Source organism: Helianthus annuus, chromosome 8 (assembly GCF_002127325.2).
Source record: "Helianthus annuus cultivar XRQ/B chromosome 8, HanXRQr2.0-SUNRISE, whole genome shotgun sequence".
Taxonomy (NCBI): domain Eukaryota; kingdom Viridiplantae; phylum Streptophyta; class Magnoliopsida; order Asterales; family Asteraceae; genus Helianthus; species Helianthus annuus.
The window spans coordinates 49,966,378-50,038,466 of record NC_035440.2 but is presented as its reverse complement, the minus strand read 5'-3'; the positions used below and the strand labels follow the sequence as shown (position 1 = coordinate 50,038,466).

Here is a 72,089-nt window from a genome sequence, read left to right as displayed (position 1 = left end):
TAATGTCAAATGTGATAAACGGTCTCACTGATGATGTGACGATAGGTTTTTGTACATTTAGTAGATTTATTCGGGATATAAACCTAAAATTTCAAACTTGTGAAATTTGTGGGGAACACTACTTGGATATATAGGTAACCCCTGAAATCTCGTTTGAAAGGTCTCGTATTCTGATATACTAGGTGTTTATACTCTATGATGTCTGGGGTATTATTCCGGGACTTCTGCTGAACGGTAGTTCTGACCTAGTTCTTGGCTAATACTTTCCGCAGAATGCTTGAAACATAGCATAAAGCCCTCAGCTGATTAGACAATAAAATTGATAATCATCTGTTGTAGCTGAAAAGATCCTCTAAAGGGGACACACTGCTAAGTCGAAGCTGATATCTCTCTGCTGAACGGAAGTTCTGACCTGAGATCCCTCAGTTCTCGCATTTAACCCCTAATTTATGTACATATATCATTGTAGTATTCTTGCTTGTAAGACTGAATATTGGGATTCTGGATACGGGAGTATATTCAAGAGGTGGGACACATGAATCGAACTAAGTTCATAAAACACTTAAATAGTATCCTGAATAGATTGAAAGTTGTATGAAAATTTAAGAGGACAACTATATCGTCAATCAACGTGAATCGTTTAAAACTTAAAATGTCTAAAAGCTTAACGGTGCGTGTGATGTGTCTCAAAAACTGATATGATCCTCTTGCACAAACTCACAAAATATGTTTGTACATATTTCATTTCTGCATTTAATTTTTGTCTTTGCATTCATGTTTCTTATTTTGAAAAATCCAAAAAGATTTTCGACAACTGATGTTGGAGAGCTGACATTCAAAATCTCAAAGGCTAAACATGATGAACAAATGGTTTGGTTAATTGTTTGAAATGTTTAAGATAATTCATTAACTTGAATTAGAAATTGGTATGTTTCAAATTTTATCAGTTTTAAATGTGAAAATTCTCAAATGTTTAGCTGATTCATTAAGTTGAATCACAATATTGTTTGTTATAATTGTATGTTTGAGATGTGCAGGTTTCTTAATCTGTTGATACGGAAAGCCAGGCATCGATCCCAAAAGCACGGAAGCTTGACGAAAGGGGGAGCCTGAAGATTCTGAAGAAAAAGAGCAACGGAAGCTGAAGACAGATCCACCGGGATTCTGTTCAAGCAAGAAGATTCAAGAGAGAGAGAAAGTCAAGTCGCTACGAGTTTCACTACGAGATTGACTACGGCAATATCCAAGGGGGAGATTGTTGATGCATATTTTGTCTATCGCCTTCGTCAATTCAAGTCATAGTGAAAAGCCGGAAGAAATCAAAGTCGGAGTGAAAAGCCGGAAGAAATCAAGATCATAATGTCCAATTAATTAGAAATAACAAGGTGGCGTTTTGGTAATAAATGAGAATCCTCATTAATTTCCAAGGGCTATAAATAGGCTTGTTATGTCATTAGATTAGAAGTTAGTGAAAAGTGGAAGACTTCTCTCACATTTAGGGTTTTGGAGATCCAAGTTTAGAGAGAGAAAGTCTAGAGAGAGAAAGTTGTGTAAACGTGATTCTTGTACCGTACACGTCAAATCTAGCAATGGAATCACGTTAAGTAGTACGTTATTGTGTGTTCGGTCACGTACGTTCACGGATTCCGCACGTGAAACGTTCGTTACGCAATCAAACGGCGTAAAAACCGGTCCTAGAATAGGCTACGTTTCTTCATTGCTGGAACCTTTTTTCTCAACCATAGGCTACGTTTATAAAACGTAAGTTACGGTACAAACCTTCTGTGAACTCTTTTGCTTTTGTCTCGCTCCTTGTGACTTCATTTTTAACATGCATTTCAACTTTCAACTAATGACAAACAGCCCCCTGGACTTCGTTGCTTCGCGTTTCTCGTGCTATATCTCGATCCGAACAAGCTCCGAATAATATGATATCTCTTTAATAATCATCCGTGCTTGCCCCGTTTCATCACTAACTTCTATAACTTCACCATCTTACGCGTTTTACCTGGGAAACCACAAACACTCGTAGTCAACATATTCAAATCACATTATCACTTAAAATATAATAAAACACGTGTTATACCCACATTAACGCACAAGTTTCACACTCTACATCAGGTATTATCCCGGGACTTCTGCTGTATGGAAGTACTGACCTAGTCCCCGGATAATGCTTTTCGCAAAATGCTTGAAACATAGCATCGCCCTCAGCAAGCTGATGAAACAATAAAATTGATAGTCGCTGCTGTTGTAACAAAAGATCCTCTAAAGGGGACTCACCTTATGTCGAAGCCGTCATCTCTCTGCGTATACGAAAGTATCGACCTGAGCTCTCACGGCCCTCGCACATAACCCCTTTAGAGATATCATGTGTGGTATACTCACCTGTAAGACTGAATATTGGGATTTGGACACAGGAGTATATTCAAGTGGAGTGATACACAATTAAGTTTAAGTTTCTAAAACATTAATATCGTATCTCGAATCGATTGAAATTTGTATGAAAATTTAAAGTGGACCAATATACTGACAATCTAGGTAAATTGTTTAGGACTGAGAATGCTCAAAGCTTAACGGTGTTAGTGATTTGTCTTAAAACTGATATGATCCTCTTGCACAAACTCACAAAAATATTGTCTGTAAATATTTCATTTCTGCATTGTTTTGTGTTTTTACATGTGGTGTTAGTTACTTTATTTTTGTAAAATCCAAAAAGATTTTCGACAACTGGTGTTGAAAAGCTGATTTTCGAAGTTCAAAATGCTAAACATGAAGAACAGGTTTGGGAGAGTGCATGTGAAAATGATAAGAGCTAGGAAAAGATCCTGAATGCAAAATCATTACTGTAGTTTACCATCATAGTTTCTTAATTGTTGAAAAGTTTAATCTTTAAAGAAACTTATGTGAAGGTAGACATTGTGCAGGTAAATGCATGCCAGGTGACTATTCTGTGATGGAATAGAGCTAGGTATCGATCTTGAAGATAAATTTTGAAGCTGTGAATTCCAGACTACGATCCCAGCAGATTGAGAGGGGGAGTATGAAGACACCGTGTCAACATCCGAGAGAGAGGAGTTTGTTGATAATGAAGATAGAGTTTACGGATTCTTGCAATGTTAAATTCTTCAGAGGAAGATTAAAGACTGATAAAGACTATAGGCTGACAATCGAAGACTCGAAGACTCCGTCGACATCCGAGGGGGAGTCTGTTGGTGCACTACGTCTGTCGACTACGTCTTACATCGAGTCTTCGTGTTGTATAGGTTAGACATGGCACGGAATCCTAGAAACATGAGATAGAGATAGTTCCGCTTATGTGTCAGTCTAATAGGTTCGCTTATGTGACACCATGATAGTTCCGCTTATTAGTCATTGATATAGGTTCGCTTATATGGACATGACCGTATAAGCGAAACCTATTGGTCTATATAAGGGGCACTTTCAAGCGAACCTAAGCACATAGTTATAGGTGTTTTCTTCCGGTGAGCCACGAAGTGCTGTTGAAGTGCTTTCAGAGTCTGTAAACGTTATCAAGATCAATATAACAGCAATTTAAAGTGAATCTGGCTGAAATCGCACCAAATCATTAGTTTCCGCCTCTTGATTTGGATAGGAATTCTTCTGATCGACTCAAACAGGGCCGAACACGATCCTACATTACCAAACCGTTCCCTTAACCCTCGACCAGGTAGCCAACATACCTCCATATAGACCGTGGAGATATGAATGGTGAAAATCTTTTATTTTATATAGACAGTAAAATAATGCCAAGACACCACGGACAAACGATAAGGAAGAATCACCTTCAACATAAGAAACTAGTAATTAAAGTCATTAATACAAAACCAATTAAAAAGTGCAAAAGAATAAAAATAAAAAGTATTACACTAAACACTTGTCTTCACCAAGTGATGTAAGAGACTTAAGCAAACATGGCCTATGATTGTCAAGAACTCTTACGATCAATATTGGATCCCGAGACGACTCACACACTCTATGATGGACAATGGATGATGGTGGTGGATGATGGTGTTGTGATGGTGGTGGGTGGTGGGTGGTGGGTGGTGGGTGAAGTGTGAGAGAGGTGGTGTGCCAAGGGATGAGTTGCAAGAGCTCCAAGCACTCCTATTTATAGGCTAAACAGAAGCTCGGGCACGGCCCCGTGTCCATTGGGCACGACCCCATGTCCATCCTCCTCTCTTTCTTCATTAAATGCAGTTTGTCTGCATTAGTTGGCCACACCCCCGTATCCGCTGAGCACGACCCCGTGTGCAGAAGCATATCTGTACTATCAAGATTTGCCTGGATTCCGCGAATCTTTTAGTTGACCACGGCCCCGTGTCCGCTCAGCACGGCCCCGTGGTGGGCGATGGAAGCTTCTACCACTTTGTCTTTTCTGCTGACACTTGGGCACGCCCCCGTGCTCACTGTGCACGGGGCGTGTTCAGTCTTCTGTCTTCTTGTTTTGCTTGGGAAGATGCTGTCGGGAGGTCGGGCATGCCACGTTTGTTCCTTTTCTTGTATTTATGTTAGATTTAGCTGCCTTTTTTACTTCTTTTGTTTATTTGAGCTCATTTGATCCTGAAAATACAAAGGAAGACAAAAGCACACTTTTTCCAACATTAGTACTAAAAAAGGTTAGTTTTATGCCACAATTGATGTAATTCATATGTTGAATTTTGTGCACATCAAATACCCCCACACTTGAATCTTTGCTTGTCCTCAAGCAAAACTCTTTATAATGTGGCTTTCTCACTCCCAAATGGAATGGGTAGAAGAGATGGTTTTTGGGCTTGTCATAGAGTGTCAGGATTTCCAAGATTCTTTATTAAGTTTTATTTTTATTTATTTACAATCCTATTCGTCATGATTTATTAAAAACGTTTCATAAGATAAATTACTTATTAGGGCATAACATGCCTTTTTAAAAATTCCATTTATATACAAGTTCACATACCTCATGGGGGATCACTCAACACTCGGCCGAAGGTGTATTTTTAGTGAATCACTCAAGAGCGGCATGGAACTTACTCCTACCATAAGCTTGCCAAGCAATCAATCCTCCTCCTTTTTAACTATATACCTTTGTAAATATCAAGAGGACTTTTTATAAAGGGTTAGGCTTGGGCTAAAGGTGGGTGGTTGGGTTAGTGGTTAGTAAAAGGGCGAAAAACGTAAAAAGCGTCGGTTTTGGAAAGACTTTTTATTTTTGACAATTTATTTTATTTTGATGAACCATTTCTTTCAAACAAAGTTATTTTTGATGAACTTGTTTGTTTATTTGGTTTCATCATCAATTTTTTTTAAGTCATAAGAAAAACCGAGCTTTGTTACTAAAAGAAAGGGTAAAAATAAAAAAAGTTTAGGTGGGTAAAAAGGGTTATTGTTTTGGGTTAAGAAATGAAAAGGTTTAGGCTCAAAGGGGTTAACTAGGGGGATTTTGGGTAGGTGGTAAAAAATGAAAAATAATGGTGTAGAAATAAAAAGGGTTAGTCCTAATGCCTCCATCATTTACTTACTCGGGTTTAAGTTGGTAAGGACTGGGAATGCATTGTCGTGGCAAGTTTTAGAGTCGTAAGAACCAAGCGGTTATTCACACAAGAAACGAAAAATGAACATTTAGTTTAAAGATATGTATATGTATGCTCAATAAAGGCTCAAAACTCACTTTTGTGGGAATGGGTTTTTATGTGATCAAGTATATATAATCAAATTTTAACTAAGCTTGTCATGCCGTTTCATAATTTTCTTATGTTGGTTCTTTTTATCACGACGCTATCGGTTGTAAATTTGTAAAAATATAACCTTTTTAGAATTTTGAAATTCCCAACTTAAACTTAGACAAGTAAAAAAATGAAAAATTTTGGAAAAAAAATTGGGGTGATTAGCGGTTCCAATAGAGTTTTGTGTAAGGCTTGTTAATTAGGACTTCCAAGATTTAAGGTTTTAGCATCCCCCCTACACTTAAATTACACATTGTCCTCAATGTGTCCCAAAAATAAGTTTTTAGGTTGATTGAATGTGTAAAAGGGTGTTAAAAGCAAAATTTTATGTTATTGGGCGCCTGGACACGGCCCCGTAGTGTCCGGGCACGGCCCCGTGTTCAGGTGCTAGTGACAAGATTTAGTAAAAAGAAACAAAAGCCTGGACACGGGGGCGTGTTTAGTGAACGCGGCCCATGTCCAGTTACCTGAACTGGGCGTTTTCTGCAGATTGTGCAGCATGGGGTCGTGTCGGGCGGGCACGGCCCGTGCTGAACTTGCTGTAATGAAGAAATTTTTGTCGGGAAGCTCTGTTTTCATGCATGGGGTGCTCGTGCAAGTTTCCCTTGTTATCCTTCATCATCCCGAGTGTGTTTTATTCCGGAAAATTAAAATTAAACTAAAAATTAATCTAAGCTAAACTAAGGATAGTTCCGCGGAATGCCTCCGTAGTGCGCCAAGTTTATAAGGGTCCTTGGCTAGACCCAAAGTCTGGTCATATGTTATCCGAGCGGCATATTTTGCATCCCATGTTGCACCATCGGAGAGCATCATCCAAACTCGAATCAATGACCTTCATGTAGTTGACCGGGTCATCGTCCTCTACTCTTTTCCAACCCCAAACTTCACTTCCTTATCCCCAAACTTCAATGTAAGTGTCCCGTCATTCATGTCTACCACTGCTTGTGCAGTGGCTAGAAATGGCCTCCCTAGTATGAGGGGGACTTCGGTGTCCTCTTCCATATCTAGTATGACAAAGTCGGCCGGGTAGACGAAACTGTCGACTTTGACTAATAGATTCTCAGCGACACCTTGCAGGTATTTGATGGATTTGTCGGCAAGTTGTATACTCATCTTGGTAGGGCTTGTTTTTCCTAGGCCGAGTCGTTTGAACATTGATGCAGGCATGAGGTTAATGCTAGACCCAAGGTCGGCTAGTGCATTACGAATGGGGGATTCCTCGATCGAGCAAGGAATCGTGAAGCTTCCAGGATCAATCTTCTTTTATGGGAGTTTGTTGAGTACAAAGGCGGAGCATTCTTCGCCTAAGTTAACTAATTGCAATGATTCAATTTTCCTTTTATGACTGAGGAAGTCCCTCATGAATTTTGAGTATTTAGGCATTTGAGTTAGGACTTCGATAAATGGAATATTAACATGCAAGTGTTTTAGTAAATTTTCGAATTTTGCGAATTGCTCATTGGTCTTTTGGCGAATTAACCTACCGGGGTATGGAACCGGAGGAGCCTTGGTAGGCTCTTGAATTGGAGGAGAAGCTTTCTCTTGTTGGGGCGGTGTTGTGCTTCCCTCCGTTGGCGGTGGTGGAGCTTCTTCGGAACCCACGGTACGATTTCTCAATGTTATGAGATGGACTTATGCTTTTGGGTTTGTTTCGGTATTACTTGGTAACGCGCCTTGTGGTCTCTCAGAGAAATTTTGAGCTAATTGATTTATTTTTTTTTCAATGTTTTGTATACTAGCTTGTTGATTTCTAAAATTCGATTCCAATTGTTGAAATCGATCCGAGTTTTTCTTTTCAGTATCGGAGATGAGGCGAGATACAGTATCTTCAAGCCTTTCTCGTCCACCTTGTTGTTGAGAGAAATTTTGTGACTCGTTTCTTGGTTGTTGAAAGTTTGTTCGTTGGTTTAGGTTTTGTTGGTTACTACTATTGCCGGGTTCTCTCCAACCAAGGTTAGGGTGGTTACGCCATCCTTGGTTGTAGGTACCCGTTGGAGGACCCGACGGCCTGGGTCTATTATCAATGTAGTTTACTGACTCTGGTTGATCATCTGTTTCTTTCATACAACTCAAACTTTCATGTGGCCCACCACACCCTTCACAAGCCATAATCGAGACCGTTTTTGTCATTTCTAACTTTTTAATTTTTGAAGAAAGGGCCTCGATTTGGGCTTGTAAAGAAGTGCTTTCATCAACCTTATGGGCGCCCAGGGCAATAGATTTATTGCCTCGGGGAGTGTGCCACTGAAAGTTGGTTTGAGCAATTTCCTCAATTTGATTGTATATTTCATGTGGGCGGCGATTACCTACAAGTCCCCTGGAGCTAGAGTCAAGTGTTTGTCTTTTGTGTGGCAACAACCCAATGTAGAAAGTGGATACTTGTTGCCATACCGCAAGACCGTGATGAGGACACTTTCGCAATAGCTCCTTGAACCTTTTCCAAGTTTCATATAAGGATTCCCCATCCTCTTGTGAATATGTATTAATTTCAGTCATTAATTTAGCCGTTTTAGCTGGAGGGAAATACTTATATAGAAACTTTTGGGCTAGTTCATCCCAGGTGTTTACCGAGCCAACTGGGAGGGCGTTGAGCCAAGCCTTTGCTCGGTCCTTTAGTGAAAATGGAAACATCCGAAGGCGGATGGCGTCGTTTGATGCTCCATTGATCTGGAAGGTATCACATATTTTTAAGAAATTAGTAATATGTAGATGGGGATCCTCGTCCGCAAGCCCATGGATGGTTACGGAGTTTTAAAGCATCTGTATCAAATGTGGCAGAAGTTCGAAGTTGTTAGCTTCGACATTCGGGGCATTGATAGCGGCGCCGAGATTACCCACGGTGGGTCGTAGGTAATCCAGGAGGGTACGTTGGTCCACCATTGGAAGTGGGTCCCCCGAAACTTTCTCTTGGTTTTTAGATTTAAGTCTTTTTCTGAGAAAGCGTTCGGGTTCTTCTAGAGGTTCTTTTATGTCTCTACTAGAACTGGAGCTCATACACTACCACTACTAGAAAATTGAGGATTTCCTACCAAAATTACCGACTAAAAAAATTCAGTCAGAAATTCCGACCACTTACCGACAAACTTCCGACAAGAATAAAAGTCGAATATTAGCAACCAATTTCCGACCGCTTACCGACAAAGAAAAAAGTTGTCGGAAATTTGAAGGAAAGTTCCGACTAAATTCCGACAAAAAAAACAATAAAAAAGAGAAAAAAATTGGTTGGAAAGTTGTCGGAAATTTCCGACAATTTTCCGATAAAAACCTTTATTTTTTTATTCAGTTATATTGAGCTATATGTATACATGTGAATGTATATGCTTGTGTCTATATATATGTATGTGTATGTATATGACTCGGAGTATACACATACACACGCACACACACATATATATACCTATATATAATTATAGAATAATAAAAGACTAGTTTAAGTAATTAGTCTCGATAGCGTACATGCACGTATCAATGTGTATAATACGTATAAGTTGGTAAAGTAAAAGCATTTCATGTATGTATAATTAAGGTGTACAAAACACGTAATGAAAAAACCATGTTAGAAGGTTTAGAAAGCAAAAAAATGGATATACGTAGAAAGTTCAGATGTGGTGCCTGGGTTCCAAGTCCTGCAATAAAAAACAGAAAAGAATGTTGGTCAGAAAGTTCACCATGGCCCCGTGCTCAGTGAACACGGCCTGTGGTCGGAGATACAGTGATTGTTTTCCGGATCCCTGTTACTGGGAAGTTGGACACGGCCCCGTGTTGCACCGACACGACCCCGTGCTCAGCTCTCTGTAACTCGGAAAATAAAAACTGCCAGTGACACTGCTGGGCACGGCCCGTGTCCGACCAGGCTCGGCCCGTGCTGAGGTCTGCAGAAGCTGAAAAATTTAAGAAAATCCTAAAAAATAAAAATAAAATAAAAAAAATGATTAGGCCGCTGATTCCTAACTTTCTTAAAATCCTTGTATCCCTGGCAACGGCGCCAAAAACTTGATGCGTGTCAGTGTGTATATGTTTTAGGTATATATTTTAAGCCCTTTTTACACTTTTTAGCCAAGTTTTAAATTTATAAACACGATATTCACTAACACTAAACACACATATGGGCAAGTGCACCCATCGTGGACGTAGTATAGTGTTGGTAAGATACCGAGGTCGTCCAAGGACACAAGAGCTTTTAGTACCGGTTTATCCTCAACGTCTAATCAAATCAAAATGTTAGAAAAAGGTTTTTTTAAACTAGAAAAATAAAACTAACTAAAATGCTGAAAATAAAAATAAAAGTAAAATAGATAGACAAGATGAATCACTTGGATCTGACTCGTGTGTAGTGTAACCTTTGATTATTTTCACACTTTTGCACTTGTTTAAGAGATTATATTAGTTATTGTAGTAGGCCACTCTTTTGAAGGCGACGTTACCCTCAACCCAGTAGTTTGAGTCAGCAATGATACAATCCTAAAGGGTCGGATTATTGAAAGATAATTAATTAAGTTATTAATGCATAATGTGGTAGGCCTCTCTTTTGAAGGCAACGTTACCCTCGGCTACATAGTCTGATTCAGCAAGGATACAGTCCTAAGTAGTCGGGTTAAAGTTTTAATATTAGTTTAACTTATGAGGGGGTCAAAGATTTTGGACCCACGCCATCCAATACCGTTGGGCATTGAAGGAGTTCCTACTAAATTTGACCCAGGTCCTTTGCAGGATCTATACACTAAACAATGGCAAGACTCTTACCAAACTGTTCCCTTAACCCCCGACCAGGTAGCCAACATACCTCCATATAGACCGTGGAGATATGAATGGTGAAAATCTTTTATTTTATATAGACAGTAAAATAATGCCAAGACACCACGGACAAACGATTAGGAAGAATCACCTTCAACATAAGAAACTAGTAATTAAAGTCATTAATACAAAATAAATTAAAAAGTGCAAAAGATTAAAAATAAAAAGTATTACACTAAACACTTGTCTTCACCAAGTGATTTAAGAGACTTAGGCAAAGATGGCATGTGATTGTCAAGAACTCTTACGATCAATCTTGGATCCCGAGACGACTCACACACTCTATGATGGACAATGGATGATGGTGGTGAATGATGGTGTTGTGATAGTGGTGGGTGGTGGGTGAAATGTGAGAGAGGTGGTGTGCCAAGGGATGAGTTGCAAGAGCTCCAAGCACTCCTATTTATAGGCTGAACAGAAGCTCGGGTACGGCCCCGTGTCCATTGGGCACGGCCCCGTGTCCATCCTCCTCTCTTTCTTCATTAAATGCAGTTTGTCTGCATTAGTTGACCATGCCACCGTGTCCGCTGAGCACGACCCCGTGTGCAGAAGCATATCTGTACTATCAAGATTTGCCTGGATTCCGCGAATCTTATAGTTGACCACGGCCCCGTGTCCGCTGAGCACGGCCCCGTGGTGGGCGATGGAAGCTTCTACCACTTTGTCTTTTCTGCTGACACTTGGGCACGCCCCCGTGCTCACTGAGCACGGGGCATGTTCAGTCTTCTGTCTTCTTGTTTTGCTTGGGAAGATGCTGTCGGGAGGTCGGGCATGCCACATTTGTTCCTTTTCTTGTATTTATGTTAGATTTAGCTGCCTTTTTGCTTCTTTTGTTTATTTGAGCTCATTTGATCCTGAAAATACAAAAGGAAGACAAAGGCACACTTTTTCCAACATTAGTACTAAAAAAGGGTTAGTTTTATGCCACAATTGATGTAATTTATATGTTGCATTTTGTGCACATCAAGTATCAGAAACCGTCGGGGTTACTGCAGCAACGGAGATCCCAGTGTGGAAATGGGAAAAAATTGATATGGATCTTATTATAGGCTTGCCAAGAACACCTAGCGGGAACGATACCATTTGGGTAAATGTAGACAAACTAACAAAGTCAGCACACTTCTTAGCCATCAAGGAAACGGACAAGTTTAACAAACTTACCACGATCTATATGAATGAAATAGTTGCTAGGCACGGGGTGCCAGTATCGATAATTTCTGACCGCAACCCACACTTCGCTTCTCAAATATGGCAATCGGCGAAGAAAGCTCCAGGCTCACGCTTGGATATGAGTATCGCGTACAATCCTCAGACAGATGGTCGAAGTAATGAACCATTCAGACCCTTGAAGACATGCTTAGGGCATGTGTTATCGATATTGGCAACAGTTGTGAGTGACACCTGCCATTAGTAGAATTTTCGTATAACAACAGTTATCTCACTAGTATACAGGCAACACCGTTTGAGGCGCTGTATGGATGGAAATGTAGATCGCTCGTATGTTGGGCAGAAGTTGGTGATAGTCAGCTCACTTGTCCCGAGTTGATACTCGAAGCAACTGAAAAGATTGTGCAAATCAGAAACCAAAAGACCGTGGCTCGCAATCGTCAGAAGAGCTTTGCCAATCAGCGTCGTAAACCATTGGAATTTCAGGTAGGCGATAGAGTTATACTGAAGGTGCCACCCTGGAAGGGTGTGATTCGTTTTGGGAAATGAGGCAAACTAACCCACGTTACGTAGGCCCGTTTGACATCACGAAGAAGATTGGGCCGGTAGCGTATGAACTAAACCTTCCTGTTGAACTCAGTGGAGTTCGCAATGTTTTTCACGTTTCAAATCTAAAGAAGTGCTTGGTGGATGAAACACTGGTCATTCCATTGGATGAGATCCACATGGACGAACAACTGCGGTTCATTGAAGAACCAATTGAGATCATGGACCGAGAGGTCAAGACTCGGAGACACAGCAAGATACCCATCGTTAAAGTTCGTTGGAACTCTAAGCGTGGATCGGAGTTAACGTGGGAAAGAGAGGATCAAATGAAAGACAACTACCCTCACCTGTTTGTAACTGATGCACCAGTTTCAGACAACACAAACAAAATTTCGGGATGAAATTTTTTCGACGGGGATTGATGTGACAACCTGACGAAAACCTTACTCTAACCTAACGACTCAACTTGTACTCACTCAATTTTTGTTGGTCCCTCTGATGGGATCTTCCTGTTTGTAAACGTAGTTGAATCGTAAAGTGATCAATGCGCGGAATTCATGTAATCACATAGCAGATATACAGAGACAACATTCTACTTTGAATCACCGTCTGATATTTTATTGAATGATGTGAAAATGTACAGGAGCCAGAAAGAACTCAGACATACAAAAGGTAGGTAGCAAATGAAAGTGTCAAAAAAGGTTCTAAATAAACTGACCTACCAGCTATTTATAGGCAAGGACAGAATAAGAGAGTGCTGGCCGATCGGCTGGGCTAGCCGATCGGCTGACAATGCTAACCGATCGAGTAGTCTGCTCAATCGGCCGGGCTGTCCGATCGGCTGGCATCAACAGCACTTAACAAAAACTTCACCGATTCTGTCCTGCTTTACATACACACATACAAAACATACACACAACTATACAAAATATGACTACATGTTGACGGAAGCTACAGACGTTATTGCACTAACAGACTCCCCCTCGGATGTAGCTGTAGTTCCTTCCAACATAGTCTTTATTTCCTCCTGTTGCGTCTCCTCTCTTTGGCCTTTTGTCTTCTCTGTTCAGCTCGTTCCTCTAACATTCTCCTTCTTTTATGCCTGCCCTCATTTATCCACCACTTTCGGTATTCTGGGTCGCCATTACGCTTTCGATCCCACTTTGGAATTTTGTTCTCTTCAGATTCAATAGGCGTTTGATCTGTAGGCGGCACATACCCAAGATTTCTTCTTCCCCTCTCTGCAGCCTTTTTAGCTCTCTCTTTTTGTCTTTGACTTCGCTTGTATGCCTTTAGAAATTCATCAACTTCAAGATCTCTCCATTTTGTCTTCCAATTTTTCCCTGAATTGATTTCTTTTGCGAAGCAAACATCTATCACTCCTTGATACTGCATGGCTATCTCTTTGTCTTTCTTATCATAGATTATCTTGTTGACAAACAGAAAATGTATATCTTTCTTCGAACAGTTGACCAACCACATAGGGTCCAGGATACTTATTCTTCGACCTTCTCCAGTGGTCTTGTCATACAAAGAAATAACTGCTTCAGCTGTAGAGGGATTATATAGCCAAGCTTTAAATAGATCGTAGAAATCTTGTTCAATGGCTCTGAGTGGCATATTCTTCAAACATCTTGGAGGCTTCACATCCAACGTAATATCTTTTTCTCCACTCTCCAAGTATGTAACAATCTACTTCGGATATTTTGGTTTCCAATCTGGATAATTATTCTTTGCTTGCCATTTAATGTAATTCCACAAATCCTGATCACGTTTTCGAACTTCTGGACCGTAGTAGTATTGCTTAATATTCTTAGTAACCACCAACTCATCTACGTCCCACCAGGGTAAAGTAGCTATATCGGCTAAGAATTCAAAGTACTGTACACCCTGCTCCCTTCTGATTGCATAAACTTTCAAGTCTTCCCGATATCCCCAAGAAAGATCTTTGTTATGAGTGAAATATTGAAGAGCCCTGAGAGTCTTTCTTTCTTTTGGCATATTCTTGAACCATCGTTTTCTTTCTTCAGCTGTTATCTCTCTAGAAACCGGTTCAGGAATATCTGCTGAAGCAACCATTTCTTCAATCTTTCTTCTCAACCCATCTTCATTCTTTTCTTGAAACAACTCTGTGAAAGTAGGGAATGCAACATCTTCACCTTCATAATGAAAATCCACCCTATCTTCTTCTGAATCAGACGCGCTTTCAACAATCACTTCATCATAATGATCAGCTTCATGAGGGTATCTAGGCTCGAAATCTTTTGCAGGTGAGTAAGGAATTTCATCTTCAATATCGAATTTAAATTTTCCATCTTCCAAACCCAATTCCTCTAACATTTCAGCCCGCGTTCTTTTAACCTCTACCTTTCCTTGTTGTTTACCAGATAAATAAATGACAGTAGGGTTAGAAAGAAGTACCTGATCAACAGGTTGTTTACCAGACGACGATGCTTCATAATTAACTTCATCCTCCTACTCATTTATTTCATTATTCATCTGCTCATCCACTCTTTCTTGAACATTTGGTTCACTGATTAATAAACCAGAAGCACCTTGATCATTGTCGTCATCGCCTTTGTCATCTTTTTCAGGCTTATCATTTGCGTTATCATCTTTATCATCAGAATCATCTTCATCTTCTTCTTCATCATCTCCAAACAACTCTCTATCAGAATCTTCATCCACAATCTCTCCACGTGCTATCCTTCCTTTTCTTTTTAGATCAAGAAACTTTAACAACTTCGCCACTTCTTTCGAATTGTATGGCACAGGGTAAGCATTGCCAACTAACACAAATTTGTCAGTTGTATACTCTAGAAGTAGTACTTCCCTTGCTCTTCTTCTTCTTTGAATAATTTCAACTCTTTGAAGGACATTTTCAGCAATAATAGGCTCAATAGGCTCACCAACAATCAAGTATTCTGGTTCATGAGGCTCTTCAACTTCAGCTTCAACCATCTCTTGTTCATCTTCAACAACTTCTTGATCTTGAACCTCAACCTCTTCAATCATTTCAATATCAGGTTGCCTCGACCTCATCCTTCATTTGGTTCATTCTTTTCTCCTTTTCAACCAATGCTGCAACTACTTTATTGTGAGCTTCCATCAAATCATTAATTTGACTTTTCAGCATATCACGTTCTTCCTCAGCTTTTGCTTCCTCTTTCTCCAGTTCTTTAACTTTCTTCATCAGTTCTTTAACTGCCTGATCATTGAACATATCACTTTCACCTGGAAGATCTTCTGAGAAAATACCAGTAACCGAACCAATATTGTCAAAGTCAAAATTAAAATCTTCTACTTTCTGATGTGATGACTTAGGAATGTCTTGTTGAACAGGTTTTGGACTAGCAGCTCTGAATCCAGTGATCTCTACATAATCATAATCATCATCATCACCTGTCTTCTTTTCTGTTCCCACAACTGGAACTTCTTTTGCCTTCACCTCCGGTTCTTTTGGAACATCAACACTTGGTGATTTTTCTTTCTGAACATGTTGAGCTGCTTTTCCTTCTTTATCTTTTTGTGACTCAGCTCCTGATTTCTTTGATCTGACATTTCTGGGAATTACACCAACTGGAGCTGCCTTTCGTTTCTTTCTTTGTTTCTTTGACTTTTCAGGATCATAAGGAGAATCTTCAACATCTGAACCCTTTTGTTTCTTTGACGGTCTTTTCTTCAACTGAACTTTTCCTTCACCAACAGTTTCAGGAATTAATTCAGATTCAGATTGAGTAGCTTCAGAATCTCCATCACTTGAACTCCTTAAAGCTTCTGTTTCTAGTTGAACCCTTGTATCCTTTTCAGCATGAACACTTGTTCCTTGAGCTTGTTGTGCTGCAATCTCCTCATTCTTTTTCAAATAGCTTTCCAAAGATTGCTTTAACAAATCAGCACCTTGTTCAATCACCACAGATGGCTCTAGAACTGTCTCGTCATTTAACTTTTGCTGTGGCTCTCCAGAAGACCCTACAAGACAAACATAGACAACAAAATTAGTAACATTTAAATCATATGTGATCTAACTGTCTTAATGCTCCCCCTTTCACTATACCCTTTTCTCCTTCTTTAGGAATATCAACTGCAGGGGATGACTTAGGAGTCATTTTCCTTTTTCCATCTCTAACATGCCACCACCTAGTCTTTTTCTCAATCATCTCACTCATCTTTGAATCTTCATTGTCTGAATTGCTGTCATCATGCCTCCATTTATCGTTTTCAGGAGCAACATATGCTTTATCTTTTATTCTGCAAATCATCTGCTTGGTTTTCTCATCCTTATCCTTTGTAACTCTTCCTATTGTTGTCTTATTTACAACACTCATCTCTATCACATCCTCACAATCCTTCGGAAGATCTTTGATTTTGTCATTTAGTAACATCATGATGAATCTAGGATACATGATGTACTTATCTGCTCCAGCTTCGCAATTCTCCTTCATGTATTCAAAAATCACTTGTGAAATGTTGTACCTTCTGTTTAGCACCAAGCTTGTTATCATATTCATGATGTAATCAGCAACCTCATCATAAGCTCCCTTTCTATGTCCCATTGAGTGTATCATGCAGTGCATTAAGTACCTATATGCTTTGGAGAAGCATCTTTTGTACATCTTTCCATTAATGAACCCTGTGAATCCCATTCTACACCACAAACCCTTTACAAGACGTTCAGACATGATTGTTGGATCATTGTCAGAATCTTGTAAATCTAGAACTCTCCTCACATCTCCTACATCAAACTTAAATTCCACATCTACATCCTTTCCAGCTTGATCTTTCTTTCTCAATACTGCATGTATCATCTTGTCTGAATCTTCATATCTAGCAGTGTTCCAGAATGTTCTAACATGTGATTCATAAATCACAGTTTTATCAGACATAGCTTTAGCTATTCTGCTCTCTCTCAAAAACGTTGCCATCTTTTCTACCACAGTACCAGTGGTTGATTCAGAATCAATTTCACAAGGTATGTTATGACTCTTGTCTTTCTCTTTTCCTCGTCCCTGTAAAAATATTCAATATAAATCATTCAAACAAGAATATGAAAATTTTGAAAATTTTTCTAACACTTTGACATTTCTATGTGACAACACTACAGAATCGACTGGTCTGGTCGATCGAAGAGCATTACTGTTCGATCGGCAGAGAATGAATATAGTGGAAGTGCCTGGTCGATCGGCTGGTCCAGCCGATCAGCTGACAAAATGTGACAAAGAAGTTCATATGGTGTCCGATCGGCTAGCAAATGCTCTTCGATCGGCTGGCAAACTTATGCACAAAAATCTAAGTATGTGAAGAATACTATCCTTTCACAGAAATCTACCCTATTGACTAACATATGCTTTTCAATAGGATAGCACTTCCTGTTCGATCGGCTGCTCCAGCCGATCGGCTGGCACATTGTTGTTCGATTGGTTGGTCTAGCCGATCGGCTGACAATGTTGTTATTGTTGTTCGATCGGCTGGTCTAGCCGATCGGCTGGCAATGTTATGATCAAAAGTGTTCTTCAAAGGATTCAAACACATAGATTTCATAGCAAACATTTAGCACACATTTCAAAGCATCAGCATTTATCAAATATCTTATCACAAACACATGATCTTCATTGCTACTCGATCGGCTGGTCTAGCCGATCGGCTAGCACATTGCTATTCGATCGGCTGGTCTAGCCGATCGGCTAGCACAATGCAAAACCTCATACCAAGCACTTAGCACAATCAAGGCACATTTTTCAAGACATGAACTATCCTATTCAACTAAGGCACATTATGATTGCTGTCCGATCGGCTGGGCTAGCCGATCGGCTGGCAACTTCGATGAAGAACAATTTGATGAGCATAAACTAATGATTCAAAAATTTTATGCTGATTATCACAAATTGAGCACAGATCCATGTTCCTAAAGTTGTCGCGGTCAAAACCCTATGTTCATTCTTGTCTAATTCGTCCTAAACAGAGTTTAATTTAACAAAGAACATGCCGACTGCCGTAACATCTTAGTCTTAGATCTATAAAATTTTAGCATGATTTTTCAGAAATTGATCCGGTAAACTTAAAGATCTTTGCATTGCAAACAAAACCCTATACCTAGATTTCATCAAAACATCCTAAATCTTCCTAAATCTGAGATTAAAGAACCGACAGATATGAACATGAAGAACAAGAAGGATTTCAAAGATTTTGATGTTAGAAAACATACCTTTTCCATTTGAGATGATGAGTAAACCAACAAGTCAAATATATTGATGCAAAGAAAGATGAAGATCAAATGAAAACAGTGTAATCAGTGAATCGGCTGAGAGTGTTTTTGGTTCGACCGAAAAGCGAAAACGATCAAATGAAGCATGAACTCCTATTTATAGTGTGTCAATGAACTGGCTAGGCAGTTCGATCGGCTGGTCCAGCCGATCGGCTGGCCTGTTCGATTCAAGACACTTTGACATTCAAACCGATTTGACTTTTTGACCTTTTTCACATTATCAGTGTTCGAGAAATCTACTTAAGTATCTAGGTCCAAGTTAATGACCCTAGGTACTTAATTTGTCGACCAAGTTCAACATAATGACCTTGGTTGACCCGGAGCAAAAACAAACTGATGTTTTTCAAACATTTTTCTGAAAATTTTTACAAGTTTCAACTTAATGAACTTGCATTTTGACTTTTTATATACTTTGTTTGTATCAAGATTAGCTCCCAACTTGTTTTTCAGCTCAGAACAACTTCCTGTAACTTGCATCAGACTGTGAATCTGAAGATCAATCCTCCGCTTTGGTTTGTCAAAAATAAAACAGAAGTGTAAAATCTTTTTGAGTTTTCAATGCAGATTCTAAACTATAAAAGTATAACTGAAACTGAAAGTCACAATGTAAAGAAGGAAATCTATTTACAAACATATTTTTGATGAGCGTGTCAGGGGAATCATATCAGCTTTTTAGACATGTTACACGTACCGTTAAGCTTCATCTCATATTCAGGATTAAACAATTCACCTAGATTGTCGATATACTGATCCATATTAAGTTTTCTCACATATTTCAATTTATTCAGGATACGATTTAGATGTCTTATAAACTTAACTCATTCATGTGTCCCACCCTTTGAATATACTCCCGTATCAAGTTCCCAGTATTCAGTCTTACAGGTGAGTATACCACAGATGATATCTGTAAGGGGTTAAATGCGAGGGTCGTGAGAGCTCAGGTCGATACTTCCGTATACGCAGAGAGATGACGGCTTCGACTTTTCGGTGTGTCCCCTTTAGAGGATCTTTTAATTTCAACAGCAGCGACTATCAATTTTATTGTTTCATCAGCTTGCTGAGGGTGATGCTATGTTTCAAGCATTTTGCAGAAAGTATTATTCGGGGACTAGATCAGAACTTCCATTCAGAAGAAGTCCTGGAATAATACCCCAGATATCACTAAGTATAAAGACCTAGTATCTCAGAATAAGGGACCTATCAAACGAGATTTCAGGGGTTACCTATATATCCAAATAGTGTTCCCCACAAAGTAAGTCTCGTTCTAAATTTTTAAGTTTATATCCCGAACAAATCTATTGACTGTGTAAAAACCTATCGACACATCATTAGTGAGACTGTTTAAACCTTTTAAAACTTTGCAAATCTTTAGCATACCATAACAGTCTAGCTGATGTACTATCATTTTCCCTTTTTACACAAGCTCTTTTTCATTTTTTTATTGTTTTTGGATTTTGAAATTTTATCATGTTTTTGGCTTTTTGATTTTTTAATGTTTTTGAATTTTTTGGATTTTCTAAAAAGTATATACAGATATACCTATCTCCCCCTAAAGACCAAAACAGGTAAAAAATCAACAAACCATTGCAGATAGATTATCAACATCATCTACAGTGGTATCCTCATCAACGCCAACAATCCCATCCTTCACCGACAAAAGCATCATACCATTCAGTTTTAAAAGATATTTAAAACGTGATCTATCAAATGCTTTGGTATGTAAATCAGCTTTTTGCTCGTCAGTGTGGATTTTCTCAATTCGTATCAACTTTTTCTCGAAACAATCATGAATAAAGTGATGACGAATTTCTATATGTTTGGTTTTAGCGTGATGTACCGGATTTTTTGTTATATTAATTGCGGCCTCATTATCAACAAAAAGAGGAGTGTTAAGAAACTGCAAACCGTAATCGCGCATCTGTTGCTGTATCCACAGGATCTGAGAACAGCAACTGCTGGCAGAAATGTACTCTGCTTCACATGTGGATAGTGCCATAGACGTTTGTTTCTTACACTGCCAGGTGACCAAGCGAGGTCCAAAGAACTGGCATCCTGCAGTTGTTGATTTGGCATTGACTTTGCAGCATCCGAAATCCGAGTCGGAATACCCTTCGAGCGTAAAATCGCCTATTCTAGGATACCACAACCCCAACGATGGAGTTCCCTTCAGGTAGCGTAATATCCTTTTCACAATGATCAAGTGCGAAGCTCTCGGGTTAGATTGAAATCTTGCTGCGAGGCACGTCGGATACATAATGTCGGGTCTTGAAGCAGTAAGATACATCAAAGAACCAATCATGGAATGATAAAGTGTTTCATCTGCCCTGTCTCCGGTGAGATCTGGGTGAATCCCATGATTTGTTGCTAATGGGGTTGCTGCTGGAGTAGAACCTGACATTCCAAATTTCTCTAGAATATCATGAACGTACTTTGTCTGGTGTATGAAAATTCCTTCAGGAAGTTGATCAACTTGGAGTCCCAAAAAGAATTTCATTTCCCCCATTGATGACATTTCGAACTTTTGCTTCATCACTTGTTCAAAGTCTTTGCACAAGTCCTCGTTTGTTGACCCAAAAATTATGTCATCCACATAAATTTGTACTATCAGCAGGTGACCGTCGACTATTTTTGTGAAGAGAGTGGCGTCTATTGTTCCCCGGATGAAGTGATTGGCTAGCAAATGCTGAGATAATGTCTCATACCAGGCTCTCGGGGCCTGGTGTAATCCATATAACGCTTTATCTAAGAGATACACTTTATTCTTGTGGTGTGGATCGACGAAGCCCGGTGGCTGTCCCACATACACTTCCTCCTTCACTTTGCCATAGAGAAAGGCCGACTTCACATCAAGCTGGTAGACTTTAAAGTTTTTCCATGATGCAAATGCTAGGAAAATTCTGATTGCTTCTAGTCGTGCCACAGGAGCGTATACTTCAGTAAAGTCAATTCCCTCCTGTTGACTGAAGCCCTGAACAACAAGTCGAGCTTTGTTTCTGACCACTACACCTCTGTCGTCCCTCTTACACTTGAACACCCATTTGGTGTTGATTTTTCTGTGACCCTCTAGTAAATCTACCAGTTTCCAAATACCTAATTTCTCAAACTAGTTCAGCTCATCTTGCATCGCGTTGACCCAAGAATCTTCAGTAAGCGCCTCTTTATACGTTCGAGGTTCAATCTGCGAGATAAAACAACATAGTGAAAATTCAGTTTGTAGAGGTGCTACTGATGAATAAAAACTAGTAAGCCCTTGGTCAATTTGATGTCTGGTGCGAACTCCTGATTGAAGCTCTCCGATGATCAGTTCCTCCGGATGATATGAAAGAGTTATGGGCATTACTTCACTCGGAACATCTACATTGCCTTCCAGATTAGTGACATTTTGATTTGCACCTTCTTCACTGATAGGATCTGCTTGACCTAAGATCTGGATTTGCTCCCCCTCAGATTCAGAATCCCCATGATCAAAAGTTGGACCAATATCAGATGTTGTATCATCATTTGTAGCCGTCTGATTCTCTGGAGTATCATCTTGTTCACCATATTACTAGGACCTGCTTCATCATCATTTGAAGTTTTCTGAGATTGCCTAGAATACTGTGCTGGAAATCTTTCTTCTAATGACTCATAGTTTCTAAGAATATCCAGCTCATCAAAGAAGTCTTCTTCATCTTCAGGTTCTTCCATCACATCAAATGATTCTCACAACGTGTCATAGTGATAACGCCATGAATCTCCTGGGTTCTGAGGCGGCATCGTATTACCTTGACATTCAACATTTGCAGCTTCAATAATCCGCTTTTCACTTGGCACGAAGACACGACGCAAAGGACTTGCATATCCAACAAATATTCCCTCAATGCATTTCAGGCCAAATTTTCCAAAAGGTTCTATCACCGTACAGGGTGACCCAAACGGTTCAAGATACTTCAAGTTAGGCTTGCGGTTATTAATCAATTCAAAACATGTTTTGTTGAATTTCTTCACAGTGAGAACTCTGTTGAGAGTATAGCATGCGGCAGAAACAGCTTCAGCCCAAAAATTTATTGGAAGTTTTGAATCTGTGAGCATAGTTCTGGCTGTGACGATTAGTGTCCGGTTTTTGCGTTCTGCTACTCCATTCTGCTGCGGAGTGTGCGGAACACTAAACTCATGCAGTATACCTCTTTCTTCACAAAATTCTTCCATTTTGTTGTTTTTGAATTCAGTACCATTATCACTTCTAATTCTTTTGATACGCCTCTGGTACAAATTCTCAATCTTTTTGAATAACGCTATCAGACTGTCAAACGTTTCATCCTTTCTCTTCAAGAAAGATACCCAAGAAAATCTAGAACAATCATCAGTGATGACCAAGCAATAGTAATCTCCTGTAATGCTTTTGACATTCACAGGACCAAATAAATCCATGTGAAGTCTTTCCAGCGGTCGTGTAACTGAATTGACTTGCTTTTTGGGGTGTGACTTTTTCTTCTGTTTGCCTTTAATGCAACTTATACACTCCCCTTCTAGATGAAAACCTTTGATGTGAACTCCTGTAACCAGATCATTATGCACCAAGTGATTCATTTTTCGAAGATGTATATGCCGCATCTTTCGGTGCCACAATCTTGACTCCTTCTCAGTTGCTCTTGACACAAAACAGTGAGCCTGACCCGTTGTTGTTGTTGCTATGCTCAATTCCAATACATACAGGTCATTGACTCATGGTGCCCTCATGATGACCCACTCCTCAGGTACAACAAATCCCGGTTTTAGAATCAAACATTCTTTGTCAGTGAAATGAGTGGTGTACTTTCTGTCACAGTTCTGAGAAATACTTAGTAGGTTGTTCTCCAGCTCAGCAATATAATTGACTCTTTCAAACGTTACAATCTCATTTGATAACGTTCCTTCACCAACTATACGACCACCTTGATTGCCCGCGAATCCAACATATCCTCCATTTATATTTCTTACATCGTACAACAATGCAGTCTTCCCTGTCATATGTCTGGAAGCTCCATTATCCATGATCCATCTTGAAACAAGTTGTGGAAGATCCTGCATATAAACAAACATGATTAAAACATTTCAATAAAGGATGCCGATACATGCTTCACGATCAAGGAAGCTCTGGCAAATCAGATTGTTCAGTTAAACATCGAGTCCACCCAGGCCTCATCAGCCTTAGGTGTAACTTTGACTCTTGCAATTTGAATTTTGAAATTTTCAGCCTTGAGTGGTGGAAAATTTGCATCATAATCAACGATAATTGATTCTTCAGACTTTTTCACCTTGGAAGTTGAAATTTTCTTCTCACTTTTTGGTTTCCAAACTTGTTGAGATAATGGAACCCTTTTCTTTTCAGGAACACTCATCTTTACTGATGTGGTAGAAGATGATTGTTTTTCCACTTCATAAACCTTTGATTTGACCCACTTGCTCTCATTTCAGTAACTTTCAGCTTCCATGTTTGTTGAGTTGTTGCGACCCGTTTGTAAAATTTTCATTTTTAATTACCACCTTCTTTACGGGTTCAGTTTTGACTTTGGTGTTGTCATTTTTCAAACTCTTTTTCTCAACAATCAATGGAGCCTTTTCTTTCTCATCATTTTTCTTCTTTTGATTTTCAACAACATCAGTCTTAGACTTCGAGTTGGTACACTTTCGTGCAATATGCCCAACTTGATTGCATCTGAAACATGTTCGGGTGTCAACAACCCGACTAATGCCTTCAGACTGAGGTTGCGAGGCTTTTTCCTCAAAGAATTCTTTGTTTGATTTTGAAAAAATTTCAGGTTCTTCATTTGAAAATGAACTCGAACTGTTCACAAACACTTTCTTTTCAATAAACTTCTTGTTTTGAACATTTTTCTTCTGATAAGACTTACCCCCCTGATATCCACCCGACCAATTGTTTCGATTGTTATTAGAAAAACGTGGAGGAATAACGGGTTTCTTGTAGTAAGCTTTATCTTTTTCAAAATTCATTTGTCTTTTTGTTTGGTTCAAACTCTTCACATACGTCAGCTCAACTTCGATTAATTTGTAAACATTTTTCAATTTGTTGACATTTACATTCTCAATCGGAAACTCAGTATCCGAAAACAACTTATCTTAACCCAACATCTTGTACATGACAAGATTTGGTTCTTCATTTAAGTTGTTCTTGGATTTTTGTTTCGGAATGTATTTATCCAAGAAACAACCATCATCTTCATTTGAATCAGACTCTAAGACACTTTCTGCCATGCTTTTGACAATATCAGTCTGAACACTATCATCAGATGATGATGATGAGAATGTAACATCAATCGACTCTGGAAGTTTTATTTCATCTGAATTTTCATCATCATTAACCAGTCCGGACTTTTTCTTTGTGAAATTGTTTAAAACAGGTGGTGGGACTTGATGATATCCCACTCCAGTTCCGTCCGAAAATACATCTTCGCCAGCTTTGTTTTTCCCAATGGGTTTGGGAACAATGTGCTGCAGAACAAAGCTTGCGGAGTTGTAACTGGTTAATTTTTATTGGATGCGTTCATTTTCGATTTTTGCTTCTTGGAATTGAAGCTTCAGATTAGCAATTTCATCCAATTGTTTGTTTATTAACTCTTCTTTCACCCTTAACACACCCGTCAGTTGAACATTTTCTTTTGTTGTTTTCCCATTTCGATCATCCGAATCTTTAACCGTTCGCTTAAGCTTCTCAAAACTTTCAGTGATGTGACATTTTCAAGAATGAGTTTTTCATTTTCTTTCTTAGTTCTTTCTATGTCACTTTTATCACTTTCAATTTTTTCAGTTAACCCTTTTGCACGATCGTTTGAAGCTTTTAGCAATTTATCCCGGTTTAAGATTTGGTTTTCAACCTCTCTGACTCTTTTAGTCAGATCTTCAATCTTTTTGTTGTTGAGATAAACGATAGTACTACAATCATTGCAATTTTTCATGCAATTCTTGCAGTCACTTTCGCTTTTGTCTTTCTTACCTGACACTACATTCATGTTTATCTGACTGACCTTTGCGTTTGACTCAGTTCCAGAACTAGAATCTACCTCCAGTTCTTTTGCAGCTAGAACTTTGTCTGCCATCTTCATCAGATTTTCGGCTGTGAGCTCCTGTGATGTATCTGTCATCCCATCATCGATCTTCTTTTCTGCAGACTTCACCTTTTCTTCTTTTTCTTCCACTTTCTTCTCACCTTCACCCCACCATTATCTTTGTCTAGCTTCTTCTTCTTCAGCATATTGTTGAATGATTGCATCAACACTGAGTGAACTTGGATCGATTGCGATATTACCTTGAGGATCAAGATAACATTTTCTGTCTGGATCCCACCTTTTAGCCCTTTTTGCTTCTTTGTAAATGGTATAGATTCTGCTTACTTTTGTTTGGGCTTTCATTCTTCTATTCACAAACTTTTCTTCTTCTGTTCTTGTGTCTTTGAACGGATGCGTAACCAACTGCAACTTCTTCAGGCAATATCTCTCTCCAGTCGTATCCCTCATCATCATTGAATGACTGCTAGGGCTCTTGACTTTTCCTTATCTTTTTCTTCAATCTGCTTCAGCCTTGGAGGTTCCGACTTGTTCTGATGATAAATGGCTTTCTTATAGTAATCTTCTCGGAACGGATTAGCAGATTCATCAGCATACTCGTTTCTGCATTCTCGTTTAAAGTAACCTTTTTGTTTGCATTTGAAGCATGTCACTTTAGACTTATCGAAACCCAATTTGGAAGATGGACCACCAATTGTTTTCCTCCCAGTTATTTCCATGAAGCGTTGTGCTCGACGAACAGCACTAGCCATAGCCCAACGAATATCAATTAGCTCCATTTCTTCAGGATCTATTTGATCGTAGTCTTCCTTCGTCAGGTTGGTGTTACCTATCTTCCCAGCAACTAACCCCTCATATGACTCCAATACAGATGCTAAGAAAATCATCTGTTGTTTCGCCGACTCCTCACTAAAATTCTGACCATTTTTCAAGTCAACTGCAATGTTACATTGAAAGACATTCTTTGGTGCAGTTTGCTGTTGATTTGATGTGCTTGAAGATAGTCCTTGACTTGTAGTGTTGGAAGACATTCCTCCATGAAAACCACTGTGTGAGGTTTTTTGAGTCATTGGTTGTGAACTTTCTGCAGTGAAGGCTGTTTTCGGAGATCCTGTCTTTTGCATCAAGTTCTTTGGATAATAAAGTTCCACATTTTGTTGATATAACGAGTGATTGACTTTATGTGTTTTCTTTATTTCGAGCTCATGACTCTCAAGTTTCTCTATCAGTAAATCAACTGTTAGAACACTTGGCTGGATTGTATTTTTGATCATCATTGCGAAGTATTGCCAATCCATTTCGTCTGGCAAAGAATCAAATAACTTGTCCACAAGCTCTTCTTGAGTAAACACAATCCCATGCCTGGCCAACTCTAGCTTTAGATGCCCGAAACGTTCAATCATTTTTGGAACAAACTCATTTTTAAGACAACCAAACAGATCAAATTCCTTTTTAGCAGTTTCTTTTTGTTTTTAATGATTTCTGAAGTACCGACACATTTCTTTTGTAATTTATCCCAGAGATCCTTTGCGTTTGAATAATCAATCAGTGAGATCATATCTTCTCTCACTGATTAGTTAATCAAAGCTAGACATTTTTGTTCAGCCACAAAATATTCAATCTCTTCACTTTCTGACATGTTCTCAAAGTCTTCTCTTCCATTGTTAAAGCCGTTTTTTAAGCTTTTCCAACTGGGGTACGCGAAGGCTTTCAACCATTCCTCGAATCGTTTTACCCACCGATTATAATCTTCAATTGCTAACAGCTTTGGTGGCTTATTGTAGGTTCCATAAGCGCTTTCCAAACTAAGTGCTTTTGTCAACGTCTTTCTCGTACTTGGAGTATTCTCATATGTTCGGTTTGTTGAATCATCTCCACCATTACCAGCAAACGCATACATTTCACTGAATGGGTTCATGAATTCTTCCATTGTTAAGTACCTGAGATGTTTATCAAACACTTAGAAAAATTTTTAATTTCAAAGATGTAAACACAAGGACACTTGGATCGAATGGCTCGTTCGATCGATCAGCACACCCACAATCGGCTGGCTCGTTTGATCAAGTGACTCGTTCGATTGGCTGACAAACACAACTATGTAATCAGTACACAATTACTGTCTGATCGAGTGGCATATTCGATCGGCTAGCAATATGATGTCAGCAACAATATCAAATGTCAACAATGCTGTCCGATCGAATTGCTCGTTCGATCGGCTAACACTGATGATGTCAGCAACACTTGAAAATATCTGAACGGTTATGCAACTGGAATGATGACGTTAGCAAGTACAAGAATCGGCTAGGTCGTTCGACCGGCTGACATCAGCAAACATGAACAGTTTTCCATAGATTTTGATCAATTTGAACAAATTTTAGATTGAATTTGATTGTGAAACTTTGTAGGATTGTAATTCTAATGATTGCGATTCAATTGATAGCAAATTTGTCAATTTTTAACCGTAAAATCTCACTGAATTTTAAGTTTTTCTGGTTTTATGATGTAAAAGTGAAAAGTAAAGCTAGAACTGAGAAGAATATAGAAGAATCGGTCAAATTTCCGGCGAAATTTGAGTCGGAATGATAGAAGTAACAAATTTCCGGTTAAATTTGTTTCTGACACAGCAAACACAACTTGAATTCCGATGAATTCGTCTCTAAATCAACAAGAACGGCTTGAATTCCGGTAAATTCGTCTCTGTAGGTCTCGATTCAGCTTCCTAATGCTCTGATACCACTTGTTGGTCCCTCTGATGGGATCTTCCTGTTTGTAAACGTAGTTGAATCGTAAAGTGATCAATGCGCGGAATTCATGTAATCACATAGCAGATATACAGAGACAACATTCTACTTTGAATCACCGTCTGATATTCTATTGAATGATGTGAAAATGTACAGGCGCCAGAAAGAACTCAGACATACAAAAGGTAGGTAGCAAATGAAAGTGTCAAAAAAAGTTATAAATAAACTGACCTACCAGCTATTTATAGGCAAGGACGGAATAAGAGAGTGCTGGCAGATCGGCTGGGCTTGCCGATCGGCTGACAATGCTAACCGATCGAGTAGTCTGCTCAATCGGCCGGGGTGTCCGATCGGATCGGCTGGCATCAACAGCACTTAACAAAAACTTCACCGATTCTGTCCTGCTTTACATACACACATACAAAACATACACACAACTATACAAAATATGACTACATGTTGACGGAAGCTACAGACGTTATTGCACTAACAATTTTCGGGATGAAAATTCTTTCAACTTGGGGCTAATGTGACATCCCGGAAAAACAGGTACTTTCCTGATTCGATTTATGGTATATTTTATAATATGAGCACAGAAATGGTTTGTTATTGTAACACCCCGTGTTCTCCCAAAAGTCAAAGTCAAAGTCAAGGGTTGACTGTTATTGGAATTAAAGATCAATAAAGATTAATTTTATTTTAGTTTCATTTTGATTTTCATATTATGTGGAGTAAGTGTTGTATAATCAAACTAATCGGCCGATAATCGAACTGTGAATCAACGACCGACTGTGAATGATAGGAAGTAACAATGCAATAAAGCTAGTCAATCAATAATCAAGCTAATCAAATCAATCATCGAACTCAAGTGTGGATAATTTTAATGCTTTTATACGTGTGTGTGTGCCTTACGTGTTACTTGTGCATGCTTACTTTATGTTAAAGTGTGTGGTGAATCAATCAAAACCAATCAAGAATCGAAGGATAATCAAACTCAATCGAAACCGACTTTGAAAATAGGTTGTAAGGATGCTTGTATGTTAGATATAGTAGTTGGGACTGAAAGTAATTTGAATAGAAACTCTATCCTACTCTACTCCTCAACTATCGAACTCGAAATATCAAAAATCGTCGCGAAACACTCAAAACCAGGCAAGCCGATCGAACAGGGCAACCTGATCGAACAGGCTAGCCGATCGAACAGGCTGTTCGATCGGGCAGCCGCTCGATCAGGGATGCTGTTCGATCAGCCAACCCTTTCCACTTTTGGAAGCCTATAAATAGGGCTGTCCCTGTCAAGCTTTCCACTTTTGGAAAAGCTCTGACCGACCAGCCTTCTATTCTCGCCATTTCTCAGATTTCTCTCAAACCTGTAAGTATTTCACTCCAATCTTTGTACAATCTTGTTCATTAATCGATTCTCCATCTTTCTATCTTTCAAAATCTGAATTCCAACCGTGAAATCACCAAGATCTAGGTGTTCTTGGGTGATGTCATCATGGTGTTCTTCAAGAACACTAAGTTTGGCATCATTCCACCATGAATAACTTGGATCTAACCGATTTCCACATGAACAACCTAAAATCTACCAAAGATCTTAACATTTCACGGTGGAAAAGGATTGAAAGACGGGTTTTCATCTATCTTTCAACCCTTTTGCATTCAAACCGGAGAAACGAAGCTTGAACCGACTTATAAATCATTCTAAACAAGCACATGGTTCAAGATTCGGGTCCTATCAAGAGATTTACCGATTTCAAGTTAAACGTTAAACTTAGGTCCTTGAACGCTCACTGACCGAGCTTGGGTGATTCCAGCCGAGTCAGTGAGTAAAGTAAAGGCTGAGGTTTTTATGTTTCAACTTGTGGTCCAACTATCTCTAAAACGTTAATAGAATAACGGGAAATAACCAAGTGCTAGGTGACGGACTAACCAGGTCAGAAGCTGGCCGAACGGTTAGGCTATTCGAACGAACAGCCCAACCGAACGACTAAGCCAGCCGATCGACTAGGCTAATCGATCGACTAGCATCTGGGCCCACAAACTCACAAGGTGTAGTATTGAGTGAGTTCTGTTCGATCGATCGAGCCACTCGATTGTAAACATTACTCATCGAATCATGAGATACTACACTTCAACGCTGAACCTTTTCGAAACATTGGAATGTCACCCGATCGAGCATGCCACCCGATCGAGTGACAACTTACCAAGTGTGCAATGCTAACCGATCGGTTGGACCAACCGATCGAACGGACTGTTCGATCGGCCAACTTGAAAGGTAATGCTGCAAAAACTTCAAAAGTACAAACCATCATACACAAACACATCCTTCACATCAAAGGAAGAAACAATCCACTTGAAGGAACCAGCCGATCGAGCCAGCCGGCCGATCGAACGGGACGTTCGAACGGACTTTAACCCAATCGAACAGCCCACTCGATCGAACAGCCGTCCGATCGAATGGTCTATCCGATCCAGTTTCCACTGTTCACTTTTTCCGCATTACTCATTGTATTGTTATCGAACTATTCAGGCTAACCTACTCTCAGTGCTCCTCTCAATCCACGATCAACCACTGTGAGTATACTCGATCCCTTTTTGCTTTCCGCACTTTTGGGTGTTACATACGTAATCTATCAAATTCACAAACAACACAAACTATTTGAACGCTAACCTACTTGCATGTATTACTTGTCTAAATGATTGCTGTTTATTATGTTTACACGTGGAGTGCTATCTGCCTGCTTTAGCAACGTAGTACTATAGTTTGGACTCAGCACCCGTTCACACGGGGGTTGCTAAGGACAATTACTTGCATGGATTACGGTGGTAATCATGTATTGCGAACTGTCTCGGACAGTCAACTCGAAGTCATTGGTATCGATGGTCCCATGTTGATAATTTACATGCATCGTTTGCCCTTGTGTACATGCTTGGTTATGCGTAAACTTTCGAACTTTATATGCTATATCAAACTTGTGTACTCACCTTTACATTATGTGTATTGACTTTTATTTTAACGTATGTGACAGGTGCTTAAGCTACTAGCGTGCTAGGGAAGCGAGGCAATAATAAGCTTCTAGGAGCCTGTGACCTTAGGACAGTGTCCACATACCTGCTCCAGGGCCATAATTCTCTGTAGATCTTGTACTGGCACCTGTAGTCAGTAAGATCTACAGTTAGCCGTCTAGAAGTCTTAAAACAATATTTAAATTCGGTCTGTAGTAATTAAGAACTTGAGTTGTCGGAACAGTTCCCATATTGTTTAGTTGATTTCTATGATAACTTGTTATTATTTGGGACACGGTATGGGACGTGTTATATAACTGAATTGTATGATAGTTGTTGTGGAAACTTCTGAACAATCTGTTTCGCTCAGTGCCGCGCCCCGATGATTCCGCCATCGGTTGGGGTGTGACAGATTGGTATCAGAGCCAGGTTTCGATCCTGGGACCTGTTCTGAAGCGTCAAATTGGTAAAATCACACGGCGATGTACGGTTCTCGGCCTAATTTCGGGACGAAATTCCCTAAAGGAGGGGAGACTGTAACACCCCGTGTTCTCCCAAAAGTCAAAGTCAAAGTCAAGGGTTGACTGTTATTGGAATTAAAGATCAATAAAGATTAATTTTATTTTAGTTTCATTTTGATTTTCATATTATGTGGAGTAAGTGTTGTATAATCAAACTAATCGGCCGATAATCGAACTGTGAATCAACGACCGACTGTGAATGATAGGAAGTAACAATGCAATAAAGCTAGTCAATCAATAATCAAGCTAATCAAATCAATCATCGAACTCAAGTGTGGATAATTTTAATGCTTTTATACGTGTGTGTGTGCCTTACGTGTTACTTGTGCATGCTTACTTTATGTTAAAGTGTGTGGTGAATCAATCAAAACCAATCAAGAATCGAAGGATAATCAAACTCAATCGAAACCGACTTTGAAAATAGGTTGTAAGGATGCTTGTATGTTAGATATAGTAGTTGGGACTGAAAGTAATTTGAATAGAAACTCTATCCTACTCTACTCCTCAACTATCGAACTCGAAATATCAAAAATCGTCGCGAAACACTCAAAACCAGGCAAGCCGATCGAACAGGGCAACCTGATCGAACAGGCTAGCCGATCGAACAGGCTGTTCGATCGGGCAGCCGCTCGATCAGGGATGCTGTTCGATCAGCCAACCCTTTCCACTTTTGGAAGCCTATAAATAGGGCTGTCCCTGTCAAGCTTTCCACTTTTGGAAAAGCTCTGACCGACCAGCCTTCTATTCTCGCCATTTCTCAGATTTCTCTCAAACCTGTAAGTATTTCACTCCAATCTTTGTACAATCTTGTTCATTAATCGATTCTCCATCTTTCTATCTTTCAAAATCTGAATTCCAACCGTGAAATCACCAAGATCTAGGTGTTCTTGGGTGATGTCATCATGGTGTTCTTCAAGAACACTAAGTTTGGCATCATTCCACCATGAATAACTTGGATCTAACCGATTTCCACATGAACAACCTAAAATCTACCAAAGATCTTAACATTTCACGGTGGAAAAGGATTGAAAGACGGGTTTTCATCTATCTTTCAACCCTTTTGCATTCAAACCGGAGAAACGAAGCTTGAACCGACTTATAAATCATTCTAAACAAGCACATGGTTCAAGATTCGGGTCCTATCAAGAGATTTACCGATTTCAAGTTAAACGTTAAACTTAGGTCCTTGAACGCTCACTGACCGAGCTTGGGTGATTCCAGCCGAGTCAGTGAGTAAAGTAAAGGCTGAGGTTTTTATGTTTCAACTTGTGGTCCAACTATCTCTAAAACGTTAATAGAATAACGGGAAATAACCAAGTGCTAGGTGACGGACTAACCAGGTCAGAAGCTGGCCGAACGGTTAGGCTATTCGAACGAACAGCCCAACCGAACGACTAAGCCAGCCGATCGACTAGGCTAATCGATCGACTAGCATCTGGGCCCACAAACTCACAAGGTGTAGTATTGAGTGAGTTCTGTTCGATCGATCGAGCCACTCGATTGTAAACATTACTCATCGAATCATGAGATACTACACTTCAACGCTGAACCTTTTCGAAACATTGGAATGTCACCCGATCGAGCATGCCACCCGATCGAGTGACAACTTACCAAGTGTGCAATGCTAACCGATCGGTTGGACCAACCGATCGAACGGACTGTTCGATCGGCCAACTTGAAAGGTAATGCTGCAAAAACTTCAAAAGTACAAACCATCATACACAAACACATCCTTCACATCAAAGGAAGAAACAATCCACTTGAAGGAACCAGCCGATCGAGCCAGCCGGCCGATCGAACGGGACGTTCGAACGGACTTTAACCCAATCGAACAGCCCACTCGATCGAACAGCCGTCCGATCGAATGGTCTATCCGATCCAGTTTCCACTGTTCACTTTTTCCGCATTACTCATTGTATTGTTATCGAACTATTCAGGCTAACCTACTCTCAGTGCTCCTCTCAATCCACGATCAACCACTGTGAGTATACTCGATCCCTTTTTGCTTTCCGCACTTTTGGGTGTTACATACGTAATCTATCAAATTCACAAACAACACAAACTATTTGAACGCTAACCTACTTGCATGTATTACTTGTCTAAATGATTGCTGTTTATTATGTTTACACGTGGAGTGCTATCTGCCTGCTTTAGCAACGTAGTACTATAGTTTGGACTCAGCACCCGTTCACACGGGGGTTGCTAAGGACAATTACTTGCATGGATTACGGTGGTAATCATGTATTGCGAACTGTCTCGGACAGTCAACTCGAAGTCATTGGTATCGATGGTCCCATGTTGATAATTTACATGCATCGTTTGCCCTTGTGTACGTGCTTGGTTATGCGTAAACTTTCGAACTTTATATGCTATATCAAACTTGTGTACTCACCTTTACATTATGTGTATTGACTTTTATTTTAACGTATGTGACAGGTGCTTAAGCTACTAGCGTGCTAGGGAAGCGAGGCAATAATAAGCTTCTAGGAGCCTGTGACCTTAGGACAGTGTCCACATACCTGCTCCAGGGCCATAATTCTCTGTAGATCTTGTACTGGCACCTGTAGTCAGTAAGATCTACAGTTAGCCGTCTAGAAGTCTTAAAACAATATTTAAATTCGGTCTGTAATAATTAAGAACTTGAGTTGTCGGAACAGTTCCCATATTGTTTAGTTGATTTCTATGATAACTTGTTATTATTTGGGACACGGTATGGGACGTGTTATATAACTGAATTGTATGATAGTTGTTGTGGAAACTTCTGAACAATCTGTTTCGCTCAGTGCCGCGCCCCGATGATTCCGCCATCGGTTGGGGTGTGACAGTTATAACGTGTTATTATAACTCACCCGAACCATTGTACCTTCGAACCAAATCATAACTCCCTTGTCGATTCGACCCACTCGCGAAACCCGAGGCTTTTAAGACCCGAACCGTAACTTGATTAACATATATTAAATTAATTGAGTTGATGCTTAACTATATTATTATAATTAGCTGAAAAAAATAATATGTATATTAGTTCATATATGTAACATTAAGCTGCCACCCCACGCTTTCCCTCTCCTTTTGTTTTGTGAAGTGCAGCCACACTCTCCAATTATTACGGCCCCAACTAAACAAACCTAAAACCCCAGCCCAACATCCCCATATTCAGCCCACCACTTCAATCCGCCACACCCACATCCTCTTTATTTACGTACTAGTATTAAGCCCCTGCGTTGCAGCGGTTTTTGTAAAACTCTGTCAAGTAGTACCAATGCGATACCACTGTTAGCGACCACCAACACCGGAAAATCTCGTAAAAACAAATTAAATAAAACTGAAAAAAATAACGTCGAGCGAAAAGAAGACGTAAAATCTTTGAATCATGAACACTCGTTGCAGAGAAATCAAACCGAAACGTAAAACATAAAACATAAAAAAAATAACTAAGTCAATCCATGACCCGCGCGTTGGTCAAACTTGTTAAAAGGAGAAACATAGATTTGCTACGCCGGGCCAGTCAAACGGGAAAAATATACGAAAAAAATGTTGAACCCCACACGCACGTTGCGGTGCATTAACTCACAAAATTTAAAACGAAACAAAAAACTTGGGAAAGATGATAAGTATGGTGGACCAAAATTGAAAATAAAAAAGACTTGGGGTTAAATTATAAAAGATGATAAACTTTGGGTTAATAGTTAAAAAGGAAAATGGTCTAAATTGCAAAATTGAAGTTATTTATTAGTATTAGATAAAGATAAGGATAAAAATAAATGATATCTATATATTAGTTATTAATATTAATATTAAAAGAAATTTATTAAATAATTTTAAATAAAATTTATGAGTTGAAGGAGAGAATGACATGTGACATTATTTGGAGTCTTTTATTATAAGTTATATTAGATGTATGCATGATTATAGAACCATAAAACAAAAACCCTAGTGTTATCCTCCCCCATACGCATGGTAGCAAGACAGCACACGACAGCAGATAGCAGCTCTCCTCTCCTATCCACGTCGCTCCTCCTCTCTCTCGCTGCCTCTCTCACTCCAGCTCTTTCTTATCTCTCACTCTAAGGTTAGTTTGTGCTTTCGGTTTATTCAGTTCAATATTCTTGTATAAACATGGCTGCGTTTATTGTGTAACTTGAACTATTGATGTATTACGATGTGTAATTATGGTCTAGGGTGGTTAGTATACATGTTTGGTGGTCTGTGTTTTCGAGTCCTTGATGATCATGCTGATCTTAATGGTAACCATTAGGGTAGAATGCATGAAAACTATGTGTGGTATCTTGTTTTACCGATTAGTAATACTTGAAGCATGCATATGTTAACTAGGATTTATAGTTTGCAGTGATTTTGATGTTTAGGCATGATATACTGAAAGTAACTAAACGATAACCCTTTGTTAGTAATGTTGAATGTTGTTGTTGTTCGCTAGGCATGTGGTTAGGATCATAAAACTCTTTTTAAGAAGTCGGATAACGAAAACAATAAGCTGTCCAAGAGTTACAGCCGACTATTGGGGTTATAATTTAACCAAAACTGGATTTTTTTGAGTCTATAATGTGGTGTTTCGAAATACTCTTTTAGTGGCACTAGAATTATAATTTTTGGCCATTGTTTGATATTTTAATAGATTATTTCGTTTTAACAATTAAAGCTGCATTTTTCTACAGATTTTGTGTGTTGTGTTTTACGTTATATCTCGGTGAATACTTGGTGTTTGAACATGAAATTTGTACAATAGATAGTCTTAGGTGTCAGCACAAATCTCCTAGTGGAATTGGGTCAATCGGGTAATTGAGAATTTTTCAACAAATTTTTCGGTAAACTGCAGTTAGAAAGTGACGAATCTGGACACTGCATATTAAACGATTTTTCTAAATTTTTAGATAAAGAGTTAGACCATAAATATTTAACAGAAGGACAACCCCACTGAGTGGTACATCTCATAAAAAGATAATAATTTTTACGGCATGGTAAATATAGTAAACGAGCATCCTAAAACAGCCTATTTTTAGTGAAATTTGTTATGCATTAATCATGAACGTTTAGGAACCGAACTTGCTACTTTTACTATCGGTGCTTGTTTGATAATTGTGTAGTGTGATATCTCATATCGTAGGATTGGTTGTGAACGTGTGTGAAGCCATATGATAGAAGTGCTATGTGATTATTTGCTCGCGTGCCAGTTGCTAGGACTTACATGATTTCATAAACAATCACTAATAACCCATGGTAACTATAATAGGGTGTGGTGGATCGTCCTAGCTTGCATACACGTAAATATTAATCTTACCGAGCAATATAAAGGTGAGTACACGGTCCATATATTTAGCCGCTTTGAAACATAGGGAAGGTAACACGAGCACCTTACGGTAATGTAATGCGAAACTGTTATAAGATTATAACGCTTTTGTTTAATACTAGATTGTTATATTGGTATGGTCACAAAGTAGCATTATTACGTAAAGTCCTTGTAAACCTCGGACCGTTAGTATTGGGAATAATGGCGGGGGAATTTTGAGTAGTACTACTGGACCGACAAGCCCCACCCGAGCTAGTCGCGCTAGCTACACTGGTAATGGTCAGCGGGTGTAGAATTAGCCTAACCTACTGCCATGGTCTGTGATAGAACTGGCTAACAAAGGCAACAACAGTCAGTTTCAGTTTCGAACTCTTCCGTGACATAACAACGGTTAGCTCCAACAAATATGATAATACTCTATTAAATACTGATATTTACTTTTGTGGTTGAATAGTGGTAACTAGCATATATGGAACATGCTATATCTGTAAACTATATATGTGAACTCACTCATCATTAATGACTGACACTTGTTTCTTACGTGTTCTCCCTAGGTCGCTAAGGTGATTGTCGCAGTTAGGTGCACTGCATGGTGTCAAAACATTTTTATTTCGTATCATTGCATTATTACATTTATTTTCCATTGGATTGGGCGTTTATTTTGATGCACGTTTTAGTTTACATTTATTACGCTTTAGCATTATTTTTGAAATGTTGGTTTTGGTAAAACTATTTTTCTCATATAGAGGTCATTCGATATAACTAATTGTCACACCCTGACTTTTGCGGAAGTGTGATTATGGTGTGACTTTCTTAATATCATTGCATTCAATCATAACATCAACTATATGATAAAACCATAGGTTTTTCATCCATTAAATAACTTTAAAACATAACAAAATCGTTTTAAAACGTTGACTACAAATTCTAGTTTTACAAATCGTACAAAATACTTTTGAGTTCATTAAAGACTCGACAAAAGATATTGAATAATACCAAGGTTTGGAAGACATGTCTCGTCCAGGAATAAGACACACCGTCCAAACTCAAAGACCATGGATGACATCTTTATCCTTAACGCAGCATAAAAACTTCCAACGCCCGCCGCAGATCCATTAAAATTTCCTGAAATACATGTAGTTTGAAAAACCTCAACAAAAGTTGAGCGAGTTCATGTGTTTGTTTGTGTGTATGTATAAGCCTTTGAAAAATGTTGTAAGTATGTATGTAAGTCCCTGGTATGTAGCAATAAGGAAAAAGAGATCACCAATGGTTTGCAAAGCCATTGATATGTGTGAAGTGATGCAGGAAGACTCAAACCTAGCAGATTTTGGCGTCAGGCACATAGTCACCTCATGGTCCACTCAGCGGACTCAGGAGTGGGGCTCGCTACACCCGAATAGATCTATCACTCATGTCCCTGGGTCCTACAACGAGGATTAATGGCCTTAAGTTCCACCTACCCACTCACATGATCTAAGTAGTAAAAACCCTCCCTACGGTAACCATACCATGTAATAAATGTTTGTAATATTTGTCGCATGTATTTCACCCCCGAAGTATAAAACTGAAAACAGTAAAGAGAAAAGGGGGACATGAACTCACAGTATTGCGTCTTCAGTATTTGTAACCCAAGTCTCATCAGCCAACACGACTACCTACAGTGGACTAACGCCTACTAGACAAACGGGCCGTGCCTTTGCTTAGTATGAAGGTTTTTGAGTTACGCTTCTTGTGTTTCCAAAATTATTCGAGGTTATATTTATTAGTTAAAATATTTATTTTAACTTTAAATTATAGTTAATGTTTGGAATAATAGTTAATCAATATTTCGTATTCCTACTTCTCAAGTATTTTAACTTCTTATTTCCTTCCCAAGGATAGGGGGTATTTATACATGTACACTTGTAATTCCGAAAAATATATTTTAAGTCCCACTTAGAAAATATATTTAATTTACTTGTCTAAAACATCTTAATTCCAAAATATACATATTTTTCCCAAAAATATTATATTTTACTTCATAAATTTTCCAAAATAATATTTTACCAAAAATATACGAATGAGAGTATCTTTCTGAAATATTACACAAGTTACGTTTTAGCATTTCGTATTGCAATAATAAATGCGTAACTTAAATACTTATTTTTGGTGAGAATTTTGGTATTATTTTGGAGTCGTAATTTTTAATTTTTACGGTGTTCATAAGTTATACCATTTTTACCCTAAAAATAATATAACTAGTTCAGGAAATAAACAAATAATCGCACAAGAGTTTTAGTATAAAATATATATATTCTACATATATATTTATCAACTTTTATTTACGAAAATCAACCTCCGGTACTTGGTATCTTTGCAAATAAAATCATGGCGAAGTTTATTTTGGAAAACAGGGTCAAAATATAATTGTAACACTTGCTAGAAAAATATTTTCTAAGTGTTGGATTTTTAGGAAAATTTCGCCAGAGTTTCCTTTGTAAATGGAGGCGTCCATGCTTACTAGCATATCATTTTCTTTTGTAAAATCATTCAACAATTTTCAATCAACAATATAGAAAGCTCTAATTACCAATCTTGACAAAAATAAGCATAAACCATAAACTTATGAAGTTGAAAAATTTACAAAAACATATAGTAACTTACTAGTATACTTAGTACGTCTTGTTACCTTTAAAAATGTGATTAGTTTCTTAAAAACTTTATTTTTAAAGGGTTTGTATTTTCACAACTTATAATCAAAATTTCTAAAAATATTTCTTTATGTAATTTCTTTTTACACAAGTGTTTCTACACTTGTTTACCCACTAAAAATATGATTAGTTTATGTAAGATCCATTTCTTAATAAAACTCATATCTTTCACTTGGTTCTTTCGAAAAACCACTCATAGATCTTTAGATCTACAAGATTACAACTTATTTTGATCTTTATTTTTCAAGAAAACATCCATTAATCAAGTTCATAGTTCATGTGTGAATAATTTCATCATCCTACTGATCAGCGTCGATGTACCGATCAAAGATAGAGAGTTTTGTTTTCCTAAATACCTTAATTTAGTTAGGGCAAGAAGGGTGTCGAACCACGAAGAGCTTTTGGTTAGTGTTTAGACTCAATTGATTCATGAACATAATGCAAACTTGATTCTTTGATTGAGTTGTTTAGATTAAGTAATTCGCAAAAGTAAAACCTAAAGTTATTGATTTTATCACAAGCAATTAAGAGATGGTCATACCAAGGATCGGGTTGCACATTCAATAAACAATCTAGTTCAATAGCACATTAATCACTACATAGACATAGTGAAGTTTACCACATTCAGACATTGGATAATCAATGGACTCTTCAATCAAACAACAACTCTTAGCGATTCTAGACCGAATAATTTATGTTGTAGGATGAGGTTATTATCAATTATCAAAACACTATCCGACGCTATCAATCAAAACACCTTGTTCTCTAATGATAAACACCAAATAGAAGAAACGATGTTGTGAAGTGTTCAAAATAGTAAATTGTGCAACATTGAAACATGATAAACACATGAAATCACAAAGAAAATGTCAAGTACTTAACAAATCAAAGCAAATCCATGTCAAATGTACTTACAATTCAGATTGAATACTAAATGAGATCAAACCCTAGACCTTGATGCAACCATGAATGATTTAGCTACTCATGATGGTGTGAAATGATGATGAAGTGTGGAATTCGAAAGTGAAAGACATGATTAGGATGATAGAAAGGCCTTGTCACTCAAGATTCTTCTTCCTTGGTCGTCCCTTGGCACCCCCTTGTGTTGAATGTCGAGTTCCCCGGTCAAAACTTCATAGAAAAACATTAAAAACCGTCCAGAACCGTTTTTGTTCGTTTGCAGGAGTAGGGCTACGCCCAGGAGAGTAGAGCTACGGCCTCTCTAAAGTCCATTTTCCTGAATCTTTAAAATTCCCATGCAATACACCCAAATATCAAATTTGAGTGGGAGTAGGGCTATGTCTATGCTTGTCTTTGCTTTGTTACCATCTTTGTGTACATGTAAAGCTCCAACAAATCATGATATCTTTGCTGCAAACCTACACAACCAAAATACACACAAAGTAACCATATTCCAAGCATAATTCCAAGTGAAAACATACAAAACCATGACAAATTAGACCATCCAACCATAACACATCAACATCCCCACACTTATGTTTTGCTTGTCTTCAAGCAAACTCTCTTGTAACACTATGACAATAATTAGACAAACGCATCAAAACATCTATTTACCATATGTGAGTTAAGGTCCAAAGTCATGCCCACTTCTTAAGACAAACATATTTATAACCCAACAAGCAATTTATATTGATATAAACAAGACACTACCTGGCCAAGCCTAACATACTTTAGGTTTCTAGTCTACATGCGTTCACACCCCTCACAATTAATCACACCACTCGGTTTATTTCTGGACTAGTCAAGATGCACTAGTATATATGTGAACACTCAAAACCAATATGCACATCATTACCATAAGCTTGTATAGCAATCAAATCGCCACCAAATAACACAAACACAATGCGCGAATCAAGAGGACTTATTGGGTTGTAATTTGGCTAAGGTTAAGGGTATGGTAAAGGAATATAGAAAGAGAAAAAAAATGGCTAAAGTGGTGAAAATCCAACTAGTTAGGCTATATATACAATCTAAACACACGAACACTAAACTTTGGATCAATGTGACCCATACACGTAGCTCTACTTTTTTTTTCTTTCTTTTTTTTTTCTTTCTTTGGTTCTTTCTTTTTTTTTCATTCTCTCTCTTTTTTTATTCTTTTTTTTTTTGCTTTGGTCTTTTTGACCCAATATATCACTATTTTTTTTCTTTGACTAAACAAAATACACAAAAATACATAACTACTAGACCTAAATTTACTCGGATTTCACTACACAAGGTTTAAAAAAAAGGCTAAAGGCTAAATGGGTAGTGTAAATGGGTTTTAACAAACGAATAGGTAAAGGCTCAATAGTGGCAACTAAGGGATCATGTTAAGGTAGTGGGTAAAATAAAACAAAGAAACATGCTTTCAAACAAAGGTTTAATCCTAGTGCCTCTATCATTTTCGTGCAAACATTTGGTTCATGATCTTGATATGCATCAAACTACACAAGTTCTGATGTGAAGCATGTAGATTTGTCCCCCATTTAGTATGTTACCCCTAATCAGGCATTTTTTATTATATTGAAAACAACTTGTTGAGAAACTTTAGATTGTAGCTTAAAGAATTAACCATGATTAAGGACCTATACATGTGCACTGGCAAGTAATGAATTGATGATTTGAAAAATTGTGTTTTCGTGCACAATTAAGATTTACTCAAAGGACTTTTCGTCAAAAAATTTTAAATTTCCCCTCATCCCCACACTTGAGTTATACATTGTCCCCAATGTATATTTTGTAAGCTAGAAAGTATGTGCGAATGGGGTTTTGAATCATTCAGTTGCATCATGCATAAGGGACTTCAATGATATTCAAACTGATGAAGTAACTTAAACTAAAAAAAGTTTAACTAAGTCTTAAAAACATGACAAACTAAAGCAAAGAAGTTCACCAAACACCAACACACAAAAGACTAAAAAGTTCAACGATAAAGTACAAGGGATAGAAAGTGCACGTGGCCTGATAGATTGAGATTAGAGAGTGCTTTGATCAGTTTGGCCCGCGATGGGGGCCAAAGAAAGACTCCATAACACCACGCGCAAGAGGCCGAGTCGCGTATGGATCCATATGTTGCTCATTGCTTGAACTCTCTCCTTGATCATAAACTCGAGTTGGTGCAAATATTGATCTCCAAATAGGAAATGGCATCCGTGGGTACTGCACGATAGTCCTCGTGATGACTAACCTGTTCAGCATAATCAAAGAGCTTTTGATAGTTCCTTTCTTGTTAGTATACACACAATTGCAACAATTCCCGTTTCTCGCTCCTCCATTGTCTTGTTTCTTCATACTCCATTGTACTTCGATCCCACATTATCATTATTAAACTTCAAATTTCCAACTTTTCTCACATCCATCACTCATTTTACTTATCTCGTGATGGTGAGAATGTGATTAGATGAAAGTTCGCACCAAAAACACACAAAAACAACCCAAATTCGTGAACTTCAACCTCTGAAATCGTTTGACTCGTGAATGTTTTTGAAAAATTACTCCATAGGTTTCCATATCCTTGTCAACACGAATGTTTTGACACCAAACTCATTAATTTTGATTAAGTTTTGAAGAAATTATGAAAATGGTGGCTAGGGTTCTTGAGAGGTTTTGAAAGAGAAAAGGTAAAGAATTGATGAGAACGTGGTTAAAGTGGTTAGAAATCTGGAGTAAAGTTGGAATGGAGAGAGAAAATATGGACTTTACCCAGTTGTTCGCCCCGTTTTGTTACCCCGATGTACCACCGTACCCATACGCCACCCACCGTACCCATACGCCACTTCAAAGAAATGTATACAACGTATAATGGCCGTAGCTCAGAAGAAAATGTCATTTTTTTGGTAGGTCACCGTAGGTATACGGCTTGTAGCGTAGGGTCACTGCACTCACAATTCACTTTCTTTTCTTTGAAGAATTTGTCATGCTTCCATCATTTGACTTTTCAATTTCTATTTTTTTTAATTAACTTCACAACTAATGGTTCAAAATTAACTTAACAATAAAGTAATTAACACCAAAATCAAATAAGTATTATAATTTTCAAAAGGCCATCATATTCACGTTGAATTTGATGGTGATGCTAATTTTTTTTTACTAACATGAAGAACATGTCAGATTTTAATATTTTAAGCGATTTTGAAACCATTTTAACATTTTAATAGACATTTGTTGTCATTTAAAAGACTCCCCTCCCCAACTTATAAATATGCATTGCCCTCAATGCATTCATAGTGGAAATGAGTTTGTAAAACGTGATAACATATTTGTGACTCGCCAACTATGTCCTCCCCAACTTAGATTCTTGGAACCATGTGAAGAATGAACGATTTGGTGTGGTGATTTAAAAACAAGAGAGAACAAAGAAAAACACACACAAAAAATAAAAATAAAAGAGAAACAAACGGGTTGCCTCCCGAGTAGCGCTAAGTTTTATGTCCTCAGCCCGACATTACCTGGAAGTCTAATGGTGGTCGAGTGGGATTTTTGTTTACCAATCATTCCTCAAATATGTGTCTCAAATGATCCGGTAGGTCCTTTATCTTATTCCACCATGGACCAAACATTGTCGTTTTAACCCTCGAATTAATATGATTACGTGGATCGCCCAACCTTTTTCTTCCGAGGTGAATTTCCTTTTTTGCTTTGCCACCTCCTTCACCATGTCATCCTTTTTTTCACATTCACATCCTGCTGCATTAACTTGTCAATAATTAAACATTCCTCTTTGGTGTGGTTCTCCTTTAGAGGTACACACCTATTAGTAATGTCTCCTGTAAGACAATCATCACTAACAAAAGGGTCAGTAACATTTGCAAACATGTTTAACCGCAACTCACGGTCACCAAACTTCATCCCCACAGTTCCATCAACACAATCAATTACAGAACACGCTGTATCTAAAAACGGTCTTCCCAAAATCACATTAGGTTGTTTCTCTACTTGTTTTGATGTAGAATCAAGCACTAAAAAATCAACGGGATAATAAAAGTCTTGAATTTTCACAATTACATCATGTAGCATTCCCCTAGGGAATTTAGGTGACATATCTGCCATTACAACAGTAATATCAGTTTGCTTGAGTGGACCAAAGTCATGTTGGTCATATAAACTCCCCGGGAGGATACTAACACTTGCTCCCAAATCTAATAGTGCTCGTTCAATGCTAACATCACCCACTTGGATGGAAATGAGGGGTGCCCCGGGATCCTTAAGTTTTTGTGGGAGAGAGTTTGATAAAATTGCACTTACATTAGCTGTCAAATCAAGTTTCTTTGGTAATTTATGTTGTCTTTTCTGAGTACATAAATCTTTCAAAAATTTTGCATAGGATGGGATTTGACGAATTGCATCAATTAAAGGCAAATTTATTTTCACTTGACGAAAAGTTTCCCACATTTCTTCAGCTTAGGGCCCCTTTTTCCCCAAAGATGATGTTTTTGATGAATTTACTAAAGCAGAGGGATATGGGACGGTATTAGCCTACATGCCCTTATCCATTGCCTTAATTGATTCTTTGTTCAAAACATTTTTGTTTGTTGAGCTTTCAGAAATTTTGTTGGATTGGACATTAGTGGAGTTTGAATCAATTTCATGATCACTTTCATGTTCATCACTAACATCCTCCACTATACCTTCAACAAGTGGTGGTGAGAATTCATCGTTGTTCTTATAAGACTTACCACTTCTACGGATACACACCTCATTGACATGTGCATTTTTGTTGCTCTTTGATGATGATCCTTGATGTTGTGGATTGATTGTTGTGTCACTTGGAAGCTTTCCCGGTCGTCTTATAGCTACTTCTTCCGCTAGTTGACCAACTTGTTGGGTTAGAGATCCTATGGTCTTACCTTGAACTTCTTGTTCTTGCACCACCCCTTTCAAGATTCCTAAAATCTCATCTAACTTAGTTGAACCTTCATTGTTTGTATTTCCTTGTGACGAACTTGCTTGGCCTTGATTTTGATTTTGACTTTGACCTTGTTAGTAATTTCTTGAGTACCCTTGTTGTTGAGGTATTCCTTGTTGGTATCCACCTTGATTGAAGCCTTGATTGAATTGCACCCTTTGATAGTTACCTTGAAAGTTTTGTTGACGGGGCTGAATTGTTGTTGTCCACCTTGTTGACTTGATCCTTGAAAGTTACAATTCATTTGATTAGCGGGGTTGCCATATCGAAAATTTGGATGATTCCGCAATCAGGGATGATACGTGTAAGAATTCTTATTCCTTTCCCTGTGTACTTGATTAACTTCTTCACTACTTCCAAAATTCATAGGGCAATCAAAAGCAACATGCCCCATATCTCCACATATTTCACAAAACTCTTGTACCTGCGAAACAAGAGAAACATCCTTCCCCAACTTTTGGCAAATCATATCAATTTTCTTTTCTAATGCATCAAACCTTTCATTACTGGGTTGGTCATTTACAACTTTAATTTGGTGTGGTTTTACACTTCGATCAGCGGAAGCTTGAGTTTTTGAAACTTTACTTAAAGTTTCTAAAAAGTTCCATTCATAATTCTCATCATGAGTTAAAAAGGTTCCACCGCTACATGCAAAAACAACTTTTTGATCCTCGGTAACTAAACCATCATTAAAAATTTTACAAAATCCCATTTAGGGATGTCATGATGAGGACACATTCTAAGCATTTCATTAAAACGTTTGAAGGCTTCATGAAATGTTTCCCCAACATGTTGACTAAAAGATTTGATAGCATTTCGAGCTTCACTAGATTTACTCATCGGATGACGGATAGTATTCCTCAAGAAAAGTTCTTTGCATTTCATCCCATGTTCGAATACTATCGGATGGTAAAGTTGAAAACCATTGTTTAGCTCTATCTTTGAGTGAAATTGAAAAAGACGTAATTTTACCTCTTCGGGTGTAAAGCCTTGTTTCCCAATGGTGCTACATATTGCTTCATAGTCAATCAAATGTGTGTAAGGCTCGTCTGTTGCAACACCCCTAAAGGTTGGTAAAATAGCCAAGTACTGAGGCCGGATTTCAAATACTCTCCCATTTAAAACTGGTGTAACAATTGGAGATGGGTTTCTAAAGATCGTCGGTCTAAAATGAGTATCTATTCCGGGTAGTGGTGGGTCACCTTCGCCACCTGCCATATTTGTGCTTTCGGTATCACTTCCTTCTGAATCAGAAATGTATGAAGAAATTGGGCTTGAAGTCAAGCTTGCTCTATAGACAACTCGGTTATGTCTTGCTAATCTTTCTATCTCTGGTTCAAATACTAATGGTGATGATCTTCCAGATAATCTAGTATGCATCCATCAAACCTATTACCTGCACAATCAACACACCTCGCGTAACCGTGAATAAATAGTAGCAATCTTTTTGATGTTTTTGGATTTTGGAATTTTTAAACAGAAAATTAAAACAAATCAACTAAAATAAAACACCAAGCGCAGAAACTCCCCGGAAACGGCGCCAAAATTTGATCGGTGTCGATGTACCAATCAAACATAGAGAGAATTGTTTTCCTAAATGCCTTAATTTAGTTAGGGCAAGTAGGGTGTCGAACCACGAAGAGCTTTTGGTTACTGTTTAGACTCAATTGATTCATGAACATAATGTAAACTTGATTCTTTGATTGAGTTGTTTAGATTAAGTAATTCGCAAAAGTAAAACCTAAAGTATTTGACTTTATCACAAGTAATTAAGAGATGGTCACACCAAGGATCGGGTTGCACATTCAATAAACAACCTAATTCAATAGCACATTAATCACTACATAGACATAGTGAAGTTTACCACATTCACACATTGGATAATCAATGGACTCTTCAATCAAACAACAACTCTTTTAACGATTCTAGACCGAATAATTTATGTTGTAGGATGAGGTTATTATCAATTATCAAAACACTATCCGACGCTATCAATCAAAACACCTTGTTCTCTAATGATAAACACCAAATAGAAGAAACGATGTTGTGAAGTGTTCAAAATACTAAATTGTTCAACATTGAAACATGATAAACACATGAAATCACAAAGAAAATGTCAAGTACTTAATAAATCAAAGCAAATCCATGTCAAATGTACTTACAATTCAGATTGAATACTAAATGAGATCAAACCCTAGACCTTGATGCAACCATGAATGATTTAGCTACTCATGATGGTGTGAAATGATGATGAAGTGTGGAATTCGGAAGTGAAAGACATGATTAGGATGATAGAAAGGCTTTGTCACTCAAGATTCTTCTTCCTTGGTCGTCCCTTGGCACCCCCTTGTGTTGAATGTCGAGTTCCCCGGTCAAAACTGTAGGAAATAGGTTCACCTTTTGTAAAATATAATTACAAAATATATCATCACGAGACTCTCGTTATTCGTAGGAAATAACATAGTACAATACGGGTTGCAATAACTAAATAAAAAGAATATAAATGTAATTATATATACCAATCTTGATTCAAGCCGCATCTCTGGTGGGTCCTTCACACGCACTTGATAGCATCCTAGACTCGAGTATTCATCATCTTGAGTCTTGAAAAATACTCCTTGACTGCAACAAAGAGCACACTAAAACGTTGACGATTTTGGTTGAGGCACGTGTTCAACACGCTTCCCTTAAAACAGATTTTGCGCCTCTACTAAAGACGACGCGTCTGTCTCGCAGGGTACAACAGCCGAAGCAGTCTGTACTGCCGGAGATGGCTCACCGGCCCAAGGTTACATCCGGTAATTGTAGTGTTTGAACTCATGTGATGGAAAACAAGTAGAGAATACTCATCTCTCTAGTTGGTCTTCAAGTATTTATCCTACTTCTAGTATTCTTCATGTATAAAGTAATACACTATTCTCTTATCACAAAAGAAAGCACATAGCCTACTATTTGTACAAGACTATTGAAAGGTTTCACTTAATTATTCACTTAATTAGTCATTTAATTAGAGACTTAAAAACTCTAATAAAACTAATTAAATAGTCAAGAGTTACTCTTTAACTTACCACATGAATATTCTAATTAATATTTATAATTTCATTAAATTATAAATATATTTAATATCCATTCACCAAATTTCCAACAATCCCCCACATGAATGGAGATCATTCAAAACACTTAAAATTTCCAATGTAACCTCGACAGTTGAGTTTTGCATACGATAGGTAGGTGTTACCCTTTGAACCTTCGCTCACGAAATGCACTTAGCCCACTAGCTCTGAGTAGATCTCGATGTCTTTGAACTCGTCTGCCTTTTGTGTAGACGACAATACACTTCACACAAGACTCTCCCTAGCCGGGTCATCTCCTCATAGTCGTGTCCAATAATGGTCATGGAACACTTTCCTGGTTCTGCGAAAGCTCTAGGAATTTTGCACTCAATTCCATTCGAAGCGACCCCACTTCTCTCAAACATAGGTGATTCTCCTTAGATCATTAAAAGCATTGTGGTTATCGTGATTTATCCAAATCATTTACCACATATTATGCTTAGCCTCACACTTGTCACTTTTAGGAATGGACTAGGAAGTTTATTAATTTTTATAATAAACTACCTTATTAAATGCGTAGGGTTACTCCCCCACAGTGACCTCGCTTATTCATACAATTAGGTTTTCCTATTGAACTCAATTCTTGGGATCTCCAGTCTACTGAGTTAGGTTTCCATCATATGAACTTCATTTTTCAAGGGCTTCAGTCCCATTCCACAACTTGATCTCTAATAAACCCTCAGGTTGTTGGATCCATAACATTAGCAAATAACTTTGCGTATTTGAGATCAGTTGTCATGATGTGTTATTAACTCATAAGTTAATTTTGCCTATTGTCAACTTCTAAGACTATAACCTCAGTGGCCATCTGAATCTGGTTATAATATATGTCTTTGTAAGATACGCTTATCATTTAAGGCAAACACATCTCCATTATGCACTGCGACTTTTGTGTCCTCCACATAGTCGTCTGTTTGCAATGTTAGATTACAAAATCCTTATTGCCAAACTTTTATGATACAAATGCAAGACACCCCCACATTTAAGTGTTATAGGATATCATCTAGATGGGTAATGAAAACCATTTCTACATACCCTTATAGGGTTGTTTCTAAATGGATATCATCCAGATGGGTAATGAAAACCATTTCTGCATACCCTTATAGGGTTGTTTCTAAATGGATCCTCCCCCACATTTCTTGCCATTTGATCAACATTTCCGTAACTTCACTTATGACGACATTTATACACATATGATTGAACAAGATCAACCTCATTGTATCAGTGAATTCAACTCATACTGCATTAGCTTACATAAGCTTCTGAGCTAACCAAAGCAACACTTGCCATTGTCATAAGTTTGTCACCAACTTAGAATAATTCTAATTTAACATCTAGAATAAGCTTAGACAATGAGTTCTCCTCATTAGCTTTTCGAACAAACTCTTAAAAGTTACATGTCTTTTCCTTATAATGAATGAAAATTCTCCCTCAACTTTGTCTATACACAAATTCTTTTTGTGTTCATACACATTTGAATATTTAGAGTTAATTAGTCTCCGTCAAGACCTATAATTAACCAAGTACTAGTCTAGCATGCTTTAGACTATAATACTTTAGCATGTGAACAGAAGATGCATCATTCTGATTCTTCACAGCCCTAAGGATATCATAATATCACTTTGCAACATTCATCCCTTGTTAAGACAAAATAATGTGACTTATTCATAATCCTAAAACATCAATATTTAGGAAAGTCTCACAAATTATTGTATATAGCACATAGCTAAACTTCATCATTCATTTAAGGAACATAACTTGTTTACCTTTGATCTCCAACATTCTACCATTGACTCATAAGTACTTAAACATAAGTCTTAATCCAAGTCACTTGGTAAACACATTCATCACCAACAAGATGAATGTTTCTGTCTACAATCACTATTATGTATGAGATAGAGTCAACTAGATCGACACTCAACAACATGGCATTCATAATCTGCCATAAGTGATTTGCACACATCTATTGTTATTCATTAGGAGATATATATATTTACGATGCTCTCCTAAATGAAGGTAAAATCTCCATATGGATCTAACAATAATCAAGTGGTAGACGCATCTACTTATAAATCTCGCAAGATTTATTAAAGGTATACAATAACATATAGTACTTTTACTTTCATATGTTAGAATTCACACTTGTGAATTTTCCAACGACTTCTAATGAAGTATGTCGACATGAATGTCGTTAGTGTATTTCATCTCAATACACTCACTACGTTCTTTCATTACTCACTCATGATGTGGTTATACATTTGATGTTTTGTTTTGGACTTTTAGTCAATGTAACAACTCTCAAGTTATTTATGTCCAAGTATTTTCATGTACTATCGGTTTAAAACCATATTCTTTTAAACAATGTATAACCGACGTTATAATTATTTTCCACAAAAATAATTTATACGTCACAACCATTAGTGATTTATTTCTTTGTAATAATTGCATGTGTTATCCGAAGATATTGAACACAAAACAATAAAATACATTGGAAACTAAATCATAAGTGCCAATCACTTTTGAAATTTAAACGGAACATAGACAATTTGTAGACATCAAATAGTAAAGTGCTTTTATTTTCAACACTTTAAAATCTGACCGAAATCTTCTCAACAATATCGTCTCATGGCATGTCTTGAGGTACTCCCTCAATAAGACTCCATGCACTTGTAAATACAAGTTTCCTATTTCATGTTTAAACTTTAAGCTTGGACGATTATGCTCAAAACAACACCAAGTTGTTACAAATACTACATTTACGTAGTAAACTTGAACAATTAAATTTGTTCACAACAACACCAAGTTGTTTTTCACCAAATAACATTTTCTAACACGCATGTTAAAAAAAAACGTTATAACAAGCACATTATAGAATCGAACGTTTACATAAAACGTTTTCCAAAGATATAGTTTATAAAATAAACCATTTCTCATCATCTTTAATGCTCACATAGGCAATTAAATGTTTACATAAAACATTTCTGTTCATTATGAACAATCTCTAACCTCGTATTATTGATACACATTTTCTAACACACGTGTTAGAAAATTTAAGTCATTTTATATGTACCAAACATGACCAAATTAGAGCATTAAATGTCATCATTAAAACTCATCAAATGTTATCATTAAAACTCTACTCAAGAGTTTCACCAAATGAAGAGTTAAGAGTCTCAATAATTATAGACTTAAACTCTAATAAAACTCATCAAATGTCATCAGTAAAACTCTACTCAAGAGTTTCACCATATGAAGAGTTAAGAGTCTCAATAATTATAAATTTAAACTCTAATAAAACTCATCAAATGTCATCATTAAAACTCTACTCAAGAGTTTCACCATATGAAGAGTTAAGAGTCTCAATAATTATAAATTTAAACTCTAATGAAACTCATCAAATGTCATCATTAAAACTCTACTCAAGAGTTTCACCATATTAGAGATTTTATTAGAGACATAAACTCTAATAAAAACTAATAAATTGACATAAATACTCTACTAAAAGTCTCACTTTATTAGAGAAAAAAAACTCTAATAAAAACTAATAAATTGACTTGAAACTCTCCTTAAGAGTTTATCTTCCATATGAAGAGTCTACTAAATGATTTTAATTTCATTAAATTCATATAAATACCACACCATCACTTTATGGTGATTTAATTCCTTGAAGCCAATCAAACATCAACTTCAATGTATGACATTTTATTTCTAAATCATACAAAGCATTAAAACAATGCTACAACAAATTGCTTATATAAAATGTCTACATAAAACATTTCAAAGCATTTGTATTTTAACCATTTTTAACAATCATGTTAAAATTTAAGAAATTCTAACGCGCACGTTAGAAGTATTAACATTTTCACAAAATGTTAATTCGACTTGCTAAAAGCACATATATGGTTCAAATAAATAAGTCATTTCTAATACACACGTTAGAAACTAAACAATTAAAAATTGCTTCCAAACTAACGCGTTTCATGAACGTTTCTAACACACATGTTAGAAGACAAATGATTTACAAAAATCATTATAAGACTTATTTGTTCATATCAATCCATTGGTGGATGAAAAGTCTACTTTAAATAGAGACTTAATTAGAGACATAAAACTCTAATCAAGTAACATAAAACTCTTATTTAAAGACATAAAAAACTCTACTGAAGAGAATTTAACGTTTACAAAAAACGTATGGTTTACACCAATAATTCTGGTCTAACACACATGTTAGAGAATTTAACGTTTACAAAAAAAAATGTATGGTTTACACTAATAAACCCGATCTAACACAAAAGTTAGAAAAATTAACGATTCCCAAAATCTTTTCAAAAACCAAACGTTGGAACCAAAACAATTCGTTTTGTACCACGGTATAGGATTTAAGATTTTATCTCAATCTCAAAAAATCCAAACAGGACAAGTTGTACTACATACATATTTCCCAAAAAATATTTATAAGATCATAACCTCTAAAAATATTTTTTATTCTATTATAAATCCTTTCGTAAACCCAAAATCCCTATAAATAAGGTTTTAAAATTGTACCAACAATCTCACTAAATCTGTTTTAAGTTTGTAGGAAATAGGTTCACCTTTTCTAATATATAATTACAAAATATATCATAACGAGACTCTTGTTATTCGTATGAAATATCATAGTACAATACCGGTTGCAATAACTAAATAAAAAGAATATAAATGTAATTATATATACCAATCTTGATTCAAGCCGCATCTCTGGTGGGCCCTTCACGCGCACTTGATAGCATCCTAGACTCGAGTATTCATCATCTTGAGTCTTGAAAAATACTCCTTGACTGCAACAAAGAGCACACTAAAACGTTGACGATTTTGGTTGAGGCACGTGTTCAACACGCTTCCCTTAAAACAGATTTTGCGCCTCTACTAAAGACGACGCGTCTGTCTCCCAGGGTACAACAGCCGAAGCAGTCTGTACTGCCGGAGATGGCTTACCGGCCCAAGGTTACATCCGGTAATTGTAGTGTTTGAACTCATGTGGTGGAAAACAAGTAGAGAATACTCATCTCTCTAGTTGGTCTTCAAGTATTTATCCTACTTCTAGTATTCTTCATGTATAAAGCAATACCCTATTCTCTTATCACAAAAGAAAGCACATAGCCTACTATTTGTACAAGACTAGTGAAAGGTTTCACTTAATTATTCACTTAATTAGTCACTTAATTAGAGACTTAAAAACTCTAATAAAACTAATTAAATACTCAAGAGTTACTCTTTAACTTACCACATGAATATTCTTATTAATATTTATAATTTCATTAATTTATAAATATATTTAATATCCATTCACCAAATTTCCAACAAAAACTTCATAGAAAAACATTAAAAACCGTCCAGAACCGTTTTTGTTCATTTGCAGGAGTAGGGCTACGCCCAGGAGAGTAGAGATACGGCCTCTCTAAAGTCCATTTTCCTGAATCTTTAAAATTCCCATGCAATACACCCAAATATCAAATTTGAGTGGGAGTAGGGCTATGTCTATGCTTGTCTTTGCTTTGTTTCCATACTTGTGTACATGTAAAGCTCCAACAAATCATGATATCTTTGCTGCAAACCTACACAACCGAAATACACACAAAGTGACCATATTCCAAGCATAATTCCAAGTGAAAACATACAAAACCATGACAAATTAGACCATCCAACCATAACACATCACCTACATATCTTTAACTTTCACATCTTGCTTGTTCATGTCTTTAAACATGATCTAGCAAGTCCATGTGATGTACCATACCATTCTATCTAACAAACAACATACAACAAGCATGACAACACAAGAACAACATGATTTTATCTTCATTTTAACACTATTACATCTCATGGTTAGTTTATGTTCAAGACTTTGATTATGTTCTTTAGAGTTCTTGTTATTTCACCATTCTTTTCACTATTAACCACCATAAATATGAAGAATATGAAGATCTAGGACACTTACTACTAGCACAAGGCTAGGGGAGTTCAAGAGTGGGTCTCCACCCTTGTAACCGGTTTCGAATGGGGGGTATAGGGTTAGTTTTCAATTGTTTAGTTACTAACTAGTTAGGATTAAAGTGTTTAGTTAGTGTCCTTTGTGTGTTATTAATTATATAGTGTGTTAGGGTGTTCGGGGACCCTAACTAGCTCAGAAAAGTAAAAACAATGTGTTTGGCAATATTTTTGTGTTCTGTGTAAAGTCCGGTTGTTCGGTTGGGTGTTGTTCCATTAAGGTGCTTAATAAACCCGTAAAGTGTCTTATATATTACTTTTAGTGACACGTTTAATTCCCAACACTTTGGAAAGTATCTAGAACCATTTTGTTAAGTTTTTGCACTTTACTAGTATAATTAAATGCTGAATTTTTGTTATTAAGTGCAGAATTCTGCATTTAAAGTGTGTTTTAGGCACTTCCCGGCACTATAACTATCACCTAGTGATGCAGTTTTATGGTCCTCACTTCCCTACACTCTCTACTAGTGTAGTATCCTGTCTCAGGCTCATACTGGCCTCAAAAACATTGCCTGTCTATGTGCTGGCATTGTCAGCATGTTCTCTGGGTTATCCGTTCACTGTGCTAACTGTGCTTTGTGCATCAAGCTTGTCACTAATGTTTGTATATAATAAATGGAGTGACAGTATGAATGTGATGCATGTGTATGTACGTAACAGAAATAAGAAAGCAGTATAATCAATAGTTGTAATTAAGCACAGTCATTAAGCATAAATCAATATTAATTAAATGTACGGATGCATGCAAATTTGACAGTTGTCACATTCTCCCCCTGTTAAGAAAATTTCATCCTCGAAATTTGTACCACCTTAACTCCTTATGGTTTCGTCACACATGTATGTATAGGAATAATATCGAAGTAAATAATCACTAAACCGAATCAAACCTTACTCACATCAGGTGAGTTCAAGAATATATAATCACCCAAATCCTATGGGTAAAAGGTGTGTACTTTTGGCCTTTGATGTCAAAGGTACAAGACGTAATTGGCGTATAGTCTAGTGTAATCCAGCTAGCAGGGAGTTTCGCAAAAGAGAAGTTTTGGCTAATAAGATTCTCAAACGATCGATCGCAATATGCAACCGAGTTTTCACAAACCATAGCATCCGCTATATAGATTCAAAATCAATAACTCAAATGTGATAGTAATGTGAAAAAGGATTTGTCAACTTCCGAAGAAATGAATGGTAAGGTTTAGTGTGTTGACATTCTTAAATTCCGAAAGTACACTGAATGAAATACAAGCGAATCTGGTGTATCATTGTCCTAATCCGTAGTTGCATCAAAAATATTTAAACGACAAGTCAAATGAAAGTACATGCAGTTTTGCGTGAAACTGTTAACCATGATTAGCACAAGCTACAAGTTTGAAATGACACCACAAGGTGTCGCAGTGACATAACTCAAGTATGGTGGTGACTGAACAAGTTCACCGAGTTGGAAATCAAATGAACACGTACCGAAACAAGCCAGAAGATTTGGTTTACAAAATGTCATAGAGTTTTCAGTTGAATATGGAACACCAAAGAGCCACTGTTTTCGGTCGAAAGTGAGAAAGCCATAAGTACCGCAAGGCATTCGATTGATCGTAAAAGAATCGTTAGGAGGTGCACCGTGATATGAAATGAATTTATGTACCTTTGCCTCAACACACAACTGTGTTGAGACCGATTTTATCGTGCTAAACAAGACGGATTTAGGGCAAATTATCAAATAATCAATTAAATCCGTGTATGAAGTGAGTGATCAAATAAGCGCAAGCTTCAATTTTGTGAAAGTATCCCCACAAGGTATCGTAACCAACAATTGATTTAGTGAAGTCGTAGACCAAACAAGTCTACCACGACTTGAAACGAAAGAATTTTTGCAATAATGTTTGATTATGATGCTCTCAACACATCATATAACGTCTTAAACTGAATGTGCGAAATGAATAAGTTCAAGCAATTGAACTTGGTTATGGCGTAATCCGATAATAAACGTATGCATCAACTAGGAAATTATAGCATGGTTACGAAGATGAATTATGAACGTAACTTAAAAGAAAGCAGTTTCAAGAAGGTGTGTTGACTTGGTATCAAAAGAGCCAACAATAAAAATAATGTAGGTCATTCGAAACATGAACCAGTAATTAGGTTTAGCAAAATAATATTTAAATTTCAATGAAGTGTTTCTTCGAAACGAAACCACATGCGTAGCAAATGATGCATGTATATCATGAAAGTTTCCGAGTACTGAAACAATGAGTACTTGCTAAACTGAAGAAATGACCAAGTATTGAAACAAATGTGTGTCCTCTCTTTGCGAAGAAAATCAACGCGATGCAACTACCATTAAGGTGAGTAGAGATGCAAACGTCTACTCGCTAGAAGTAAAAGAAATTCAAGTACTTTCGGTTTGGTCAACGGAACTGGCATATATGTCAGGTTAATGGTGTCTGCTTGAGTTAACGGATGTGGTTCCTAAGTAACGACCTTTGTGAATTTGGACCTGGTTCCCGATGGTCCTAAGTACATGTTTCCTAGTTTCTCAGACTTTCGTATTCGGTGTAGAATTGTTTGTGCATCGTGTAGGAAATGCCATTCTTGTGTACGTTTGAAACAAGTTATTGTCCCACAGTTTTCCCCGGTATACTTTCTTCCTGAATTTATAGCTACTCGATCATCGATCAGTCGGGAAATACTGGTTGGATCCTTGTAGTTAGTTAAATAAGTAGTTCGCCAATCCTTAGCAAGAGTCGTTGACTCTTGTTGGCTAGCTTGTCCGGCTTCTGGTAGTTTGATGTTCATTTGGGAGTCATCGTCCTTTCACTCGACAAGCAGACTGGGGTTACTCAAAACGGAAATTTTGGTCTGTTATCTTCCTTCTCTATCTATTGCTGAAACTACACTGCCAATCCTTGCATTTCTGAAGGTGTAAGTCACTAAGGTGCATTGACAGCAGGCGCGACGCTTGGAATTAGTCTGATGCGAAATTCGACTAGTTGATGAGGAGATAATTCTGGTAAGTCTTCGGGGAAGACTTCGGGATATTTCCTCATCACAGGGGTATCTTCGAGTTTTGGTTCTTCGGCTCCCCCTGTCCCCGACATGAGCCAAGAAAACAACACATTCTTTACGCAACATCCTTCGTGCCTTCAAGCAATTAGTAATTTGCAGAGGCGTATCCCGCTTCATGAGTCAAGATTGTTTCTTCATTCGCCATCGCGGTGCGGATATCAATCTCCTATTGATCATTTCTCAACCAATCCATCCAACTACCTTGTTGAAGTCTCCCAATTCACTGGCAGTAGGTCAAGCGTAAACTCACGCTCTCTGGGTTCTATCATGTCGTGTCCCATTTACTTCGTTGGCTTCTACTAGCTTCCCATTAGCTAGTTCTATCGAGTGCGGGTTATCTAACTTACTTACTACTAAACCGAGTATTCTCTCAAACCCTAGAGATACGAAGCTAAAATTTGCAACAGTATCTAGTAGCGCAAATGCATAGCGTTGAGTGATATGGGACGTACCGATATCCATGCTTGGATTCCTGGCGTGCTCCCCTAGCTCTGCTACTGGGCTTTTATCCTTGTGCCTGGTTCTTCTTAGGGTAGTATTTTCTGAAGTGCTTCTTGCTCCCACAGTTAAGACAACCTTCAGCACGTTTTTGTTTGTCACTCGTCCTGCCTTCGTCGTTGTCGTTGTTTCCTCTATGATTCTTGCTATCATCTTGACCTTTATTTCGACTTTCAATACCTTGTCTACAAGTCTCCTTGGGATGCCCCCTCTTACCACAGTTATCACATTTTCCATATTTACATCGCCCGACATGATAACATAGACAATTGTCGCACTTAGGTAGGATACCCATGCAGTCTTTTCCCTTTTTGGCCTTCTTCTTGTTACTCGCCCGAGTAATCATTTTGAAATTTGCGAGCTTTCTCTTGTTATCTCCAGATGACTCTACAGGAGTCTTGTTAGTGCACGATGTCTAAAGCCTACGTCTTAAGTCTTACTCATGCTTGTATAGGGTCTAGGGGTCTGATATGTCAGTTATGTATAGTGCATGGGTCAAAATGTAAAAGTTATGGTTTAAGGTAGTGATTCCGCTTGAAATGACATGTTGTCATTTCAAGCGAAATCAGATGCTAGTGATTCTGCTCAAAATGATAGCATGTCATTTCAAGCGGAATTAGAGTAGTATATATATATGTGAAGTTGTTTCTCATTTTGGTGCGGAATCAGAAAGTGTGTACTGAACTGCTGCCCGATTTTCAAGTGAATGTTAATGAGAAACAAGTGTTAAATGTGATATTCTTCTGTTTTCTACTCATTTCTCTCTGATTCAAACTGTTTGTTTGTTTCCGCCACTCAAACAGTGGTATTTTGACTCTGATTGACTCACTAGATCGTCAAATCGATCCTACAATTGGTATCAGAGCCAGTTATGAGCCAATATACCTGAATCAGAGCTTTTTTCTTACGCTTTTTGGATTTCTAGACGTTTGAACGGACAAAATGGACTGAGTTTTTGATATTGTGTGTAAAAGTGAGTTTTAACAAACCCTTGAAAGTATCAGCTTAAAATTCGGCCTAAAACTGGTAAAAATGGACTGAAAATCTGATTCCGCTTGAACGAGACAGTTGATTCCGCTTGAAAAGTGTGTGATTTCGAGCGAAATCAAGTATTCCGCTTTAAAAAGTCTAATTCCGCTTAAAAAAAAAAACCTGATTCCGCTCGAAATCGTCAGTGTTAGTTCAAACGGAATCAGATTCCGCTTGAAAGTGATTAATTCTGATTTCGCTTGAAAGTCGTGGTTTAATTCCGCTTGAATCTGCCGGTTATTTCAAACGAAATCAGATTCCGCTTGAACATTATTGCCTGATTTCGCTTGAACAGTCATCATTTTGTTTGAACATTTAAAGTTGTTGAGTGTGTATTGGGTTTATAAATAATTGCATGTGAAATGATCAAAAGTAAAAAATACACATTCATGGTCCAATCAAATTTAAGGGAAAACAAAATTGACGGTCATATATCATGTGAGTTTGTCGGCGACCACTGTGTTTAATATTACTTGAATCAAAGAATTTTGTAAATGCATGTGAAACAGGTTGTTTGAAAACATGTGAAATTGAATAGTTGACTGCCACATACTAATCGGCCCAATAGAATTTAGGAAGAGTTAAATTGTTGTCGGCTGCATGTAACCCAAGAAAGTCTCGAATTGAGAATATTACGTGTATTTTGAAAAGATAAATTGAAGGCAGTGTAAGAGATAATGGTTGTCGGCCATGTTTAATAATCGGTCAAATCAAATTGCTTGATTAATTGCTTGATATCATCGATCCATTAAATAGATATACATATTTGTCCGCAATTTATAAAATCAACAGTTACATGTGTTTTGTTTGCATGAGTTGTTTGCGGCCCAATTAAAATCCACATATTAAAAGTGTTGTCGGCCCATTTCAAACTAGTTGGACATTTCAAAACATCACGTAAAAGAAGGTTGAATTGTGTGTCAAAGCCAAATTGATCGGCCCAATCAGACTTTCAAAAGAAATATAGTTCAAGTAATTGAATCAGTGGGCTCAGTTCATTGTTGTTGACGGAATCAGAAAGTGTGTACTGAACTGCTGCCCGATTTTCAAGTGAATGTTAATGAGAAACAAGTGTTAAAAGTGAAATTCTTCTGTTTTCTACTCATTTTTCTCTGATTCAAACTGTTTGTTTGTTTCCGCCACTCAAACAGTGGTATTTTGACTCTGATTGACTCACTAGATCGTCAATATCGAGAAGAAGTTGATACGGATTGAACACATACACACCAATGATCAGAAGGCTGATTTCTATACAAAACCGCTTGATAAAAAGAGATTTTATTATCTTTTAAAATTGAATGGGATGAAAAATCTGCGTTCTGGGAGGGTTGAAGAATGTGAAACCGAGGAGGGCGGCGATCAGATGTGAACTACGTCGTGTTTTCAATTTTGTTTATACAGTTTATTTTCTGCTTTTCGATAAAAACAAAAACACAAAAATATGTTTTTATTTTTAGGGGGAGAAAGTTGCAGAAAAATACAAAAACATGATAAAACTTGAAAAATCCAAAAACATTGAAAAATTGAAAAAAAGTTTGTGTATAATACGGGAAATGATAGTACATCAGCTAGACAGACACAGTACGCTAAAGAAATGTAATGTTTAATATGCGTTAAGCAGTCTCGCTGATGATGTGCTGATAGGTTTTTACAAAATTAGTAGATTTGTTTGGGATATAAACATAAAAATTACTTGCTTTTACGTGGGGAACATCTCCAGGATATATGGGTAACCCCCGAAATCTTGTTTGAAAGGTCCCTCTTTCTGAGATACTAGGTCTTTATGCTTAGTGATATCTGGGGTATTATCCCGGGACTTCTGCTGAAAGGAAATTCTGACCTAGTCCCCATATAATACTTTATGCAATGCTTTACTTGTAAAGCCTCCCCTCAGCATAAAAAATGATGAAACATTGCAAAATGTCAAATCATGTGCTGTTGTAAAAAGGATTCCCTAAAGGGAACCCGCCAAAAGTCGAGCCGTTATCTCTCTGCTGAACGGAAGTTCTGACCTGAGCTCTCATGGCCGCGCAATTCACCCCATTACAGATATCATCTAGGTATACTCACCTGTAAGACTGAATATTGGGATCTGGATACGGGAGTATATACTGAGGTGGGACACATGTAGAAGTTTAAGTCTTAAAACACTAAATCTGTATCCCGAACAGATTGAAAGTTGTGTGAAAATTTAAGAGGATCAGTATATCGACAATCTAAGCGAACTGTTTAAAGCTGAGGTTGAAATATAAGCTTAACGGTGCTTGTGTCTTGTCGGCAGCTGATATGATTCCCTAACACACTCACAAAAATATTGTATGTACAGATTTCTACTTATCACATTCTAAAATCCAAAAAAAAAATTATTTTTCATCTTATTTTCGACAACGGACGTTGGGGATCAGATGATCAAAGTCTTGAGCAGAACATGTCTGATTCATGAGGTTTGGGTAAGCAAGAGATTTTGAAAAGTGACTGGTACATATTTGAAAGATTGAAAAGATGTAAAGTTCATTAATTTGAACTGTTTTCAGTGTCAAAAAGTCAGCATACTTCATAATCGGGTCAACCAAGGTCATTAATTTGGACTTGGTAGGCTGAACAGTTGACCAAGGTCATTAACTTGGACTTGGTTAACTAGGTGTGTTGGTAAAAATCAGAAAAAGTTTAAAAAATTAAAAATTTGAGTTTTAAACTGTGATTCCGCTTGAAAAGCATGTTTTTCACCATTCATTACTGATTCCGCTTGAATGTTTCATAAGTGATTCCGGTTGAAAGCTTCTATGACCATTTCAAGCGAAATCAGATAGCCTATAAATAACTATCTGATTCTGCTTGAACACCATTTCTCTTACTCCGCTTCAAGTGTTTGTGCTCCGGGCGAATTCAAGCGAAACCTTAGAACATCGAATTTCCGGCCGTTATTCTGCTAATTTGTAATCAGTTTTGTTGTTTCTAGTTGGTTGGCTCATCTAGGAACATGGGAAAGGTAGGATTACGGACCAATTTGACCCAGATCTTGTGTAGTTGTGTCTGTCGGCGATGTTCATAATTCGAAGGATAGATTTAGGGTTTAAATGTTGTTTAAAATGAACATAGATCATGTGTGTGTTGTTGGATTATGTTGTAAATCATGTGTGTGAGTTTGATTGAACCAAATCTAGGGTTTGTGTATGTTTTTCGATAAACAGATTTTGCAAACTTAGATCTAGGATGATTGTGAGGGTTAAAATGAAATTAAAACACAACCCCTTGTTCGGAATTCATTGATTAACAAACCACAATGTTTATTTTGATCATCTGAAAGTGTTTGAGAGTTTGATCATAATCCCGCTTGAATCTCATGATTCCGCTTCAAACGGTGTTATTTGATTCCGCTTCTGAGTATGTTATCTTATTCCGCTTGAACTTGTCTCTTGTGACTTCGCTTCAAAATAACATAGATGATGTTAGGATCTGAGTTTGGATTGATTGTGATTTGTGTTTGAATTTAGATGAACAAATGAAAGAGTAGTGCAGCGGAATTTTAATGGAACCAAACTTTTCACAATCAAACAGAAGAAATGCTATTAATCATACATTTTCAAACACTGAATCAAATGATTAAATTTATTTTTAAACTCTGATTACAATGTGTGTATGATATGCAAACTCCCCCTCAGCCTGAGCTCAGTGTTTGTTCGTGCAGAAAGAAGATGGTGAATGAGCTAAACAGAACAGTACAGAGTACTGTTCTCTTTATAGGCACTTGCAAACCACTGAGCATCAAAGCTGACGTCACCATGAAAGTGACATCTAACCTCCTAACAAACTCTAACCTCTGATCTATACAAACACTGCGATGCTAACGACTGATATTACATTTCAATGCATAAACTAAACATAAACTGCTACTGCATCCTTCCACTGCTGTGAACCCAGCAGTACTTGTCATGATCAGCAGTGCTTGAACCAAGGCAGTAGATTGAGCAGCAGAGCTTTAGTTCTTCTATCAGACTTTGTCTTGGTCAGCAGTTGTAGGTCAGCAGATCGCATGATCAGCAGATAGGAGGTCAGCAGATGTTGAAACAACTTTCAAGGGGAGAGACTTGCAACCAGACATCTGCTTATTTTGAATCTACTGCTGTGATCCAGTTTTGGCTTTTATTATCTGTTCCTTTGGCAGGGTTCAATCCCAACAATCTCCCCCTGGAACAGATAATGCCAAAACTCTCCATTATTGTACATTTTTATTGCCTCAACAACAGTTCCCTTATTTGCCCTTTGAATTGTAGTTCGAAGGTTAAGGCATCTGTATCATCTTCATCCCTGCTAAGTGGAAGATCAAGGAGATCCTGCAAATCTTCAAGTCTCAGACCAGGAGCTTGTTCCCTTGTAAATTTCTCCACTTCGCCATCTGCCCTGACCATAGTCAATACGTGGTTCTGTTTATCAGTTTTCCACTCTTGTATTTTTAGGCGAGATGGGTTTCTTGGGAGATTTTTATTTGTTGAGGAGTTTGGTGATGCTGGCCTATTCATTACTGGCTGAGCAGTATTTGCAGAGTTTTCCAGTTCAGATTCTTCTTTCAACATTAACAGCAGGCCCTTTTTCATAACGGCATTTCCAGTAAGAATCTCTTGAACTGTTTCAGAACCTAACTGGCTTTGTCTCCTTCTTTTGTAGATGGCAGTACCAGCAGGAGCAGTGGTTCTTTTGAGATGTGGCTTTGATGATCCTTTCGAAACCTCTGCTTTAGAGTAGTCAGGCTTTTGTGGATCTTTTGGATCTTTTTTCCTTAGCTCTTCCAAACTTTTGTAGGTGGCCCTGACCCTCGCTTCTCCCCACTTAGACACAGAGTTCTTTGATCCATATTCAGCAATTATCAGCTCCTCTCTCATTCTCTTCAGCTCTAAAGCCTTATCAGCTTCAACCCTTTTGAATTTTTCTGGGGGAGTCTGCTTGACTTTATTCTTGATCAGTTCATGAATCATGGCTACTTCCTTTTCAAGCTCAGGAATAGTCCAGTTTCTGAACATGTGCTTCTCCCCCATGTGTGTCTTGTAGGTCATGATGTTTTCAATGTAGTCTTTTCTCAAGGACTCATCTGCCTTCTCTGAGATTTGCTGGCATACATTCTTTGCAAACTGTTCCAAAGCTTTGACCTGTGTAAGTAGAAACTGATAGTTTTGTTGATACTCTCTATCAGATTTCCCTTGTTTGTTTTTGATTGAGATATCCTCTGCTTGCTTGGCCTTTATTTTCAAGTATTCTTCAATATTAGTTGGCCTGGGATATCCTTCAATCGATGGTAAGCTCCTTTTGGCAGGGTCATCCTCATAGTATAAAGACTTAATTTCATCTCTGACTGTCACAAGTTCAAGAGGAAATTGAACACCTGCGGGAGGTAAGGGTTTGTACAGTTGAGCTGAAGAGAGAGGAATGGGTTTTGAAACTGTGACAAGTGCTTGGGATTTTGAAGCTTTTGGTGGTGGTGATGGAGAATCATCATCTGATATGACAACCCTTCTCCTTTTTATCTGGATGGAGGTTTGATGTTGGTGGCTTTTGGACAGTGGTTTTGGAGTGTGCTTTGAAAGACTGGATGGTGTGCATTTGGGTTTCCTTACTTTTCTAGTAAGATTTCCTTTTGGAATCGGATTTTGATCATCCTTTTCACCAGAACAACCCTGCGCATTCAGCTTCATGAAAGCTTTCTTCTCCTCATTCCATCTTGACAAGGCCTTTGCCGCTCTATCCCTTTTTACACTTATGACAACATCATTAAGCGCATTCTGGGTAACATCAACCTTTTTACTACCATCTGGCAAAGGAATATCTCTGAGCATTGCACCTGTTACTGTATCAAGATATAGCCCATTTTCAATTCCTTTCTTTGTCCACTCCTTAATTTTCTCTCCCTTTTTGGCATTATCTGCAGGGAGGTCATCAATAATAAAGCACAGTCGGAGGAGTAGTGCCAGTGGTTGTCAACAAGTGGGCCTTAAGAGCCTTGATGTCATCGCTTGTATCCCTGAACCTAGACTCCATTGCCTTTTTGAGATTTTGAACATGTTTTTCATGTTGTTGCTCGGCCAACTGAAATTGTTGATGGAGAAAAGGTTGAAAGAGGTTCCAGAGCTCATTTGTAACATCTGCTGGTGGTGGAACAGGTGTTTGAGATGGAACAGCAGTGGATGGTACCTTTTGAATTGTTAACAACTGTTGCAGCATTTCTTTAATTTCTGCAACAGATGTATCCAATTTTTCAACACGTTCCGTCAATTCTTGGTACTTTAAACCATCACCCAATTTAATGGGATCATCTGATTTCCCACTAGCAGTGGTTTTATCAGAAGTGGAGGTAGGGAGTGTACTCCAAACATCAACAACTGATGCCCCTTTTTCTTGGTACTGGGGTCTTCTTCCTTCAACACTTGATAATATTTTGATGTTACCAGTGGTTAGTACAAACTCACTGGCAGATAACAGAGGTGTTATAGAAGGAATTGCCTCCAAGGAAGTCTTATTGATGTAACCACTGTCCAAGTGTAAACCTGTAGGTTCAACACTTGTAGTGGCTGCTTCACTTGGAATACCACCAAGAGTTACGTGTAACTCAAGGGATGTAACCTCCTCAGGTTGTGTTGGTGGGTTAGCAAAGATTGATACATCAAGCCCAGTCTCTTGTTGAGGTATTTTCTCATGAATGGGTGATTGAGAAGGACTGGTTTGTGCTAGGTTCAAATCAATTGCATCCAACAGCAGTTTGGTGTTTGGTGGAATTGGGGATGTGAAGGTAGGTTTAGAAAGCGGAATTACCCCGGGTATTGGGCTGTGGAGGATGGAAACGAGTGCTTCCAGAGCCTCATGATGTGGTGACCCTGTTTGTACAACCTGTTCTTTTTGTGAAGAGACAGGAGGACTTTCAGGTATAGGTTGAGATATTTCTACCAACTGCTGTGAGGAAGTAGCAGCAGTGGTTTGTTGTGATTTTTGTGCAATCACAGGCAGTTGCTCTGGTATCTCACTCTCCAGAGTTGCCTTTTTGATGGGTTTGGGGGGTTTTTGATTTTTCTTTTTCTGTGGTTTTTTGGTGATTTTAGGTGTGGGTTTCAAGAAAGTTGTTTGGCTGCCTTGATCACCTTGAGCAGTGGGCTCAGCAGCAGATACCTGAGGAGCAGTGTTTGCTGCTAAAGTCTGCTCAGGCACCTCTGCTTGTGTTTTACAAGGTGCTACCATTCTTGAAAATGTTTCAGCAGTTAAGCTGTTTATTTGAAAAGATTCACCTTGGTTTATTACCGCAATATCATCCTTACTGAACTTTTTCTCAAAATAATAACTTAAAAATCTTGGGAACAGTAAGAATGATTTTGTTTCAACATTTTTAACCAAGTCATTGAAAATTGCCTTGGAGTAGTTAAGATTTTCTCCTTGTAAAATAGCATACCCCAAGTTTTGAATTTTCATTGGTATTTCATTAAAGGAAGTGGTTTTGTTTGAAACACACATCAGAAGGGTATGAAATAAAAATCAGTTTGCAGAAGGGAAGAAACCTTTTTGTAAGGTGTCCCTCTTCATTGTGTCTGCATACCCTCTCTCAATGAAGTCAATTTTTAACTCGTTTTTAGGGAAAGAGTCTTTACCTTGCAGATCATCGAGTTGAAAGACTTCTGATATAGATTGCGGTGTTATTCGGAGTGCTTTCTTCTGCAGAGTAGAGTTAATGGCTATGACATCTTTTCCTTGTTTTTCAAGGATGCAATTTTTCCAAAACTCTCTCTGAGTTTGCAGGTAAATCGGTGCATTAGCGGTTAACAAAGTTTTGTACTTTGAGGCGTTGAGCAGATCTAGGATGGAATCAAATGTGTCGATGGTACTGGGTTTTGTGAGAAGACCCAGTAGATTATGAGATGGTTTGTGTGGGATTTCGGTGGAGGTAGCCTTTTGAGAGGCCCCTTTAGAAGCTTTTGCGGATGATTTCGATTTGGTCATTTTGAAGATGAGAATCGAAGATGAAAATGTGAAGGAATTTGACGAAGTGTGATGGAAACTGCTTTGAGAAGAGAATTTTTGAGAATTCAATTCGATAGTGAAACCTTGTTTGGGTGTTGAAAAGGGGGTTTTATAGAAGAAGAGTGAATGCTGACGTGGCAGCAGTTACAAAAGGTCTGACCCCTAAGTACTGCCTGCATGCCATCCCCTGGTGAAGTGAAGGACAGTACTTTTAAATAGTACAGGTTGTGAAAACAACTGGTGAAGACAGTAGTTGTAGTGATAATGGATGACAGTGGATGCTTTTTACCATCAGTAGATAGCCTAGCAGTGGATGCACCACTGGTTTTGACCATCAGTGGTTAACCAAAGAAAATGAGAACAGGGGATGACTTTTAGCAGAGGACAGACTTTTGTAGTAGCACAGACTTTTGAACCCATCAGTGGTTATGGCAGACTTTTAGGATTTTAATGAAAAATTCATTTTTAGCTATTTTTAAGGATGGATTTTTGATTTTCTGAAAACATTTTAATGCTTTTATTCATAGAAAAACAGGATTTTGCCTGTTATTCCATGTTGAGCATACCAATCCTAGAGATCAAGTTTTCAAAGGTAGATGTGTCTAATGCTTTGGTTAGCACATCTGATCCTTAGTTGGAACATGATGCAGAGAAATCAAACCTTTTTCATAGTAATCCCTCACAAAGTGATGTCTGATGTCGATATGTTTGGTGGTTGAATGGGAAACTGGATTTTTGATGATATTTTCTGCTGCCTGACTGTCCAACATGAGTGGTGTCTTCAAGGCAGTGATACCAAAATCCAGTAACTGATTATAAAAACCTATTATCTCTGTTGTTCTTTGGTCAGGATATTATATTCCACAGATCGACTGCTTATGAAATATCTAGAGGGAGGCCTGATTTCACTAAACGAAGATGATTTTAACATCTGGGTAACAGGTAATTGTCTGACGGCTGCACGGCCAGCTTTGGAATATTATAATCTAAGGAAAGAATAAGTAGGGTTTTTATAAACGGGTTACCCTACAAAATTTTACGACTTTAACCCAATTTTTTTTCATTCTACCCCCTCCCTTTACTCGCATTCTTTTATTTCTACAATCTAATTGTTCACATCTTAAAGTAGTAATTTTATGTCCTATTTTTCGCCTAAGTGTCTTTAATTCTTTATGTAGATGAATAAACATCCTACAACTATATGTATTGTGAGTAAATAAGTACCAAATGAATTTAGATGGAACATGAGTTTGGGTACTTTTGGCATATTAAGGGTTTTTAACCATTTAACAAACAAATTACCCATTCTTAAGTGAATGACTATTTCACCAATTGATAGCAATTTTATTGAAAATTACATCCGATCAGTGGCGGTTATGATGGTGTGCGGGGAGGACCTCTGCACAAAGCCTGAGATTTCGAGGTGTACGGGATTTAAAAAAATCGATATATATATATGTTATTTTTTAAATAGTTAATTCATACCGATACCAATATAGGCCTATTTACAAATGATTTTTAGGGTTTAGCATTTACCCCACTTGACATTAGGTTTACTGAGCCCAATACTAATTTAATTTTTTGAAAATAATAATAAAACAATACGAAAGTGCACATTTTTTCGAGCTCGAACAGGGTACGTGAATTCTAATAAACGCCTCTGCATCCGATATTATTTCTCTACAAGTAAACAACTACATGATTAAAAACATACGATGTTCATCCATTGACATAAGTTAAGTATTACACACCATAAGTTGTTTAAGATACACGACAACATAAGTTATAAGTTTTACAAAAGACTAGTTCAACATAAGTTAAAATACAAGGCTTTGCATCCTATATCTCATTGAAGATAGAGAAACACGTATAGAGAAACAATAGACATTGGCAACAAGTGACACATAGAAAAACATGGAATAGCATGTTATCAATTTAAATAATAAATTTGAAATCAAGGACGAGATACACCCCAAAAAGAGCAAATGGCAAAAAGGTGAAAAAGTGGAATGTAAAATAAGTGGAATGTAAAATAATAATCGAAACATACATAATCGAAAATACTAAATGAAGGGATAACCTATTGATTTTAGGAAATTGGGTTCTCCTGTTTGAGGACTTAAATTATATAAAATAATTATTCACAAAAATAATCATCTAAATATTTATATAATTTATAGAATATTAAACATGGTAAGACCCTAGGAATAGCAATTAATAGCTTTTAATATTTTGAAAACGTCAAAAATAAGATAAGTTCATCAAACTCATCTAATAGTTATAATTTTCCCAAAAAAATTATAATGGAATTTATTTGTTTAAACAATTGCACAAATTCCTTAATTACCTAATAACTATTAAAAAGGTATAGAAAACTCTATAAAAATACCATAACAATTATATAACCTTTAAAAATTAGTAGAAATATTTATAAATTTTATTTTTCATAATCTGGTATTCCCAAATAAATAAAACATGTATAAATACAAATAATTCCAAATGAAATTAATGAGTTCCCAAAAATTATGGAAAAATTCCAAAAAAATTTTATAGTGTTTATATGACCTAAAATATTCAGTAAAAATATTTTGGGGAATTTATTCAAGATGATTTTGTTTTTTTAATTGATTTAATACTTAATTAAAACATGAATAATTCAACAGAAATGCATACGATATCTAAAAATCATAAAACATTCCACAAAATATAGTAACATGGTATATAATAGTATTCTACCCTCAATTTCATGAATACACAAGTCTAAACCTAAAAGCCCTACATTCTATGTACGAAGAACCCTAATTTCAACTAAAATTAAATCCGTGTCTAATTGCCCTTCTATCCCAGAAATGGATAGTAGGGTTTTGAAGAGCATGAAAAATGAATAATATTAGGCTTTGGAATCACCTGCAAAAGATGGGAATTTAAGAAGATATCGTCACTTGAAGTTTGGAGCCCTAGAATGTTCTTCTTACAAATTCGCGAGATGTAGTGGATGAAATGGGATGATTCCAGTGAGGTTTTGCATGGTTTGATTAGAGCTTTCAAGTGGTATAAGTTTCATCACCCAATTTTACGATTTGGTTAAAACCCATTTGATGTTCATGAAATTCTTTAATGGGTTCATGGGGTGTTTGAATATGACTTCAATTGGATTGATTATTGGTAAGTTGTGGATGATTGAGGAGTTTAATCTTAATTCTCCATAAAATGCGAAATAAGTGACACTAGTTAGAAGTTAAAACATCGCGTTTAAGGTTACCGGAAGTCGGGTCGGGTTCCATTGGTTCCGGGTTGCGCAGAAGGAGGGGAAGAAAGGAACTGGTTCGCGTCAGTATGGGTTTAAGAAAGAAAAAGAAAGGGTCTCAAAAGTAACAAGTGTGAGGGTGTCGAGGTTCGAATCCACTCCTTGCGAATTTCCGGCTTTCTTTTTTTGTTTATTAATTACATTAAATCAGGTTGTTTATAAAAGAAAAAAGGATATAGGTCTACTACCAGTGTCTATGCAGCCCAACTGGTTGGCAGTGTATTTTGCTAATGAGGTGTGCCGGGTTTGAACCCCGCTCACAGCGTTTTTATTTATTTTTACATAAATTTCAAGTTTCATAAATTCCAACTTTAGCCCCTAAAATTTCTTACCAAGACTAACCTGATTTGAGATTAATAACTAACTTTGTTAGTTGATTTCCTTTGATAGACTAACTAACATGCTAACCTAGTTAACCTATTATAGAAAATAACTAACAGAGTTAAGCGAGTTTACTAACCTAGTTAGTTGATTTGCTTATTTATAGCTTCCATTAATTACAAAACAACCCCCTTACCTTGTAACTTTGATATTTGGGAAATTGGAAAAAAAATAATCCCACCTAACTCAATTTGGCCGATAAAAATCCCAAGTCAGTTAGTTATTGGCCGATAATAATCCGAATTGGTCATTTTTTTTGTAAAGTTGTCCGCCATTAAAATAGCTTAACGGAGACCGATGTTTTAGGTTTTATTATCAGAACCAGGATAGGATACGAGTCGACTGATGTAAAACTTACCTAGAAATTATGCTCGAAATGTCTTAAGTTTTGTTAATTGGAAGTTTAAACACCCGAATTGAAGCATCGTTTTTGTGAGTTGGGGCCCCGAGGTAAGTTTTACATTAATCAACTCATATCCTTGTTCTTATCAAAAGCCCTAAAACACTGGTTCGAATTCGGGAAAAAAACTTAACGCCGTTAAGCTATTTTAACGGCGGACTCTTTTACAAAAAAATTGACCAGTTCGGATTATTATCTGCCAATAACTGACTTGAGATAATTATCGGCCAAATTGAGTAAGGTGAGATTATTTATTTCCATTTCGCCTTGATATTTTGACAAATTTTCACCCTGTTAGGTTTAAATCTTGTTTTAACTACCCTTTTTAACGTAGTTAATTAATTCCTTTATAGTTTTTAAAACGATCTAACTGGGTTTCGCTTATAAACCTCTATTTAATTCCCGAATCCGATGCAACATGTGACGATTTATATAATATTAAAAAATTAAAAAAAAATTAAGTTTTATTATATCAAAAAAGGATCCGGTTTTGCAATCCGGGCCGGATTTCAGGGATCCCTTTTTACGGATGTTACAGTCTCCCTAAAGTTTAGGAATTTC

General features: G+C 37.5%; 2 non-coding genes across 2 annotated transcripts; both read left to right on the top strand.

Moving 5' to 3' along the window:
* The first annotated feature begins 8,121 nt into the window (after nucleotides 1-8,121).
* LOC118481439 lies at nucleotides 8,122-8,228 on the top strand. The gene has a single exon (XR_004865648.1). It is a non-coding gene; the product is annotated as a small nucleolar RNA R71 (small nucleolar RNA).
* A 38,208-nt stretch (nucleotides 8,229-46,436) lies between these two features.
* On the top strand, nucleotides 46,437-46,542 carry LOC118481589. The gene has a single exon (XR_004865800.1). It is a non-coding gene; the product is annotated as a small nucleolar RNA R71 (small nucleolar RNA).
* Nucleotides 46,543-72,089: the final 25,547 nt, after the last annotated feature.